A 72,089-nucleotide genomic window follows, 5' to 3' on the forward strand; every position below is an offset into this window, starting at 1 on the left:
CATTGTAACAATTGGGTTTTTCATGCATACAGTCAAACCTTTAAAAAGATCAAGTACTGACTATTCATATAGATTTATGTAAAAATTATTTTAAAATCTGAAAAAAAGTACAGACAAAATTGTATTGTATAATTTTATGCAAAAAATGCTTGAAATCTGTACATTTATCTTTGTTTTGTAAAATAAAGATGTTAAAAAAAAAGACTGACCTATACATAGGATGGTTCCAGTGGAATAAAACCCCTGAACACTAATTTGGACAATGAACAAGGTTTTATAAAAATAGCAAGCATCTTATTGGGGCTGAGGGTGGGGCTACTGTAGCCTTTAGCTGGTTCTGGGAGTCAAAGCATAACCTAACTTCGGTTTTCCCACTGATCGGTGGTTGTTTGGCAGGGATGGGCTTATAGCCTGGAGGTCTAGATTTGTTGTGGGAATAACCTGGAGACTAGGGCTAGACACTGAATTTGTTGGGATGGGGGTAATCTGGAGACACAAGTCTTATTAGGGGTATCCTGGAAAGTGATGCTAAGTACAGGACTGAGTTTACTAGAGTTCAATTTTATGTCAGGTCCTCTAAGATAGAGTCTGAACCCACAAAAATCTGGTCTCTCACTAACATCTTGGCCAAAGGTTGTTGAATTGTGTGTTGTCGCCACTGACTTGTACTGTGGTTTTGCTGTACTGAGACAATCTTTCTGTGTAGAGAGGCCTGGACTCATGCTGTTGGTAATCCTCTTGCTTCTGTCTCTTGATTTCTGGGATTGCATAATTATGTTTATATATCACTAGACCCTGCTACACATAAGTTCCTATTGAATAAACAATGTTTATGATAAAAAAATAAAACTGAAAGATGCACTGTTCAATAATAGAAGGTTATGAAGCTATATGTTCACCTGCATGTCTGCAATACATGCAAATAATTACATGTTTATTTATTTTTTATAAGTTTTATAAAAAATACGATATACTCAGGCAACTACACAATAAATCAGATTTTTACCTTGAAAAAAAAGTACATTTTGGAAAACAGTTTGTAAGATAAATAAAATTATGAAACCATATGAGTTAAAGTAGTATCACAGCATAATTTTTGCCACTTTTAAGGATTCAATGGGTATATAACATTGACTACCATCTTTTTCTGGATTCACCAACATTATGAGTGAAAGGTTTTTCTCTTATTTGCATTAGTGATTTTCAATATGGCTCAACATCTTCTGTCATTGGTGATAGTATTAATTATCTTCTTTGGTAAGACATTCAAATAAGAATATTATGAGTTTATGTTCTAGTATTTTTGGTATGGGAAGGTACTCTGCAGGTTACCAAAAGAGAAATGTATATGCCAAACAAGCAATAAAAATGTTTGGTCTGCAGTGCTGTTCTGCCTAAAAAATTGTGGCACAATTTGTTATTAACTTTTCGAAATTACCAAACAATGTCTGAGTAAGGCAAACTCCAAGAGATGTATTGCATATCTGAAAGTACTTGGGTAAGGAAAAATGAGTCTAGAGATCACTTAGAACTAAGTTAAAGTGAATACTATAAATCTAAAAAAGAAAGAAAAAGAAAAAAATAATTATCAAAGGACCCCTAATAATATGTTCATAAATCAGTGTCTTTTTTAGCTACCTAAAAAAGACAAAGAGGCATCCTCTTGCAGCAGATGGGAAGCATTCTAATGGGGGGAGGGAGGAACAGGAGGGAGAGAGGAAAAGGAAGATGGAGAGAGGGAGAGGGAGAGAAAGAGAAAGAGGGAGAGAAAGAGGGAGGGAGAAAAGAGAAAGACAGAGAGACAGAGAGAGAGAGAGAGAGAGAGAGAGAGAGAGAGAGAGAGAGAGAGAGAGAGACAGAGAGAGAGAGAGAGAACTTAAGCATGCAGTTCTAAACAATATGTCTTCATCAAATTTCTTCTTTTAGAAATCATGGATTCAAGTAAAAGAAGAGACAAAAGGCACCAGGAAGACTGAGGGGACATATGACACCAGAACAAAAGGCCTCTAGATCAACCATGCACAGCACATAATCTCAGAGACTGAACCAATAAGCGTAGAGCACAGACTGTGGTTTGTTACTATGTTCTCAGCAAATATATTATGATTTTGAGTTTTATGAAACCCCTAAGTAAGTGAATGAAAGGGTTATTAATGCTTAGACTTTCTTTTGGGCTCTTTTCATTCTGATGGTTTGCTTTGACTAACTTCAATATATGTGTTTTGTTTTTGTTTTGATTGCTTTTTGTTTTATTATACACGGTTGTTATGTTTTGAAAACCTGTTATTTTCTTTTTTCTACCTGTTTCCAACCTTTCTTATTAATTAATTTATTTTATAAAATATTATTATAGCTCAGAAAATTTGTTACATAATAATATATGATGAATACAAAAGTTTTTCTTTTTTCTTTTTCTTTTTTATTTTTAAGAAGAACTGAGACTTCCATATTTTGGCTTTCCTACTTTTTGAACTTCATAAGGTCTAAGAGTTATTTCTTGGGTATTCAGAGCTTTCTGTGGCTAGTATCCAATTATCAGTGACTCCATATCATGTGCAGTCTTTTGTGACTGGGTTACCTCACTCAAGATAATATATTCTACTTTCATCCATTTGCCTAGGAATTTTGTAAAGTCATTGTTTCTAAGAGCTGAGTAGTACTCCAGTGTGTAAATGTTCCAAATTTCAGTATCCATCTCTCTACTGCAGGACATCTGTGTCCATTCTAGTTTTTGGCTATTATAAATAAGGCTGCTATGAACACGGTGGCACATGTGTCCTTATTATATGTTGAAGCATCTTTGGGATATATGCCCAGAAGTGGAAGAGCTAGGTCTTTGGGTTAGTACTATGCCCAATTTTCTGAGGAAGCTCCATATTGATTTCCAGAGTGGGTGTACCAGATCACAACCCCACCAAGGGTGGATGAGTGTTCCTCTTTCTCCACATACCAGATTCTGCTGTCACCTGAAATTTTGATCTTAGCCATTCTGACTGGTGTGAGGTAGAATCTCAGGGTCATTTTCATTTTCATTTTGCTGATGACTAAGTAAATTGAACATTTCTTTAGGTGCTTCTTGGCCAATCGAATTTTCTTGGTTGAGAATTTTCTGTTTAACTCTGTTCTAAATATTTTAATAGGGTTAGTTTTTTTTTTTTTTTCTGTAGTCTAACTTCTTAAGACTGCTATATACACTGGATATTAGCATTCTACCAGATGTAGGGTTGATGAAGTTCTTTTCCCAATGTTTTTGTTGCTCTTTTGACCTACTGGATGTATTCTGTGCCTCACAGAAGCACTGCAAGTTTTTGAGTTACCATTTGTTGATTCTTTTTCTTAGAGCAGAAGCTATCATTTTATTCAGGAAATTTTTCTTGGTACTTATGTATTTGAGTCTTTTCCCCACTTTCTTTTTTATTAGTTTCAGTGTATCATGTTTTATGTGGATATCTCTGATCCTTTGGAGTTGAGCTTTGTACAAGGAGATAAAAAGAAATCAATTTGCATTCTTCTACATGCAAACCACAAGTTGAACAAGCACCACTTGTTGAGAATGCTGTCTTTTTTCCATTAGATTGTTTTAGCTCCTCTGTCAAAGATCAAGTATGTGGGTACCATCCTGGATCTTCAATTCTCTTCCATTGAACTACCTGCCTGTTTCTGTACCAATACCATGCATTTTTTTCTCACAATTAATCTTTAATAAAGCTTGAGGTTAAGTATGGTGATTTTCCCTGCAGTTCTTTTATTGTTGAGAATAGTTTTTGCCATCTTGGGTTATTTGTTATTCCAAATAAATTCTCAAATTGCTCTTTCTAACTCCATGAAAAATAGAGTTGGAATTTTGATCGGGATTGCACTGAATCTGTTGGAAAGATGTCCATTTTTACTATATTAATCCTAATCCTTGAGCAAAGGTAATCTTTGCATCTTCTAAGGTCTTTTTGGATTTTTTTGTCAGTGACTTGAAGTTCTTGTGGTAAAGATCTTTTATTTGTTTGGTTAGAGTCACTATAAGATGTTTTATTTTATCTGTGACTATTAGGAAGCATGTTGTTTTCATAATTTCCTTCTCAACTTGTTTATCCTTTGAGTAGAGAAAAGCTTCTGATTTGTTTGAGTTAATTTTATACCCAGCCACCTTGGTAAAGTTGCTTATACTGTGTAGAGGAGTAGAAGTTCTCTACTGGAATATTTGAGTTCATTTTATATACTATCATATCATCTCCATATAGTGATATTTTGACTTCTTCCTTTCCAACGTGTATTCCTTTGACCCATTGTTGCCTATTCACTATGACTAAGACTTTGTGCTGAGGATCACAGCCATAGATGGCTTTGCCCTAGGGGGGATTCTGGAGCTGTCTTTAAGGTATGATATTCAAGAATTAGCTTCTGAAAACGTAGGCCTGGTTAAAACAAAGTTTGCAGTTATTCCTGGTGGAGGAGGGCTACAGAGATTATGCATCAGAATGAATGTCCTGCTGGATTGATGTCCCTGGCTAAGGAACTCACCTCTGAACAGGTTATTGATGGTCAAGAAGCCAAAGCTGTGAGTTTGAACAGTCATGTGTTAGAACAGAACAGGGAAGGAGATGCTGCCCACAGGAAGGCACTGGACCTGGTGAGAGAGTATAACCTCAGGGGCCTGTTTTATTCAATGTGGTCAAAATAGCCATAAACTAAGAAATGGAGGTCAACTTAGTAACCAGGTTACATATAGAAGAAACCTGATTTGCTAGGACCATCTCAGCTAAAGATATACTCTTATGCACTGAATTATAAATAACATACCTTCTCAAAAGCAGTTTGTAGCCATAAAGTTTATATTAGTGTGTGTGTGTGTGTGTGTGTGTGTGTGTGTGTGTATGATTATTAAAAAGGTTTTTTTTCTAAATCCACTGGACTTCAAATCTTAATCCAAACATAAACCCTGTTTCCAAATTAGAACCCAAATCATAATCCTTCTGAGGATTGTCCATGGCTCCCGGAATGCCATTGTTTTCCTGATTTAAAATCCCAGCCTCCACATCTCTTAAAAGTGATTGATAGCTTTTTGTGTCATTAAACAGAAAAGCTTTTAAATGATTTTCCCCTTAAATGGATTCATAAGTGGAACTAAATATTTAGATTGCCCCAAATGGAGAGGATGTACTTTACATGAAATTAGACATACTGAAGGAGTGTTAAGTTAAATCATTTTTGGTTAAGTACAATTCAGTGAGCAGAAGTAATTTCTACAGGTAAACTAAAACTAATGATGTGATTCAGTGATTTCCAATGATGGGCTAACTTGTTGCTAAGTATAAAACACACTGCAGCAATTAAGATTTGGCTTGGCTCATACAATGGGGACTTAAACATGAGAGTCTTCTTTTGCTGTTGTTGGTTCCCTCATTGTTTTTCATTTTGATATGAAATAACTTCAGGAACAGAGAATGTAGACCCAAAAGAATGGCTCAACTCCCCAAAGTATTCCTGCCCAGGATGGATTAATATTCTTCCTCCATCCCTATACATGACATCTATTTTTAGCTTTCTATTTTCCTGCTGCAAATTTCCAGTATTTGAAGCATAGGCATGAAATAAAGGAACAGATACAGAAGAGAAAATAGTGTGTCTTGACTTCTAAAGCATGCGCTTCAGTGAATTTAAAAATTTGCATTTCTACTTTTAAGTGTGTTTATAACAATGGATAATAAAAGCTAGGATTTGAAGTTACATAATGACATGATTATGGCATTATTACTTTTAATCAAGCACATAGGGGGATGTGTGTTAAAAATAACATGAACCTTGTTTTGCTAACATAGATGGAAAAAGTAGTAAAATACCTCAACAAGTATTTTTTCCAACAAGTATTAAAATTATAAACAATAATGCACGTTTTCTATGTACTACTTTTACCACACTAAATGTCTTTTAATTTTCTTCTGTCTTGGAAATAGAAATTTGTTTTCATTTTAAAATTGAAATGTATTTAGATGTCTTTGAATGTTTAAATGAAATACTATTTGGGGTAGGATTCTGGAAAGGTGATGGAAAAAGAGCTGAAATCCTCAGCTCGACCAAAATTACCATCTAAGTCTCTATGCGAGTGACATCAATGTTACATAACTCTGGGGTCTTTTAAAGGCTGAAACAACCGGAAGAATTCTTAGATAGTGAATAATACTAATTTAAGACCCTTTGAACCCAGATTCGTGGTAATGGCTGTATAAGTAATACTGAATAACCCTGCCTCTGGCAGCCAGGAAAGGCTGCGTGTATCCTCAAAACTGTAATCTGATTGCTTGCTGATGATTACAGGTTCTTTTTCATGGAAGTGCAAAGAGACCAGCTGTTTTGTTCTTCCTGATGTTAAAGTAAACTCTGCCCCACGCGAGTGACTTAGACAATATCCAGGGGACTAGAAAGGTGTATATCATCCACTTGGTTAATTCTTTTCTTTCTTTTTGAGCCATATATGAAAAGTCTAGTACATTTAAATGCATTCCATACAAAACTGTGAAAAAGCACTACACACATACACATGTGAAAAAAAGAAAAATTTAGGTTTATGTTCCAGGAAGATCTTGTATTTCTAGATAGAGGTATCACAAACTACAAAAAATAAGAAACACATCAAAACTTCAGGAAAATATCTGAGTATAAGATCTATTCTATTTGAATTAAATGTCCACCTTTAACAAAATAAATTACAGAAAACATAAAAGAAAAATGTAAGAAATAAGCATGATGGTACACACCTGTCATTCCAGCACTCTAGAGGCTATATGAGGAGTACATAAATTTGAGATCTATATCGGCAACACCATGAGAATCTGTGATTAAAAAAATGAGTAAAGAGGAAGAAATACATAAATAAGAAAGCTATGTATGGTTCACACAAATAATGAAGCAATAATTATGAGATTATTCTAAACAGATGGGAGAGTCTTAGAAGAAAATATAAGGTAAATATCTCCACACTTACAGCATGGCAATGACTTTGTGGTTATGTCACAAATCAAAGGCAAATGTGTGTGTGTGTGTGTGTGTGTGTGTGTGTGTGTGTGTGTGTATCTTATATAGGTGTCATAAAGTTTTATAAAATGTATACACAAAGTAGAATAGGAGAAAACCTTCCAATGCATGGTATAATAGAAAGCATTTGAAAATTATATATGTGAAAATTATATGCATAGCAAATACATATTGAGAGAACAAAACTACAAAAGCAACAACAAATAAAACCTGCTTAGCAAAAGGTATCAGACTTTAATAGATTTTATCCCAAGGTAAATATCTGGTCTATAGGTATAGGAAAATATAACTATTGCCACTATTATGGAAATGATGATTTTATTGAAACTAAGATGTCACCTTATAACTGCAGATGTCTATACTCAAAAACTATCAGAATTTGCCAGTTGACAATATCAATGATGATGCCAAGATATTGAAACTCTTTCTCTCTGATTATTGGAATAAAAATGACATAACTACATTGAAACACGCTATGGTTTGTGTATTCAAAATTTAATAGCAGTGCCATATGATCCAAATATTGTACCTCTGCACATTTTCTCAAAATACATGAAAGAAATATCTCAAATTATATCTATATCTATATCTATATCATCTATCTCTATCTCTATCTCTATCTCTATATCTATATCTATATCTATCTATCTAATCTATATCTATATCTTTATCATCTATATCTATACCTATACCTATAACTATACCTATACCTATAACTATACTTAGACCTAGACCTAGACCTAGACTTATACCTACACCTACACCTACACTTACACCTACATCTATATCTATATCTATATCTATATCTATATCTATATCTATATCTATATCTATATCTATATCTATAATCTATATATACCCATGTTCTTAGTAACAGTATGATAATAATTGAAGTAGTGGTTTAATAATAGTAGTTCAATCCATCTTGATATTAAAAAAGTGAAGAATGGAAAAATGAAGCATATTAGATATATAAAACCAGTCTTTCACAGCACTGAAAATTCTCACATATGCTACATATACCTGGAATGTGATACAACAAATCTGAGTGTGATATGCCAGGAAAAAGTGAAAATCAGTATGCACTTTCATATGGTAGTGGCAGAGGGGGAGGAGGTGTTAGTGTGCATTTTACATAGTGGACAGGAATCTGAGATGAGCTGTGCTGATGCTTATGTAACAGTATAGGTGTTTTGAACAGAAAGAACTTCACTGAGCATTTCAACATTGTTAATATGATTACTTGTGTTGTGTGTATTATATTTTAATTAAATCACTACAAAAATGTAATTTTCTTCTATTTCTTCTTCTTTTTCTTCTTGTTTTTCTTTTTTCTTCTCTCTCTCTCTCTCTCTCTCTCTCTCTCTCTCTCTCTCTTACACACACACACACACACACATACTCATTCTCTCTCTCTCTCTCTCTCTCTCTCTCTCTCTCTCTCTCTCTCTTTATCTCTCTTTGGATCTCGGAGTTTGAATACAACATGGTCTAAAGAGACACTCCGAAACCATTTTATAGAGAATCCCTGTGTCAAACTAAAAACAAATGAATAAACAAATACACAAAAAATAATAGGCTGAATTATGTTGCTTATGATCATATTATTTGTTTATTATTTTATACTCTGACAGTGATTCTTAGAATGACAGACATGATGTAAGTATGACTTCATATTCCTGCCAATAGCAACATTCCGAATGCTTATACTTTATCAAATTTTACATGGTTTAAGATGAGTGTTATTGAATTAATTATTTTATGAAGTCCAGAACAAGCAAAGTAAAAGAATAAAAATAAAATATAGATAGATAGTAAATAGCAAAAAAAATTACCAAATCAGATACTGAAAACATACATCAACATTTGATTTGCCTTGATCTTTTAAAACAGAATCAATGAGGATAGATCCATGCTTCTGATCATGCAAAACACATAAGCCCTGTTGCACTGGTTATTAAAACTGCACCTTTCCCCAACCATAGAAGAGTCTTTAGCCTGATGGCAAACAGTAGCCATTCAAGTCAGAAGTCAGGATCAGTATTTGATTGTTTTTCTAACAAGTTCACATTTTTCAAAAGATTCTCTCATTTTGCTTCAATTTGATGAGTTTACTATTCTTTCATATTCAATATATGGTTCTGTAAACACATCTCTTGATTATTTTAGAGAAGAAAATAATATTTTGAAAAAAAAATAGATCCCATTTTCTTTCTTTCCAATTACTTTTCTTCTTAGCCTCCTATTTTCCACTCCCAATTTAATATGCTCTTAACAAAACAAATCAAATCACTAAGTGTATTTATTTTCCAGTGCATGTAAATGGGTTTAGGACGGCTTGCACAAGATCTCCACCAGATGTAACCATCCAAACTCCCAATACTGATGCGGAAGTGGTTCAAGAAGCCCCATGACTAGTTGAGTTGGTATTGCCAATTGATGGCCTAGAAGACAGAGAGTTCATTTTCTTAAGAAATGTAGTCCCTTAATGTGACTTGTGCTTATATCTTTTAAAAATTACTTTATTTTAGAGGATAATAATAAAATTTCTTTAAAATTTCCTTCCCAGATACCTGATAGGTTTTTCTTGCTGTAAGCTATTTGCATATTTTATCCTTCAAAATTAAAACCATTTACTTTGACAAGTACTTCATTATCTATTCCACAACTCTAGAATCAGAATTAAGTTTGTTTGTGACGTGTCTTGCCACTTCTAATGTTGGTACAAAGATATGAAAGGTTATCTCAAGCAAACATAGGTATATAGACACCTTAGAAAATTTTGGAGAAACTAGAATAATGAAATTTACAAAGATTTGTGGACATTCTTTCATGAGCTCTGTTAGCAAGAGAGTCTAATAGACCAGCAAGCATCGTTCATAGAAGTAAAGTTATAAAGGAAAATGAATAAATAAAATGACATTGGCAACACAGTTGCTAATTGTTATAGACTAGTATCTCTCAAGGTCTTGTTGTTACAGCTAAGGGTAGTTTGTTTGTTTGTTGTTCTTTTTGTTTGTCCCTTTGGTTTTTGTTGTTGTTGTTTTCTTTCCTCCTAAATAGTGGGCATTACCTTTGATAACTATGGCATTAAATATTGTCAGTTCTAAGAAGTAATGATATTGGAGCTACAAAACTGGAAACAAATAACAATATATTCACGTGTGGTTTATATGATATACAGCCACAAGAAAGACTGTGTGTGTGTGTGTGTGTGTGTGTGTGTGTGTGTGTGTGTGTGTGTGTGTGTGTGTGTGTATGTGTGTGTGTGTGTGTGTGTGTGTGTGTATGTTTCAGGTAGCATATATAGATTATATGGGGCTACATACTATAGGATTTCCAAGGAGATCTCTGGTCACAGCATGTGTTTGGGTTCAGGAGAAGGGGAGAGATTACTACAGCAGGGATGGAGAACTGCCTCCATCTCATCTACTTGCAAGTTCTGCTCCAAACCTGTTTCTTCCACTTCTGCTTCAGCTATTCCAAGACATTAAGCTGGGCTGAGCTATCAGGAGTCTGAGTAGCTTGCAAGATGTGCAGGAGAGATTCTGGCTTTGATTTCAGGAGAGCCTCTTCTCCAAGCAGCAGTGTTACAGCTCTTATGACAGAAGCTCTCAGAGACAGTATAGTCCTTGCACACTTTTATTCCTTCTGGATAGGAAGATCATATACAGTTTTGGGGTGGGTCAGTGTCTGACAGTAGGTACTTCCTATTGGCTTGACCTGAGAGCTTAGTAATACTTCTTCTCTAGATGGGAGGGCATGGTCCTGCTTTTAAGTGACTGATGGCCACAATCCTCTCTACAGGGAGCTATGGGGGGCTGGAGGATGTAACTATGTGAGAGGGCAGTAGCCTCCTAGGAGTTTAGGGACACACCTACCATCCCTTAAGGTCACCAGCATTTTCAACCTTATCTCAACCAGGAACAAGGATACCTTTCACAGCCTGCCATCCCACATAGATATATAGGTCATGAATGTACTCCATGTGCTGGTAAATATTTGTGAGCATGTTATATTTTAAGCTCTATATAAAAATGACAGGCAGGTTGGCTGTTCTAGTGTCATGGCGGTGCCAGGGTAGTCTATAATAACTGGTTAATATGAGAAAATTTAAAATGTGATAATGAAGATTTGAAAGAGTCTTAGAGATCTGAAGACTTCTTGGAATCTTTGTAATGACAGCATGTTTTCCATTAAGAGAACCGTGGATCTGCTTAGGAGTATGCAAATCTTCCACAAGCAACAATGGACAAAATATGAAAAAAAGTTATCTACTTTGAACAACATCTGAAATATATTATGCTAATGGAAAAAAAATAGAAAAACTATGTAAAATGTTTTCTCCTGTATGTGTTTTCCATATTTTTATGAAGTAAATATAGTTTGAATTATGAAAATTATTTGGACTAATGATGTCTCACATTTAATAAATATCTAATGTAGTTATTAAATTTATTTTTAGGGAAAATAAATCATGAAATAGATCATAAATTAAAATGAGATAATTTGTAGTGTACTTCCTTTTGTTAGTCATCCAATTTAGTTATCACTTTGGGTCTCTATAATTCTAATGCTCACAAATATGTAAGTGTAGAAACCGTTTTTTAAAAAAACTCCCATTTTAGAATTAATAATATATTTATAGTAGTCCCTGAAAGAAAAGACTCTGCAGCCTATAAGGATAGGCCCCTATTATTAGCCCAGCAACATTCTTGAAGGTTCCAAACAGCCCAAATTCTTTTAATCTAGGCTAGGCTAAATTAAACATAAGATAGATCAGCTGTGTTTGTTTTTAATTTGCAAAGGAATTTAGTGTTCCTGAAAGTTGAGGGACTAGAAAATCAGGTTTCAATCAATCAGGAGTATTTTGTGTGTGTCTGCCAGCAGCATTAATGAGAAAGTACTGCTGCTATCACTATGAGAGTTTCTGAGAAAGTCCTGGAATGAGAGAAATGGAAATTTATAATAGAGAAGGAAGCTGAGAGTTGGTTGGACACAAAGGGGGATATAGCTAATTCATGAATTATTTAGCTGAGTTGAAGAACTTCTTGAGTACAAGATTATTATACCAGATTCAGCAGGTCTAGAAAGACACATTTCTAAAATCCATTTATAATTATGGTCACTTAATAAGATTACATATTTTGAAATTTCATTTCCTATCAACAAAATTAATAAGATCATATTTATGTGCCCTCTTATCTGTTATATTCCTAAACAGCCCTTTTTAACTTAGTATTTTCTTTGTTTTTGTATAAAACTATGTTACAGATATTGAATTTCTAGTGTACTCTTAAGTAATAGATCAAATATTAGATTAGAAGATTTTATCAGTATACCTCACTAAGGAGATTTGAAGTATCAATTATTGTTAAATAAATATACAATACTCAGTTTACTATGGTTTACAACTCACAATGAAGCTAGTAATTGATTTTAAATATATTATTGTTTTTTAAACTTAGTAACTGTGAAGTTTTATGTATATTTATTTTATATTTCATCAACATTTTAAAGTTTTCTCACAATGCTTATGTCTAGAGATTATAGTATTTCCATGAAATAACTTATTAATTTTATTGCCTTTTATAACTTTTAATATTTTTTATTACTTTTATTATTTTATAGTCTAGTAGTTGCTCCACTTACAGTCTGCCCTCCCCCGGTTCCTCATCACCTTCCTTCTTCCCACCCACTCCCATTCTGCAAGAGGGTGAATCCTTCTCTTCCATCTGGCCTACTCAAACCTTGGGACCTCAAATCTCTAAAATGTTAGGAATTTCTTCTCCAACTGAGACCAGACCAGGCAGTCCTTTGCTATATATGTGTTGGTTGTCCAAGCTACTTGAGAGTACTGGCCTTCTTATGGGGTTACCTCCTCCTCAGCTTCTTTCAGCCTTTCCCTAATTCAACCACAGTGGTCCCCAACATCAGTGCAATGGCTGAGTTTAAGTATCTGTTTATGATTCAATCAGCTGCTATTTGGGCCTCTGAGAGGACATCCATGCTAGGGCCCTGTCTGTAAGCACACCATAGCATCAGTAATAGTGACTGGCCTTAACCTCTTGAGATGGATCCCAATTTGTGTCAGTTACTGAACATTCTTTCCCCAGTCTCTTCTCCACTTTTTTTTTTTTTTTGTTTTCTTTATTTCTTGGACTTCATACAGTCTGTGAGTTGTTTCTGGGGGAGTGCAAGCCTCTGAGGTTAGCATCCCAATATCAGTGACTGCATATTATGTCTGTTCTTTTGTGACTGGGTTATCTCACTCAGGATGATATTCTCTAGATGCAGCCATTTTCTTAAGAATTTGGTTAAGTCATTGTTTCTGGTGGCTGAGTAGTATTCCATTGTGGAAATGTACCACAATTTTTGTATCCATTCATCTTCTGAAGGACATCTGGGTTCTTTCCAGCTTCTCCACTTTTGTGCTTTCAGTTCTTTTAGACAGAAACAATTCTAGGTCAGAATTTTGGTTTTTTTTTTAATTGAACAACTTTATATTAAAAAGCAGAGATAAATGTACAGATTTTAAAAGCATTTTGCATAAAAGTATATGAATATATTTTTGTCAGTACTTGATTTTGTTTAGAGGTTTGATGGTATGCATTAAAATCTTAGTAGTTACAATGAGCATAAAATACACGTAAAACAAGATGTAACCTGGAAATAGTCAAAGATTTATTGGTGTGTAAAGATTAAACATAATGACTTTTTATTTTTTTGGCCTTTGTTTTCTTGAACTTCATAGAGTCTGTGAGTTGTCTCTGGGGTGTTCAGAGATTTCTAGGGTTAGTATCCAATTATCAGTGACTGCATAGGATGTCTGTGCTTTAGTAATCGGGTTACCTCACTCAGGAAGATATTCTCTAAATGCATCCATTTTCTTAAGAATTTCATAAAGTCAGTTTATGATAGCTGAGTAGTACTCCGTTGTGTAAATATACCACAATATTTATATCCATTTATCTACTGAAGGAATCTGGGTTCTTTCCAACTTTTAGCTATTATAAATAGGGCTGCTGTGAACATTGTGGTGCATGTGTCTTTGTTGTATGTTGGAGCTTCTCTGGGGTATATGCCCAGATTTGGAATAACTGGGTCTTCAGGTAGTACTATGTGCAATTTTTGGAGGAATCACCAGACTGATTTGCAGAGTGGTTGTATCAGTTTACAACACAAACAACAGTGGAGAAGTGTTCCTCTTTCTCTGCATCCTCACCAGCATCTGCAGTCATCTGAATTTTTGATCTTAGCCATTCAGACTGGTATGAGATGGAATCTCAGGGTTGTTTTGATTTGCATTTCCCTGATGACTAAGGATGTTGAGTAATTTACTTAGATGTTTCTCAGCCATTCGGTATTCCTCAATTGAGAAATTTTTGTTTAGCTCTGTACCCCATTTTGACTCTGGTGTCTAACTTTTTGAGTTCTTTGTATACCTTCGATATTAGGCCTCTATCAGATGTGGAGTTGGTAAAGAACTTTTTTCAATCTGTTGGCTGCCGTTTTGTTTTCTTGACAATGTTCTTAGCCTTACAGAAACTTGGCAATCTTTTTAAATCCCATTTGCTGATATTTGACCTTAGAGTGTGAGCCATTGTTGTTTTGTTCAGCAAAATTTTTCCTGTCCCTATGTGTTCTAAGGTTTTCCCTACTTTTTCTTCTAATGGTTTCAGTGTACCTGGTTTTATGTGGAGATCTTTGATATACTTACACTTGAGCTTTGTACAAATAGATATGAAAGGGTCTATTTTCATTCTTCTGCATGCTGGGTGCCAGTTGGACCAGCACCATTTGTTGAAGAGGCTAGTCTTTTTCCATGAAATTTCTACAGTCCCTTTGTCAAAAATCAAGTGACCATATATGTGTGGGTTCATTTCTGGATGTTCTATTCTATTCCATTGGTTCACTTGCCTATCGCTATACCAGTACCATGCAGTTTTTAACACAATTGCCTTGTAATATAGCTTGAGGTCAGGGATGGTAATTCCCGAAGATGTTTTCTTGTTGTTTAAGATTTATTTTGCTATTCTAGGTCTTTCGTTATTCCAGATGAAACTGCACATTGCTCTTTCCAACTCTATGATGTTTTGGGTTATAATTTTTACAAGGATTGCATTGACTCTGTAGATTGCTTTTCTTAAGATGGCCATTTTTACAATGATGATCCTTCCAATCCATGAGCATGGGAGATCTTTCCATTTTCTGAGGTCTTCCTTAATTTTCTTCTTTAGAGATTTGAAGTTCTTGTCATACAGGTCCTTCACTTGCTTAGTTAGTCACACAAAGGTATTTCATATTTTTTGTGACTCTTGTGACGGGTATCTTTTACATACTTTCTTTCTCCACATGTTTGTCCTTTGAGTAGAGGAAGGCTACTGATTTGTTTGAGTTAATTTTATATCCAGCCTCTTTGGCGAACTTGTTTATCATCTGTAGAAGTTCTCTGGTGGAATTTTTGGGGTCACTTATGTACACTATCATGTCATCTGCAAACTGATGTTTTTACTTCTACCTTTCCTATTTGTATCTGTTTTATTTCCTTTTGCTGCCTAATTGCTCCAGTGAGGTCTACCAGTACTATGTTGAATAGGTAGGGGAAGAATGGGCAGCTTTGTATAGTCCCTGATTTTAGTGGGACTGCTTCAAGTTTCTCACCATTAAATTTGATGTGGCCTATTGTTAATTTTTTTAAAGGTAGGTTTTATGTTCACTTCATTAAACTTTTAAAATTCCTTTTAATATTTATCACGTAAATCATTTTAAACTGAATATTGAGTATTTCTATGAATCTTTCAACATCGTCACTGTGATTAGGAGCTGTATTAGTAAAATTTCAGTGACCCTACATTTAATTTTGAAAGGCTATTTCTTGTTTACAAGCTATTTATTGAATATATAGTACTTTTATTTAGTTTCTTCTGCTATCTTTCAGGTACAAGCAATGGAGCTAAGATTCTTTTATCCCCCTGCCTGTTTTATATTTTCTTCGGTTTTCCCCACTCAAGTATATCTTTTCTGTTTTAAAGTTGAATTCTTTTCAAATGGTAAGACACGCCCATTCCTATAGGAAGATTAAGGGTGAACTGGACTGTCACTGCAGGTATTTGTTATGTTTACAACTGGAATAATGAGTTTCTTCCTCGGGATTTTTTTTTCTTCTTCTTCGCGTTAGAAATATTGAAATGCTTCTGCTGGTACACAAGACAGATGAATCATGCTGAGGCTACACTGTTCCATTTTAAACCTATGTACACTGTCTTTCTGAGCTCTGTACCATAACCTGTAATAGAGTCTTGTGTCAGTGAAGCAGTATATATATTGGTTGGTCTCTAAATTTCATGATTTTATAGGTAAGTTTTGCAATGTATTGACCCCATTGAATTTACACATTTTAGCTATATATCCCTGTTCTCTCTTGCATACACAGGTCTTATCTTCTTGAGGTTACAAGGGCAAATTAACTGACATCTTAACTATACTTTTCGTTGTGGGCAACCTTCTTATGTAGCTTTGTTCTGTGTGGTAATGCATTTTCTATCCCTTTTTCTGACTCCTTATTTATGAATAGATCTTGATATCGTTTATCCATTTTTCTCCATTCCCTTATTCCTTGTGAATCAAATTATTGGTTTATTGATCCAAGATTTCCTTCACTATTATATCACGAGAATCCTCAGGAGAAGTTAGAAATAGGTATGCAAAATCAATGTGTACTTCTAAATATTTTATATTTTAATGGATCTATAAGGTTTATGTAGATAAGATGGTGCAGGATATAAAAATGGTATACTCCCACTACAGTTAGAGGCATGCACATATGTCTGTGTATTCTATAACAAAATTTTTTGGGAACTTTGGCTTTTTTTGTTTGTGTTTTGTTTTGAACCCCTATATGGGGGTTTGTATTAACATTTTTATTCTGGGAATAATGAGTAATATAGGTTGATATATGTCAAAATGTATTAGAACAGGAAATGAAAAATGGGTCAATTTACTGGTCAAGGATGTGCCAGTAAATTTGATGAAAAATGACTCATGAGGGTGGATCAACATTATGAGCAGCTATGGAAAATAGGTTAGTATTATCTTTTTTTTTCCTTTTTTTTAAAACTTAATTTATAAAAAAAATATAAAAGAAAAAATTTAAACATTTTTGCATAAATGTATACAAATACAATTCTGTCAGTGCTTAGCTTTTTTTTTTTCTTTTCTCTTCTTTTTAAAGTTTGATACTCTGCATTAAGGTCTTCCTGCTTACAATGAGCAAAAAGTACATGTAAAACAGGGTGTAACCACGGAATTAGTCAATGTTTTCTTGGTGTGTAAGAATTGAGCATGACATTATTTTATTTTGTTTTGTTTTGTTTTTTTTGGACTTCACACAGTCTGTGAGTTGTTTCTGGGGCAGTCTGAGCCTCTGGGGTTAGCATCTCACTATCAGTGACTCCATATTATGTCTGTTCTTTTGTGACTGGGTTATCACACTCAGGATGATATTCTCTAGATGAACCCATTTTCTTAAAAAAATTGGTTAAGTCATTTTTTCTGATGGCTGAGTAGTACTCCATTGTGTAAATGTACCACAATTTTTTTATCCATTCATCTACTGAAGAACATACCGGTTCTTTCCAGCTTCTGGCTATTATAAATAGAGCTGTTATGAACATTGTGGTGCATGTATCTTTGTTGTTTATTGGAGTGTCGTTGGGTATATGCCCAGAAGTGGAATAGATGGATCTTCAGTTAGTACTATGTCCAATTTTCTGAGGAATCACCAGACTGACTTCTAGAGTGGTTATACTAGTTTACAACCCCACCAACAGTGTTCTACTTTCTCTGCAACCTCGTCAGCATCTGCTGTCATCTGAGTTTTGGATCTTGGCCAATCAGACTGGTGTGAGGTGGAATCTCAGGGTTGCTTTGATTTGCATTTCCCTGATGGCTAAGGATGTCAAGCACTTCCTTAGAAGTTTCTCAGCCATTCCATATTTTTCAATTGAGAATGTATTCTTTAGCTCTGTTCCCCATTTTTAATAGGGTTGTTTAATTCTGTGGTGTCTAGCTTTTTGAGTTCTTCGTATACCTTGGATATTAGGCCTCTATCTTATGTGGAGTTGGTAAAGACTTTTCCAATTCTGTTGGCCGCCGTTTTTGTTTCCTTGACAATATGCTTAGCCTTACAAAAACTTTGCAATCTCATTAAATCCCAATTGTTAATCTTTGACATTAGGGCTTGAGCCATTGGTGTTTTGTTCAGAAAATTTTCTCCTGTGCCTATGTGTTCTAAGGTTTTCTTTACTTTCTCATCTAATAGTAACAGTGTATCTGGTTTAATGTGGAGATCTTTGATCCAATTACACTTGAGCTTTGTCCAAAGAGATAAGAAAGAGTCTATTTTCATTCTTTTCATGCTGAGTACCAGTTGGACCAGCACCATTTGTTGAATAGGCTGTCCTTTTTCCATTGAATGTTTATGGCTCCTTGTCAAAAATCAGCTGACCATATACTTGGCTTATTTCTAAATCTTCTATTCTATTCTATTGATCCACGTGCCTATTTCTGTACCAGGACCATGAAGTTTTCAGCACAATTGCCTTGTAATATAGCTTGAGGTCAGGGATAGTGATTCCTGCAGATGTTTTCTTGTTGTTGAGGTCAGATTTCACTATTCTAGGTCTTTTATTATTCCAGATGAAATTGCACATTGATCTTTCCTACTCAGTGAAGAAGTGGGTTGGAATTTTGATGGGGATTACATTGAACCTGTAGATTGCTTTGGTAGGATGTCCATTTTTAAAATGTTGATACTTCTAATCCATGAGCATGAGAGATCTTTCCATTTTCTGAGATCTTCCTTGATTTCCTTTTTTAGAGCTTTGAAATTCTTGTCATACAGGTCCTGCACTTGCTTAGTTAGAGTCACACCAAGGTATTTCATAGTTTTTGTGACTATTGTGAATGGTATCTTTTCCCTAATTTCTTTCTCCTCATGTTTGTCACTTGAATATAGAAGGCTACTGATTTTTTGAGTTACTTTTGTATCCAGCCACTTTGCTGAACTTCCTTATCAGATATAGGAGTTCTCTGGTGGATTTTGTGGGGTCACTTATGTACACTATCATGTCGTCTGCAAAGAGTGATATTTTTAGTTCTTCCTTTCCGATTTGTATAGCCTTGATCTCCTTTTGTTGTCTAATAGCTTCAGCCAGGACTTTTAGTACTATGTTGAAAAGGTAGGGGGAGAATGAGCAGCCTTGTCGAGTCCCTGATTTTAGTGAGATTGCTTCAAGTTTGCCACTGTTAAGTTTGGTGTTGGCGGTTGGTTTTTTGTATATTGCTTTTCTTATGTTTAGGTATGGATTGAATTCCTTTGCTTTCCAGGACTTTTAAAATGAAGGGGTGTTGAAATTTGTCAAATGCTTTCTCAGCATCTAGTGAAATGACCATGTGATTTTGTTCTTTGAGTTTGTTTATATGGTGGATTTCCTTAAATTAATCCATCCTGCATCCCAGGGATGAAGCCTACTTGGTCATGGTGAATGATCATTTTGATGTGTTCTTGGATTCGGTTTGCAAGGATTTTGTTGAGTATTTTTGCATCAGTGTTCATGAGTGAGATTAGTCTGAAGTTCTTTTTCCTTGTAGGGTCTTTGTGTGGTTTAGGTACGAGGGTTATTGTAGCCTCAAAAAATGAGTGGGGTAGTGATCCATCTGATTCTATCTTGTGGAATAGTTTAGAGAGTATTGGTGTTATGTCCACAATAAATGTCTCATAAAATTCTGCACTGAACCCATCTGGACCTGGGTTTTTCTGGTTAGGACGCTTTTGATAACTTTTTCTACTTCTTTAGGTGTTATGGGATTATTCAGATTGTTTGCCTGGTCCTGGTTTAACTTTAGGATCTTGTATCTGTCTAGGAATTCATCCATTTCCTCCAGATTTTCCAACTTTGTGGAGTATAGGATTTTGTAGTAGGATCTGATGATTTCTTGAATTTCCTCAGTTACAGTTGTTACGTCTGCACTTTCCTTTCTGATTTTGTTAATTTGTATACTCTCTCTTGCCCTCTAGTTAGTCTGAGTAGGGGTTTATCAATCTTGTTGTTTTCTCAAAGAACCAGCTCTTGGTTTTGTTGATTCTTTCGATGGTTCTTTTTGTTTCTACTTGGTATATTTCTGCCCTAATTTTGATTACTTCTTGCAATCTACTCCTCTTGGCTGTATCTGCTTCCTTTTGTTCTAGAGCTTTTCTTTGTGATGTCAAGTTGCTGATGTATTCTTTTTCCAGTTTCTTTTTGGAAGTGCTCAGGGCTATGAGTTTTCCTCTCAGTACTGCTTTCATTGCATCCCATAGGTTTGGGTATGTTGTGTTTTAGTTTTCATTCATTTCTAGAAAATCCTTAATTTCTTTCTTTATTTCTTCTTTGTCTCAGATATCAGTTAACAGAGCATTGTTTAATTTCCATGTGTATGTGGGCTTTTTGTTGTCTTTGTTGTTATTACAGACCAGCCATAGACCATGGTGATCTGAGAGGATGCATGGGAGTATTTCAATCTCCTCATATCGATTGAGGCTCTTCTGTGTCCAATTATGTGATCAACTTTCGAAAAGGTTCCATTGGGTGCTGATAAGAAGGTGTATTCTTTTACTTTATGATGATATGTTTTCTAGATATAAAGTAATTCCAGTTGCTTCATAGTCTCTGCTAGTTTTACAGTGTCCTTGTTCAGTTTCTGTTTCCATTATCTGTTTATGGGTGAGAGTGAAGTATTAAAGTATCCTACTATTATTGTGTGGGGTGAAATTCATTTTTGAGCTTTAGTAGGGTTTCTTTTATGAATGTGGGTACTTATGTATTTGGAGCATATATGTTAAGGATTGAGAGTTCCTCCTAACATATTTCCTCTGTATGGAGTATAAAGTGTCCTTCCTTATCTTTTTTGACAACTTTTGGTTGGAAATTTACTTTATTCAATATTAGAATAGCCACTCCTGCTTGTTTCTTGGGGTCATTTGCTTGGAAGTTTTTTTTCCCAAACTTTTACTCTGTAGTAGTGTCTGTCTCTGAGATGAGTTTCCTGTCTGCAGCAAAATGCTGCATTTTGTTTATGTATCCCTTCTGATAGCCTATGTCTCTTTATTGAGGAGTTGAGTCCATTTATGTTAATAGATATCAAGGAATAGTGGTTGCTGTTTCCTGCTATTGTGGCTTTTGTAGGTTGAGTTGTGTCTGTGTCTCTTTCTTCTTTTGGTTTTCTTGCTTGGAATTTTTCTTGTTTTTACTAGGATGTAGTTCCCCTCATTGTATTGGGTTTTCCACCTATAACTCGTTGTAGTGCTGGGTTTGTGGTCAAATATTGTGTAAATTTATATTTGTCTTGATATATCTTCATCTCTCCATCTATGGTGATTGATAGTTTTTCTGGGTATAGCAGGTTGGGCTGTCACTTGTGCTCTCTTAGGGTCTGCATGATGTCTGTCCAGGCTCTTCTTGCTTACATAGTCTCTGTTGAGAAATCGGTTGTGATTCTGATTGGTCTGCCTTTATATGTTACCTGACCTTTTTCCCTTACTGCTTTTAGTATTATTTCTTTGCTTTGGGCACTTGGTGTTTTGACTGTGATGTGTCAGGAGGTATTTCTTTTCTGGTCCATACTATTTGGGGTTCATAAGGCTTCTTTTATGCTCGTGGTCATCTCACACTTAAGTGTAGGGAAGTTTTGTTCTACAATTTTGTTGAAGATATTTACTGTGCCTCTTAGTTGATATTCTTCTCCCTCTACTATCCCTATTATCCTTAGGTTTGGTCTTCTCATTGTGTACTGGATCTCCTGGATATTTTGGGTTAGGAGGTTTTTGGTTTTTGCATCTTCTCTGGCTGTTTTGTCTAGGTTTACAATGTTGTATTCGACCCCCGATATTCTCTCTTCCATCTCTTGTAGTCCACTGGAAATGCTTGCTTCTGTGTATCTGATTTTTTTTTAGGTGTTCTACCTCTAGGGTTATGTCTTTTAGTGTTTTCTTTATTGTGCCAATTTCCGTTTTAAATTCCTTCTTCTATTCCTTCATCTCGTTGGTTCTGTTTTCCTCTAGTTCTTTGAGTTCTTTGAGTGTTTTCCTTGTTTCCTCTTTAAAAGCTTCTGATTTTTTTTGCTTTTCCTCCCATTCTTGTTTAAGGTTCTCTATCACCATCTTGAGGTATGATTTTAGGTCTGTATCTTCTTTTTCTGGAGTGTTTGGCATTCTGCTGTTTGCTATGATGGGAGAGCTGGGTACTGGTGTTGTCAGGTTGTCTTGGTTTCCTTGGTATATGCTCTTTTGCTTTCCTTTTGCCATCTTGTTGTCAGTGATATATTCTTTCCTTTCCCTTGTACCTGGTCTGTGTCCCTGGATCTTCACTGGTCCAGGTGGCAGATGGTCTGAGCCCTGTTCTGAGCCCCAAATTCCCAATGCTTGGTTCCTGGTCCCTGGATTAGGCAGGGTAGGGTCTGCTTTCTGTGCGCACTCTGCAGAGATCTCTCTGCTCCCTGGTTATCCGGATTCCCTTCTCAACAGATTTATCTCTGGGAACTACTGGTCCAGGTGGTAGATGGGCCGAGCCCTGTTCTTCGCCCCAAAGCCGCCGGGTGGGAACAGGGTTCCCAATGCTGGGTTCCTGGTCTCTGGATCAGGCAGGGCAGGGACATGCTTTCAGTGTGCACTCTGCAGAGATCTATCTGCCCCCTGGCTATTCGGATCTTCTTCTCACCAGCTTTAACTCTGGGAACTCATGGTCCAGGTGGCAGATGGGCCAAGCCCTGTTCTCAGGTTAGTAGTATCTTGATGCTGAATCTTATTATAGGCATGAACTTGAGTGAGCTGAATATTGTCCACATCCTAATAACTTTCCTCATCGACAACCCTTTGTCTTTTATTCACACATGTCTCTAGATATGTTTGAGGTATCCTTTATTCTCAGTGTATACAAAATTGAATTCAGATAGAATGTGGTAAGATGAGAAAAAGGGAAATGGTCAAGATCAATTTAACAGTGAAAATCCATGGGAACATAAGAAATAAAAAGATTGTTTTCAACAAATCTGGCTATAGTTAACCATTTTTATCCTCATCTCTACATTGTTTAATTAGATGCCACAGACAGAAGAAAACAGAATTCTCTTGTCTCAATCTTGTATTCGATGCTCATGGAGCTTATGTCTTTAACACTGTACTAACTGTATCTAAGTCACAGCAAAGTAAAGTTATAGCGTGTATATAAGTTCATGCGTGAGGAATACAGAGTAAAATCGTCCCTAATAGTTCTCTTCCAGTTTCGAGAAAATAATGGCAAGAGGGAATGACCCAGTAAATCACTTTCTTAAATGTAAAAGTGGAAAATGTTAAGGTCGTAATATGTCATTTGACTATAGAATATCAAAGTTGGAGAAAATTGTGGACAATATAACTTCATTTCTTATTTGTTCATGTCAGGACTGACTCTGTAGTTCTAAACTGGGATTATAAATCCTAGTCCTTCCACTTCAGCCTCCTGGAAGTTGGGTTATGAGCATGCACTACTGTAAAGGCTCTAGTATTTCTTTTATAGGAAGTATGAATTAGTGTCATAATTTATGGCAGGTGATATTCTAAATATTGTCTTCATTTGGATTTATACCTTCAGAAATCCTGTTACATAAATGCTGCTTTGACAAACACAGCAGATCTTTTTCTCTTCAGGCTGCACAGCAATTTGAGGACTCAGGTTAGAAACAGCACATTGTGGTTGTATGTTCCTCACTGCTGTACATTTCCTTTCTTAAACAGATACTCAAAAACAAAACAAAGTAAGGATCATGAATGAAACACCATATTCAACTTAGACCTTGATTACATAAATTTTGACTGCTATTCTTGGTTGTTTATCAAAATCTGAGATAAATTTCAGGGAAATTTCCTTACATATTAAGTTTTAACACATTGTTACTTTTTGGGAACAATATGGTTTACTTCAGGTCATACCAAAATTAAAGTTAAATCTATGGAGATATATTTAAATTAAATATATATTTTGCTTATTATTATTACATCTACTATTTATTATCTGTACAAATTGAGCAATATAGTTGATAATTTACTCAAGCCTTATCAATTCTTATTTATTTTACTTTCAAAAACACAGTGTTAAAAATATTACTGCATTTTATATATGCTCAAATTGGAGGACCAAATTGGCAAACTGAATCAAACGATAGAGCGGTGAAAAAGCAGTTAGTCAGGTCATCAATACATATCTTTAAAACCTCTAGGTAACTCCGTTTTATCATATACTTGACCTTTTAAAAATAAGTATAATCAACAAAAACTCATTTTGACTTAGATTATGTGCCAATTATGTTATTCAAAAATACAATGTACTGTCATTTTGAGGCATTAATTTGACCTTTTTTTAATGAAATGTCCAGTTCTTTTTTAAAGGAAAGTAATCAATATAAAGCAAGGCAAGCACTGTCCTATGTGTAATATATTTTACTGGGTGCGTGTTATCATTTCTCAGTTGTCTGGGTATTTCTCCTTATTAATCTATATGCACTGGCAATGTTTGCCGAGGAAACAATTTTTTTATGAGTGAAGAATTATAATTGCTATATTTTCACATTTCAACCTTATCACCAATGCGAGCGTTTTGTGCAAGAAGAATGTTTGCAAGAATACTTATATTTTCAATTTTTGTAAACTCTCCAGCTAGCTTTAACAATATTAAAATATTTAGGTAATTTTAAAATGTTGGAGGCCAAGGAGAATAATGCATGAAAGCAATAAATAAATAACCAGACAAATGGTATCTAAAGACAGACTGATAGTGGAAGCATTTGGAAAAGGTTTGACCACAGAGGTTTTAAAATCCATTTGATAGTTTTTAATTGTGGTAGAGAGAAATGTAAACAGGGGAACCTCATTGCCCTCAGACCACCAAGGAAACAGTGATGGAAATATTAGCAAACTTGCCAGACATTGGACCACAATAATAAAATACTGAGCAATCTGGCAGGAGAACATAATGGAACTACTCAATTTCTGGCTACCTCCCAAGCCCCAACTTATCTGTAGGCAAATACCCATCCATCCCCAAGGGTAAATAACTTTCCATGGGGTAAATAACATTCTTTAAGAAAACAAATGTCTTGGTTTTATCAGTCTCAACTTGGAGGGTGCTTCTAAGACACTTCTAGAGCATGTGACACTAAGAGGATTTAATGAAAATTTCCTCCAAACAACCAAACTGTACTGGGAGACACATTGGCCTATTTCCTTTTGTGTCAGATTTTCTCCATGCTGTTAAAATTAAGACTTTACAAAAAAGTACAAAAGATGAGTTTCCTGCTTACTTCTTCTTTTATTCTTCTGATAATTCTTTTAAATCAGTGCAAGGACAGTAACGCTTCTATGCACATCTATGTATGAATTTTTTCAGTGCTTTTCTGTAGTTCAACTTTGTCTGTTTTTAAAAATTTGTATTTGCTGACAGACACATTTCAATTGGTTTCCAATTCATACTACCTTACAGTAACTTTGCCATATTTGTTTAAAAAGACAAACAAAAGACATTAAGCCTGAAGAAGAATTAATAAGCATGTAACTGTCATGCTATTCTCTAATGTTCATAAGTTCAATATTCTTCCTTTGAGTACTCTCTGATTTTTTTAGTGCTCTATTTTGGAGAACCTAGAGATAAAACCTTAAAATATATTCAGTCTTTCCTCTCTGAAAATGAAACATTGAATGTGCGTGCTGTTGTCATGACATACCACAGCTGCTGTCTTAATGGTTGCAAGGGCTCTATCATATCCAGAAGCTCCTCCATCCTCTGACTTTTCATATTTTTCCAACATTTCTTCCTTGATGTTCCTGACTTTAGAGGGATAAATTTGATGTGTGTGTGTTTGTGTGTGTGTGTGTGTGTGTGTGTGTGTGTGTGTGTGTGTGTGTGTGTGTACGTGCGTGCGTGCATTTAAGACTGAACACTCAAGTAGTCACTGTTAGAGTTTGATGAATCATGAGTATCTATATTAACTAAGTCTAACTACCAAAAGAATCATCAATGACCCAGGCTTGGAGCAGCATTAACTGTGTTGTTCTATTTTAATTATACGAGTAAAAATATTTAGAAGGCAGCTCAACAACAATTCATTAGAGAAAAAATAATAAAGTTTCCCCTGTAGGACCTGACCATACTATAGCCATAGTACTTTGACCAAGTTTATAGTTCCATAATTCCTTACAATAGAAAGGGTCTCACATCCAATAAGAATGTGATTTGTTTCCCATCTACAAAACTCAGAATCATTCCAGCAGTCCTCATATATTGCCTAGAAGGTTGGCATCATGGCATGAAGTATCAGCTGTTGGGTGAAATGACTAATGGTCTATTTTCAACTGTAGCTTCTACAGAATCTTTTCACCACAACAAATGTAAGAAAACTGGCATGGCACACCCAGGTCAGTTAGCTTGGCTTTGCTGTGTCCTTTTTCCCAAAGTATGTCATGACTTCAGTGATAGATTCTTACCATGTATTTCCAGGGGGGTATTAAAAAAATTGCAATAGCCTGTACTCTTTGGAGAGCCTTTGGAAGCTCCCTGGCTAGCAATTCATAGTCAGATATACCAAGTTGACAACTGGATTATCATTTAAAAGCCCACAGACTCTGTGAGCTAATTTATATACCTAGACATGTTGAAATGTCTTTTTCTTTTTATTTATTAATCATTTTGCCTGTTATCATTTCAAAATGTAATACATCTTTTTGGGCTCCCCTCCGTGAACAATTCAACATATCTCCCATCCCCTTTACTTCCAATAAGGTGCTTCTCCACTTACCAATATTGGCCTCATCCCCTCTAACATTCCCCTTCTCTGGGGCATTTGAGCCTCCACAGGACCAAGAACTTCACCTCCTATTGTTGCCAGATAATGCAGTTCTCTGTTACATGTATAACTTAAGCCAGAGACATGCCCACCAACTATTTGGTTGGTGGTTTGGACTCTGCAAACTCTGGGGCCAATTTGAACTGGTGCTCTTCCTATGGAATTACAATCCTCTTTATCTCATTCAGTCTTTCCCATAACTCTTTCATTGGAGTCTGCATTCTCAATACAATGGTCAGCTGTGAGAGTCTCCATGTTTTAGTCAGGTACTGGCAGAGTCTCTCAGAGGACAGCCATACTAGGCTCTTCTCTGCAAGGACATCTTGGCATCAGCAAGAGTGTCAGGGTTTGGGGTCTGTGGATGGAAAAAACTGCATGCTAGGCAGTTACTTGATGGCCTTTCCTTCAGCATTTGCTCAATTTTGGTCCCTGCATTTCCTTTAGATAGGGACAATTTTACTCTAAAATTTTTAGATTGGTGGGTGGCCCCATCTCCCCACTGGGGGCCATGTCTATCTACTGGAGGTGGTCTCTACAGGTTGTATTTCCCCCTTGTGTGATATTTCAGCTAATGCTATCCCCATTTTGTCCTGGGAGCCTCTCTCATTTCTGGTGTCTGGGACTTTCTAGTTGTTCCCAAAGTTTCCAAATCCCCACTGCTACTTATTTCTATTGGTTCATCTGTCCCTCTGGACTTTCTTTCTTTCTCTTCCCATATCTGGTCCTGCATTCCTCCTTTTGGTCTTCTCCCTATCTTCTCCCATTCAGGTCACTTCCTTGCTCTGCCTCCTGTGGTTATTTTATTCTCCCTTGAAAGTGGGATTGGAGCATCACATTTTGTTATTCCTTCTTGTTAAGCTTCATATAGTATGTGAGTTGTGTCATGGATATTCTGCACTTTTTGGACTAATCACTGAGTGCACACCATGTATGTCCTTTTGGGTCTGGCTTACCCTACTCAGTACACTATTTTCTAGTTCCATCCATTTACATACAAAATTTGTGAGGTCATCATTTTTGTTAGCTCAGTAGTCTTTTATTGTATAAATATAGCAGATTATTTTTATCTATCCTTCCAATGAGGAAATCTGGTTGGTTCTGGCCTCTGGCTATTTTAAATAAGGCTGATATGAACATAGAGGACCAATTGTCTTTGTTATATGTTGGAGCATCTTTTGGGTATATTCTCAGGAGTAGTATTTTTTTCTAAGCAAAGGAGTTCATTGAAAAATCGGTCATCACTGAAAAGTAAATTTTATAGTTTTACTTTAAAAAAATTAAATGTTTATATAATGGCCAAGGGTATAAAAATTTCTATTCTCAAATATACATACATAAATAAAATAAGACATTTGAAACATCACCCATCACCATGGAAGAAATTTTTTGGTACAATTATTATGACAACAGAGAAAGACAGTGGGATACTCAAGAATCACTCAAATTATCCAAAATGAATAACTGTAAGTATTTATTGCTACATCAGAGATTCAGATTATCTACAGAACAGAAGATATTTTATGTATTGAAATGTCATCCCTACAGTGATGGGCTCAGAAACACTCTGTCTCCTATGTTTCTTTTTTTCCAGCCGAGGCTACCCATTCTTTCGCCAAATCATGCTGTCTCCAATAACTCACCCTGAGACTTGTAGCTTTCTTTCATTGTGAATAAGATCAAGATTTAAATAATAAGTGTATTCTAATTTTTAAAGTGTTTAAGGATTAATTTTGGATTTTTTATTTGTGTGTGTATATGTGTGTTTTGTTTATATTTTTATTTTTAATAACATTAGAAGGAGCCTGTTCTTATATAACCCTCTTCAGAGAAGGAGGGACTTATGTTTTTGTTTAAAAAAGGGTTTAATATAAAGAATGTGACTACTTCTTGTACTATCTCTGAGCAGGTATAATTACAGTCACTTTACAAGTGAAGAAAAAAAATTAAGTAAATTAGAATATTTTCAAAGCTAGATACTGCATACAAATCTTACTCCATTTTACTCTATTTCTAGGTATAGATATTATAACCATTTTCCCTACCTCCTCTTGGGGAATAAAACTATTATGAACAATAAAGTAACAGAAAATTGATCAAATGAAAAATAATGATGTAAAAGTGACATTGAGTGATTTTTTTTGTATAATCTATTATGAGGCAAACCTGAAGAAACAATCTTTACTCCTTCTAGCATCCCATTCACCACTGTGTTTCTTCATTGTTCACTGTGCCATTAGAAGGTGCCTGGTGCCAGGATTACAGGCTGAGTTTGAGTAAAAGGCCATAATGACACAAAGTTCACCTTAAACACTTTCATTTACTTATTTCTCAGTTAGCATACATTAATTAGGCAAAACGAATTTAACCATGACACCATTGTACTTATACATAATATATTTCAAGCATATTGATCTCATCATCTTCTCTTACCTCTCTATTTGTTTACTTCTCAACTACTTCAATGTTATTTATCTATTTATATGTATAAATGTCACTGCGTTTGTGTGCATGTGTGTGTGAATGAGTTTCATTGGGATTATGTACATGAGTATGGTTGAGAATTTGTGAACAGGAACACACATACATCAAAAATAGCTAGAGCACTGAAAAACATTTTTTCCTCCCACCACAACTGTTATCACAGTATAACTGTGTAAACAAGGGTTCCGCATAAGCGTATCCCTCTCATTTTAATGTTAATTTTAAAATTTATTCTTCTCTCATATATATTTGTCCTCCCTCCTTTTATGCCAGTTCCTCATCCAGTACCTCATTCCCTTTTCTTCCTTTCCTTTCATAAAAGAGCAGGCCTCCCAGGGAGATATCAGTTAAATATGACATGTCAAGGTGCAAAAAGTCTAGGCACTTCCTTTTGTATTAAGTCTGGATGAAGCAACTCAGTAGAAGAAAAGGGTCCCAGAAGCTGTGAAAACAGTCAGAGATATCTCCTACTCCCACTGTTAGGAGTCCCAGAAGACCAAGCTATGCATTTCTAATATATGCAGACTGCTTATGTCAGATCTATGAAGATACTCTAATTATCTGTTCAGTCTTTTTGAGCACAGGTTAGTTCTGTGGGATTGTTTATGGTGTCCTTTATTCCTTTGCCACTTTCTTCTCCATCTTTTGTAGCATATTCTGAGCTCCACCTAATTTTTGTTCATAAGTTTCTGCATTTGTTCACATCATTTCCTAGATGAAACCTCTCTGATGACAATTATGCTGAGCTCCTTCAACAAGTAAGGCAGAATATAGTTAGGAATTCTTTCATTGGATTTTTGTATTTCATTCTATTCTAGGTCGCTGTGCTATCCAGCCTCTGGTGCCTGGCACTCCAGGCAATTTGGGCTCCCTCTAGAGATGTAGGTCTGAACTTAGACAAGCCATTGATTAGCCACACCCACAAGTTCTTCACCACCACTAACACAGGACATGTTGTACAGAAAAAAAATGTAAGCCAAATCTGAGTTCACCATCATAGATTGCAGAGAGTTTCCATTACACCAAATTTCTAGCTTATCACTGAGATGCTCTCTAATTCATTCTTCTTTATCTTTCTCCAACCTGATCCTTTTCTTCTTGTCCCTGCCTGCCCCATCTCATATTGATATCTATTCTGATCTGTTCTGCTCTGTTATGTTGTTCTGTTTTCTGTTCTATTCTGCCCCTTTCTGCTCTACTCCACTCCACTCCACTCCACTCCACTCCACTTCACTCCACTCCACTCCACTCCACTCCACTCTACTCTATTTCTCCTTTTCAGGGAGATTAATGTGTTCCCCATAAAACATCCTTGTTAACTTAGTGACTCTGGGTTTGTGGATTATAGCATAATAATCCTGAACTTTTCCAATGATATCCAAATATAAATGAGTAAACACTTTGCTTGTCTTTCAGTGTCTTGGTTACCTCACTCCATGTGATCTTTTCTAGTTCAATTCATTCGTCTGAAAATTTTATGATATTATTTGTTAACAACTGAGTAATACTCCATTGTGTTTTTTTATCTATTTTTATAATTATAAGTATCTAAATTGTTTCCAGTTCCTAGCGATTACACATAAATTTGCTATGGAAATAACCATATTTTCTTTTCTTTTCTTTTTGCAAGTTTTAACTCTTTTTTATTAGATACTCTATATTTACATTTGAGATGTTATCCTTTTACTCCACCCCAGTCTGGTCCCCCTCCCCCACCATTTGCCTTCACAAAGGTGCACTCCCTTCTTATCGCCCTCTCCTCCCCATTGCTTTGGCATTCCTCTACATTGGGAAAACATGCCCTCTCTGGAACAAAAGTCTCTTCTCACATTGATGCCAGACATTGCTATCTTTAGCTACATGCACAACTGGATCAATAGGTCACTTAAAGTGCACACAAAGGTTGATGTTTTACTCCATGGGAGTTTTGGAACGTTTGGTTGGTTGATAATGTTGTTATCTTCCCATGGGTTTGCAACACCTTTCAGCTCCTTAGGTCCTTTCTATAGCAACCTCATTGGGACCTCTGACTACAGACTGATGTTCAGCTGCAAGCATGCTCAAATGTATCTATATAACACTAGCATAGTCCCTGAGGGAACATCCCCGTCTGATTCCTGCCAGTATGTAATTTTTGGGATCATATGAAAAGCTTGGATTAGGTAACTGCATATGTGGTAGATCCCCAGGTGATGTGGCTTCAGATAATCTTTTCTTCAATCCCTGTTCCTCTATTTGATTAATTTCCTCCCAGGAGAGTTTTGTTCTCTTTTTAAGAAGGAATGTGGCATACCTATTTTGGAATTCCTTCTTTATGAGCTTCATAATGTCTGTGATTTGTTTCTTGAGGATTGGGTATTCAGAGCTTTCTGGTATCCATCAGCGAGGACATTTGTGACTGGATTACCTCACCCAGGATGATAGTATTTAGTTCCATCTATTTGCCTATGAATTTTCTGAAGTCATTGTTTCTAATAGCTGAGTATTAGCAATAGTACTCGATTATGAAAATGTATCACACACTCTGTATCCATTCATCTGTTGATGAAAATAACCATATTTTCAAGAGCTGTGTTTATGACCATAGACATAATGACAAGTTTAAGAATGAATCTTGTACTTGATTTGATTTTAATACTTTTGCTACTAAAGGATGATAAACATTCCTTGAAGAGCTTCTTTTCCATTTGAGATTCTTCTGCAGCAAATATTCTGTTTAAATTTGTATCCCATTTTCAATCTGCTTAGTTTCTTCATTTTTTTATATATTTTGGAAATTAGCCCTGTATTACATATGGACTTATTGAAAATCTCCACTTTTGTAGGCTGCATTTAGTCCTCTTGATGACGTCTTCTATATTCCAGAAGATTTTTAGTTCATAAAAAACCATTTACTGATTGTTGATTTAGTGCCTACATAATTTATGTTTTGTTCAGAAAGTTGTCTTCTTTTATTGAAAAATTTATTTTAAAAACAAAGATAAATGTATATTTTAAGCATTTTTGCATAAAAGTATATTAATACATTTTTGTCAATACTGGAATATTTTTAAAGGTTTGATAGTATGCATTAAAATCTTAATAGTTAAAATGAACTTAAAGTACATGTAAAACAAGATGTAACCTGGAAATATTCAAAGTTATTTGGTGTGTAAAAAAAAAGCATAATGGTTTTTCATTTTCTTTCTTTTTTGTTTTTCTTGAAATTCATATAGTCTGTGAGTTGTTTCTGGGGTGTTCAGAATTTCTTGGGTTAATATCCAAATATCAGTGACTGCATATAATGTATGTTCTTTTGTGGCTAGGTTACCTCACTCAGGATGATATTCTCTAGATGCAACCATTTTCTTATAAATTTCATAAAGACATTATTTCTGATAGCTGAATAGTACTCCGTTGTGTAAATATACCACAATTTTTATCCATTTATTTACTGAAGGACATCTGGGTTCTTTCCAGCATCTGGCTATTATAAATAGAGCTGCTATGAACATTGTGGTACATGTGTCTTTATTGTATGTTGGATCTTCTCTGGGGTTTATGCCCAGAATTGAAATAACTGGATCTTCAGGTAGTACTATGTACAATTATCTGAGGAATCACCAGACTGATTTCCACAGTTGTTGTACCAGTTTACAGCCCCACCAAGAGATGAGACATGTTTCTCTTTCTCCACATCCTCCCCACCATCTGCTGTCATCTGAATTTTGATCTTAGCCATTCTGGTTGGTTTGAGATGGAATCAGAGGGTTGTTTTGATTTGCATTTCCCTGATGACTAAGGACTTTGAGCACTTCCTTAGATGTTTCTCAGCCATTTAATATTCCTCAATGAAGAACTTTCTTGTTTAGCTCTGTACCCTATTTTTTAAATAAGATTATTTGATTCTCTGGTGTCTAACTTCTTGGGTTCTTAGTATACTGTGAATATTAGGCCTCTATCAAATGGGGAGAAAGTAAAGATTTTTTCCCAATTTATTGGCTGCCATTTTGTTTTCTTGACAGTGTCCTTAGCCTTACAGAAACTTTGTGCTCTCATTAAGTCCCATTTGTCAATATTTGACCTTAGAGCAGGAGTCATTGGTGTTCTGTTCAGGAAATTTTCAACTGTGCCTATGTGTTCGAAGGTTTTCCCTACTTTTTCTTCTAAAAGTTTCAGTGTACCTAGTTTAATGTGGAGATCTTTGATCCACTAGCACTTGAGCTTTTTTCAAGGAGATAAGAAAGGATCTATTTTTATTCTCTTTATGCTGAGTGCCAGTTGGAACAACAGCATTTGTTGAAGAGGCTGTTCTTTTTTCATTGAATATTTACAGTTCCTTTGTCAAAAATCAAGTGACCATATATGTGAGGGTACATTTCTGTATCTTTCCTTCTGTCCCTTGATCCACATGCCAATCTCTGTACCATTACCATGCAGTTTTTAGCATAACCGCCTTGTAATATTGCTTGAGGTCAGGGATGGTGATTCCCTCAGATGTTTTCCTGTTGTTTGTTATTCTAGGCCTTTTGTTATTCTACATGAAATTGCACATCACTTTTTCCAACTCTATGAAGAATTGGACTGGAATTTTGATGGAGATTGCTTTGAATCTGTAGATTGCTTTTGGTAATTGGCCATTTTTACCATGTTGATGATTCCAATCCATGAGCATGGGAAATCTTTCTATTTCTAAGGTCTTACTCAATTTCCTTCTAAAGAGATTTGAAGTTCTTGTCATACAGGTCCTTCACTTGCTTTTTAGAGTCATACAAAGGTATTTAATATAGTTTGTGACTATTGTGAAGGGTATCTTTCCCTAATTTCATTCTCCACATGTTTGTCCTTAGAACATAAAAAGACTACTGATTTGCTTGAGTTAATTTTATATCCAGCCACTTTGCTGAACTTGTTTATCAGCTGTAGGAGTTCTCTGGTGGAATTTGTGGGGTCACTTAAGTACACTATCATGTCATCTGCATATAGAGATGTTTTTACTTCTTCTTTCCAATTTGTATCCTTTTGATTTTCTTTTGCTGTCTAATTGCTCTGGCTAGGATTTCCAGTTCCAAGTTGAATAGGAAGAAGAAGAGTGGACAGCCTTATCTAGACTCTGATTTTAGTGTGATTGCTTCAAGTTTGTCACTGTTAAGTATGATGTTGGCTATTGGTTTGCTGTATATTGCTTTTATTATATTTAGGTATAGGCTTTGGATTCCTATTCTTTCCAAGACTTTTGTCAAATGATTTCTCACAATTTAGTGAGATGACCATGTGGTATTCTTCTTTGAGTTTGTTTATATGGTGGATTACATTGATGAATTTCTGTATATTAAAACATCCCTGCACCCCAGGGATGAAGCAAACTTGATCATTATGAATTATTATTTTGATGTATTCTTGGATTCAGTTTGCAAGTATTTTGTTGAGTATTTTTACATCAATGTTTATAAGTGAGATTTGTCAGAAGTTCTTTTTCTTTTTATGTCCTCTGTGTGGTTTAGGAACGAGGGCTATTGTGGCTTCGAAAAATGAGATAGGTAGTGCTCCATCTGACTCTATTTTGTGGAATAGTTTATAGTGTATTGGTATTAGGTTGTGAATAAATGTCTGAAAGAATTCGGCATTGAACTTATCTGGACTTGGATTTTTTGGATTGGGAGTTTTTTAATAACTACTTCTATTTCTTTAGTTGTTGTGGGATTACTTAGATGTTTTACCTTGTTGGTTTAATGTTACTGTTTGTTATCTGTCTAGGAATTCATCCATTTCCTCCAGATTTTCCAACTGTGTGGAGTATAGACTTTTGTAGTTGGATCTGATGATTTCTTGAATTTCCTCAGTTTCAGTTGTTATGTCTCTACTTTCCTTTCTGATTTTGTTAATGTGTATACTCTCTCTTTACCCTCTAGTTAGTCTGGCTAGGGGTTTATCAATCTTGTTGATTTTCTCAAAGAACCAGCTCTTGGTTTTGTTGATTTTTTGAATCGTTCTTTTTGTTTCTATTTGGTCAATTTCTTCTTTGAGTTTGATTATTTCTTGCTGTCTACTTCTCTCGCATGTACCTGCTTCCTTTTCTTCCAGAGCTTTCAACTGTGCTGTCAAGTTGGTAGTAAATGCTCTCTTCAGTTTCTTTATGGAAGCAGTCAGAGCTATGAGTTTTCCTCTCAGTACTGCTTTCATTGCATCCCATAGGTTTGGGTCTGTCATGTTTTCATTTTCATTGAATTCTAGAAAATCCTTAATTTCTTTCTTTATTTCTTCTTTGACTATGCTATCCTTTAATTGAGTGTTGCTTAGTTTCCGTGTGTCTATGGGCTTTTTGCTTTGTTGTTATTAAAGACCAACCTTAGACCAATGTGATTTGATAGGATGCTTGGGATTATTTCAATCTTCTTGTATATATTGAGGCTTGTTTTGTGACCGATTATATTGTGGACTTTGGAGAGGTGCTGTGAGGTGCTGAGAAGAAGATGTATTCTCTTGTTTTAGAATGATAAGTTCTGTAGTTGTCTATTAATAAAATTGGGTCATAAACTCTGCTAGTTTAACTGTATCTTTTTTCAGTGTCTGTTTCCATAATCTGTCCTTAGGTGAGAGTGGGGTGTTGAGGTCTCCCACTATTTCTGTGGGGTGCAATGTATTTTTTGAGCTTTATTATGGTTTCTTTTATGAATATGGGTGCTCTTGTATGTGGAGCATATATGTTGAAAATTGAGAGTTCCTCCTGAAAAATTTTTTCTATAATGAGTAAAAAGTGTCTTTCCTTGTCTTTTTTGATAACCTTTGGTTTAAAATCTAATTTATTTGATATTAGAATGGCCACTCCATCTTGTTTCTTGGGGCTGTTTTCTTGGAAGGTTGTTTTTTCTACACTTTAACTCTGAGATACTGTTGGTCGTTGTCTCTGAGATGAGTTTATGGTATGCAGCAAAATGCTTGATTCTGTTTATGTATCCAGTCTGATAGCTTATATTTTTTTTATGGAGAATAGAGTTCATTTATGTTAAGAGATATTAAGGAACAGTGATTGTTGTTTCCAGCTATTTTTTCTTTGACAGGTAAAATTGTTCCTGTGTGTCTTTCTGCTTTTGGTTTTCTTGCTTAAGTATTTCCTTTTTTTTTTTTTTTTTTTTACTAAGATGTAGATTTTTTTTCTGAACAACTTTATTTTAAAAAACAAGATAAATGATCAAATTTTAAGCATTTATGCATAAAAGTATAAGAATGCATTTTTGTCAGTGCTTGGGTTTTTTTTTCTTTCAAAGATAAGACAGTGTGCGTTAAGTTCTTACTAGTAACAATGAGCATAAAGTACATGTAAAACAGGTTGTAACCTTGAAATAGTCAAAGCTTTCTTGGTGTGTAAGGATTGAGCAAAACGGTTTTTTCTTTTCTTTTCTTTTTTTTTTTTTTTTCTTGAACTTCAGACAGTCTGTGAGTTGTTTCTTGCATGTTCAGAGCTTTCTGGGGTTAGCATCCCACTATCAGTGACTGCATATTATGTCTGTTCGTTTGTGACTGGGTGATCTCACTCAGGATGATATTCTCTAGATGAACCCATTTTCTTAAGAGTTTCATAAGGCCATTTTTTCTTATAACCGAGTAGTACTCCATTGTGTTAATGTACCACATTTTTTGTATCCATTCATCTACTGAAGGACATCTGGGTTCTTTCCAGCTTCTGGCTATTATAAATAGAGCTGATATGAACATTGTGGTGCATGCTTATTTGTTGTGTATTGGAATGTCTCTGGGTATATGCCCATAAGTCGAAGGGTTGGATCTTCAGGTAGTACTATGTTCAATTTTCTGAAGAACCATCAGACTGATTTCCAGAGTGGTTGTATCAGTTTCCAACCCCAAGAACAGTGAAGAAGTGTTCCTATTTCTCCACATCCTTGCAAGCATCTGCTGTCATCTGAGTTTTGGATCCTGGCCAATCTGGCTGGTGTGAGATGGGATCTCAGGGTTGTTTTGATTTGAATTTCCCTGATGGCTAAAGATATCCAACACATCCTTTAGATGTTTCTCAGCCATTCGATATTCCTCAAATGAGAAATTTTTGTTTAGCTCTGTACCCCATTTTTAATAGGGTTGTTTGATTCTCTGGTATCTAGCTTTTTGAGTTCTTGTATACCTTGGATATTAGGCCTCTATCTGATGTGAGGTTGGAAAACATATTTTCCCACTCTGTTTTCTGTCTTATTGTTTTCGTGACAGTGTCCTTAGCCTTACCGAAACTTTGCAATTTCATTAAGTCCCATTTGTCAATCTTTGACCACAGAGCACAAGCCGTTGGTGTTTTGTTCAGGAAATATTCTCCTGTGCCTATGTGTTCTAAGGTTTTCCCTAATTTCTCATCTAATAGTTTCAGTGTACCTGGTTTAATGTGGAGAGATTTGATCCACTAACACATGAACTTTGTACAAAGAGATAAGAAAGGGCCTTTTTCATTCCTCTGGAAGCTGAGTGCCAGTTGGACCAACACCACTGTGCTTTTTCCATTGAATATTTACTGCTCCTTTGTCAAAAATCAGGTGACCATATATGCGAGGGTTTATTTCTGGATCTTTTATTCTATTCCATTGATCCACATACCTGTTTCTGTTCCAGTACCATGCAGTTTTTAGCACAATTGCCTTGTATTATAGCTTGAGGTCAGGAGTAGTGATTCCCGCAAATGTTTTCTTGTTGTTGAGGATGGAAATCACTCTTTTAGGGCTTTGGTTATTCCAGATTAAATTGCACATTGCTCTTTTCAACTCAGTGAATAATTGGGTTGGAATTATGATGAGGATTGCATTGAATCTGAAGATTGCTTTTGGTAAGATGGCCATTTTTAAAATGTTTATCCTTCTAATCCATGATCATTGGAGATCTTTCCATTTTCTGAGATTTTCTGAGATTTCCTTCTTTAGAGGTTTGAAGTTCTTGTCATATAGGTCCTCCCCTTGCTTAGAGTCTCACAAAGGTATTTAATTGTTTTGTGACTATTATGATGGGTATCTTTTCCCTAATTCTTTCTCCACATGTCTTTTCTTTGAACATAGGAAGTCTACTGATTTGTTTCAGTTAATTTTATAACCTGCTGAACTTGTTTATTAGCTTAGGAGTTCTCTGGTGGAATTTGTGTGGTCGCTTAAGTACTCTATCATGTCATCTGATAATAGAGATATTTTTACTTCTTTCTTTCCAATTTGTATCACTTTGATTTCCTATTGGTGTCTAATTGCTTGGGGTAGGATTTTCAATACTATGTTGAATAGGTAGGGGGAGATTGGGCAGCCTTGTTAAGTCCCTGATTTTAGTGGGATTGCTTTAAGCTTACCTTTAAGTTTGATGTTGGCTGTTGGTTTGCTGTATATTGCTTTTATTATGTTTAGGTATGGGCCTTGGATTACTGTACTTTTAAAGACTTTTAACATGAAGAGGTGTTGAATTTTTTCAAATAATTTCATAGCATCTAGTGAGATACCATGTAGTTTATTTCTTTGAGGTTTTTTTATATGGTGGATTACATTGATGGATTTCTGTATATTAAACCATCCGTGCATCCCAGGGATGAAGTCTACTTGATCATGATGAATGATCGTTTTGATGTGTTCTTGGATTCAGTTTGCAAAATTTGTTGAGTATTTTTGCATTAATGTTCATAAGTAAGATTAGTCTGAAGTTCTCTTTCTTTGTAGGGTCTTTGTGTGATTTAGGAATGAGGGTTATTGTAGCCTCAAAAAATGAGTTAAGCAGTGTTCCATCTGATTCTATTTTGTGGAATAACTTGGAGAGTATGGGTATTATGTCGTCAATAATTGTCTCATAAAATTCTGCACTGAATCCATGTGGACCTGGGCTTTTTGGGTCGGGAGGCTGTTGATGACTGCTTCTATTTCCTTAGGTGTTTTGTGATTATTTAAATGGTTTACCTGGTTATGGTTTAACATTAGTATCTTGTATCTGTCTAGGGATTCATCCATTTCCATCTTTTTTGAGTATAGCATTTCATAGTAGGATCTGATGATTTCTTGAATTTCCTCAGTTTCAGTCGTTATTTCTCCACTTTACTTTCTGATTTTGTTAATTTGGATACTCTTTCATTTCCTTCTTATTAGTCTGGCTAAGGGTTTATCAATCTTGTTACTTTTCTCAATGAACCAGCTCTTGGTTTTGTTGATTCTTTCAATGGTTCTTTTTGTTTCTATTTGGTCAGTTTCTGCTCTGAATTTGATAATATCCTGCTGTCTACTCCTCTTGGATGTATCTGCTTCCTTTTGCTCTAGTGAATTCAACTGTTCTGTCAGGTTGCTAGTGTATGCTCTCTCCAGTTTCTTTTTGGGAGCACTCAGAGCTATGAGTTTTACTCTCCGTTCTGCTTTCATTGCATCTCATAGGTTTGTGTATGTCCTGTTTTCATTTTCATTGAATTCTGGAAAATCCTTAAGTTCTTTCTTTAATTAATTTTTGACCCTGCTATCATTTAATAGAGCATTGTTTGGTTTCCATGTGTATATGGGCTTGCTGTTGTATTTCTTGTTATTAAAATCCAGCCTTTGATCATGGTGGTTTGAAAGGATGCATTGGGATATTTTTCTCTTCTTATATCTATTGAGGCTCATTCTGTGTACAATTATGTGGTCAATTTTTGAGAAGGTGCCATGAGTTTCCAGGAAGAAGGTACATTCTTTTGTTTTAGGATGATAGGTTCTGTAGATATCTATTAATTCCAGTTTGTTCATAGTCTCTGTTAATTTTACAGTGTCTTTGTTCAGTCTCTGGTTCCATGATCTGTTTATTGGTGAGAGTGAGGTATTAAAGTCTACCACTATTATTGTGTGGGGTAAAATGTATTTTTTGAGCGTTAGTAGCGTTTTTTTTTTTTTTTTTTTTTTTTTGAATATGTGTGCTTTTGTATTTCGATCATATATGTTAAGAATTGAGAGTTCCTCCTGACAGATTTCCCCGGTAATGAGTAAAAAGTGTCATTCCTTATCTTTTTTGATAAGTTTTGGTAGGAAATTTACTTTATTCAACATTAGAATAGCCACTCCAGCTTGCTTTTGGGGGCTATTTGCTTGGAAGTCTTTTTCCCAACCTTTTACTCTGAGATAGTGTCTGTCTTTGTCTCTGAGATGAGTTTCCTGTATCCAGCAAAATGCTGGGTTTTGTTTATATATCCTGTCTGAGGCCTATATCTTTTTATTGGGGAGTTGGGTCCATTTATGTTAATAGATACCAAGGAATAGTGGTTGCTATTTCCTACTCTTTTTGCTTCTGTAGGTTGAAATGTTCCTGTGTGTCTTTCTTCTTTTGGTTTTTTGCTTAGGAGTTTTCTTGTTTTTACTAGAATGTGGTTACCCTCATTGTTTTGAGTTTTTCACCTATAATTTGTTGTAGTGCTGGGCTTGTGGTCAGATATTGTGTAAATTTAGTTTTCTTGTGGAATATCTTCATCTCTCCCTCTGTGATGATTGATAGTTTTGCTCGGTATAGCATCTTTGGCTGGCACGTGTGCTCGCTTAGGGTCTGCATGATGTCTGTCCAGGCTCTTCTAGCTTTCATAGTCTCTGTTGAGAAGTCGGTTGTGATTCTGATTGGTCTGCCTTTATATGTTATCTGACCTTTTTCCCTTACTGCCTTTAGTATTCTTTCTTTGCTTTGGAAACTGGGTGTTTAGACTATGATGTGTCGGGAGAAATTTATTTTCTGGTCTAACCTATTTGGATTTTTGTAGGCTTCTTTTATGCTGGTGGTCTTCTCATTCTTAAGGGTAGGGAAGTTTTCTTCTACGATTTTGTTGAAGATATTTACTGTGCCTCTTAGTTGATTTAGTTGATATTCTTCACCCTGTTCTATTCTTTTTTTTTTTCTTTTTTTTTTAGGTTTGGCCTTTCATTGTGTCCTGGATCTCCTGGACATTTTGTGTTGGGAGCTTTTTGGTTTTTGAATCTTCTCTGACTGTTTTGTCTATGTTTTCAATGTTGTCTTCAGCCCCTGAGATTTTCTCTTCCATCTTTTGTAGTCTGTTGGAAAAGTTTGCATCTGTGACTCCTGATTTTTTTTTTAGGATTTCTACCTGTAGAGTTGTCTCTATTAGTGCTTTCTTTATTGTATCCATTTCTGTTTTCAATTCCTTCTTCCATTCCTTCATCTCTTTGATTCTGCTTTTTTCTAGTTGTTTGAGTTCTTTGAGTGTTTTACATGTTTCTTCTTTAAAAGCTTCTAATTCTTTATGCTTTTCCACTCGTTCTTGTTTAAGGATCTCTATCATGATCTTGAGGTAGGATTTCGGGTCTGAGTCTTCTTTTTCTGAAGTGTTTGATATTCTGCTGTTTGCTGTGATGGGAGTGCTGGGTTCTAATGTTACCAGGTTGTCTTGGTTTCCCTGGTGTACATTCTTTCGCTTTCCTCTTGCCTTCTTGTTGTAAGTGATTGGTTCTTGCCTTTCCCTTTTTTCTGGCCTGTGTCCCTGGATCTCTGCTGTTACTGGTGGTGGTTGGTCTGAGCGCCTGTTCTGCACCTTAATGCTGCTGGCTGGGAACAGTGGTCCCAGTGCTTGGTTCCTGGGCCCCTGTATCAAGCAAGGGGATTACACACTTTCCACGTGCTTGGCAGAGATTTCTCTGCGGCCGAGAAGCTGGAACACCTTCCCACCAGGCCTGTGTCTCTGGGCCTCTGCTGTTCCTGGTGGCAGATGTTCCTAGTGTCTGTTCTGCAATCAAAAGCCACCGGCTGGGAACAGAGGGCCCAATGCCGGGTTCCTGGGTCCCTGGATTGAGCAGGGCAGGAGCACACTTTCCGAGTACTCGGCAGAGATCTCTTTGTACCCTGGCTACTCAGAACACATTCTCACCTGGCCTGTGTCTCTAGTAGATTCCCTCTTTGTATTGGGTTTTCCACCTATAATTTATTGTAGTGTTGGATTTGTGGTAAGATATTGTATAAATTTACTTTTGTCCTGTAATATCTTTGTCTCTTTATGTATGTGATTGAGAGTTTTGCTGGGTATAGCAGCTTGGGCTAACACTTGTGTTCTTTCAGGTCTGCAATGATATCTATTCAAGATCTTCTAGCTTTCATAGTCTCTGTTGAAAAGTTAGGTTGGATTCTGATTGGTCTGCCTTTATATGTTACATGACCTTTTTCCCTTACTGCTTTTAGTGTTTTTTTCTTGCGTTGGGCACTTGGCATTTTGACTATTATGTGTCTGGAAAAATTACTTTTTTAATCCAATCTATTTGGAGTTCTGTAGGCTTCCTTTTTGCTCACGGTCCTCTCAGTTTTAAGCGTAGGAAAATTTTCTTCTACAATATTGTTAAAGATATTTACTGTGCCTCTTAGTTGATATTCATCGCCCTCTCCTATTCCTATTATCTTTAGGTTTGGTCTTCTCATTTTCTCCTGGATCTCCTGGATATTTTGGGTTAGGAACTTTTTGGCTTTTGCTTCTTGTATGACTGTTTTTTTCTATTTTTCCATGTTGTATTTGGCCCCTGAGATTCTCTCTTTCATCTCTTTGTAGTCTATTGGAGATGGTTGCATCTGTGACTATTGATTTTTTTTTAAGTTTTCTACCTCCACGGTTTTTTTTACAGTGTTTTCTTTATTGTTTCCATTTCCATTTCATATTTCTTCTTTAATTCCTTCATCTCTTTGGTTGTGTTTTCCTCTAATTCTTTGATTTCTTTGAGTATTTTCCTTGTTTCTTCTTTAAAAGCTTCTATTTCTTTATGCATTTCCTCCCGTTCTTTTTTAAGAATCTCTATCATCATCTTGAGGTATGATTTCTGGTCTGACTTATTTTTTTTTGGAGTGTTTGGCATTCTGATATTTACTTTGATGGGAGAGCTGCATTCTGGTGTTGCCAGGTTTTCCTGGTTTCCCTGGGTAAGTTATTTTGCTTTCCTCTTGTGATCTTGTAGTCTGTGATTATAGGTGGCCTTGTCAGCGATTGGTTCCCATCTCTCCCTTGTATCTGGTCTGTGTCTCTGGATCTCCTCTGTTGCAATTGGCAGATTGCCTGAGTGTTTGTTCTACATGCACAGTCCCTCCATGTGGCTACTGAGTGCCTATGGAAGACTTCCTCCTCCAAGGAACCAATGGGGGAGGGCATGTTTTACAAGCACTTGGTCCAGATTTTTCTGTGCCCCAGCTACTCTACTTGCAGTGCTGTCTCACCAGACCTGTGTTCCTGGATCTCTGTTCTTCCTAGTAGCAGATGGCCTAAGTGCCTGTTCTGCAAGCAAGGACCCTCTGGGTGGAAACCAAATCCCTGAAGCAGATTTTCTGCTCCCCTGAACCAATGGGGTGGACATGCTTTCAGTGTGCTCAGCCCAGACCTCTCTGTGCCCCAGATACTTGTAGGGTAGATTTACCAGGCCTGTGTCCCTGGATCTCCACTGTTTCTGATGGCCTGAGCACCCAGAAAGTTGTCTCTTATTTACCATGTTTAAGGTTACCCACCTCTTTGCTACCAAGTCAAATATATATAACTTTATGTTAAGTTCTTTGATTCAGTTTGGCATGTAATTTGTATAGTAGCATAATTGATAATTATCTACTTGAATTTTTTATGAATCTCTTAACTTTCCCATTCATGCATTAGTTCCCCAAATTGCAGCTCTGAGACTCAAATGTGTTTACAAATACCTAGGCCACGTAGTTAAGCTCATTCCCAAACTAGCTCATAACAAATTATTTATTCCAATCTGAATTCTGCCATGTAGATAGTTATCTCTGCTCAGACTTTCATGAATGTTCTCTTTTGTGTCCCTTTGGAAATTTTCTAGTACTTGGTTTCTGCCTATATCCCAGAATACTTTCTTCCCAAAGGATGTACCATCTTCTATTCTCTACCCCTTGCTATAGGACATAGGACTTATATAGTTAGGTAATATATCCATACAGTATAGAATAGGTTTTCTCTTTAATTCTCCTTTTAGACCAACAGAATATTCTTTTCTTTACATAAATATACTATAATCAGTAATAACAAATATGAAAAACTATGAGGTAAGATTCACATTCACAAATTCCAGACCATAGATATATGGCAACTTTAGAGAAAGTATTGAGTTATCTGTCCTATCTTTGTGAGTTCATATTTGTGTACACTCTTATAATTTGCTTAGAACTTAAACAATTTCTTAAATTCTAAACAATTTGAACATTTATGTGGAGCTGTCATAATTTTTAGAGACTTGATAAGAAACACACATTACATGGGTATGCAGAAAGTGTAAGCAAGTAGTTTTTTTTAAATGATAAAAATAACGGAGACAGTTGCATGTCTGGACACTTACCCAAAATTCCTATATAAAACATTGGAACATCCATCTTCTCCCTTTTGAAATATCTGCCACTTTTCTTGTTTCTTACATGTTCAAAACCATAACAAATTGTAACCACCCCCTAAATAACAACAAACATTCAATTCCCATTGTACAACTAAAAATCATTTATCTTACATTTTGGGAGCTGGGATAAAATTTACACTATACATCCCACCACATTTGTACATGGTAATACTCGGTTAGACAATATCAGTAATTGAATATGCTTTCTTGTTTATTATATAATTATAGATTCTTCATCAAAAATTAGGTTCCACAGGTATTTGGATTTATGTCTGGGTTTCTTTTTACAAAATCTCATTTTCAACCTGTTTGTTTTTATTCCACTACCATGTGGTTGTTATTTATGTAGCTCTGTAGTAGAGCTTCTAATTGTGGAGAGTGATACTTCCAGATGATCTTTTGTTGTACAGAATTGATTGAGCTACCATGGGGGTTTGTTTATTTGTTTATTTTTGTTCTCCATATGAATTTTAGTATGGCTCTTTGAAGATCTCTAAAAATGTGTCACAATTAGGATGGATCCTGTACAAAATCTGTAGATAGTTTTCAATAAGGTAGCCATTTGTACTCTATTTATTCTATTGGCCCATACACATGAGAGATATTTTCATCTTCATATATTTTCTTCAGTCTCTTTCTTCAAGGGTGAAGTTCTTGTCCTACAATTTCTTCACTTGTTTGGCTAAAGTTGCCTAAAGATATATTAGGTTATTTTGGCTTATTATAAAAAGTGCTGTTGCTCTAATATTTTTCTGTGACTCCGCCCATTTATCTCATGTATATAGGTGATTGCTAAGTTTTTTTTTTTTTTTTTTTTTATAAAGAAATGTTTTCTTTTATTTTTTCCTATCGCGGGGTAAAAAAAAAAAAAAGAAAAAAAAAAGAATATGCCTAAGAGCTGGATTTAATGAGATGTTTGCAATGAAGCTTCTAAAATTTTGAAGACTCTAGTTTGTGTCAAGTTGGTACAGAAAAACGGTGGTGAATTAAATATGATTGGTCCATTTAATGTATGGCATATATTGTAATGGTGGCTTTTTAGGAGAGGGTGTGTCTTTGAAGGAAGAACAGAATTGTGGGAGTGGAATTTAGAGCTACAGTCAGTGAAGAAGAGACCTCCTCCAAGCTGCCTGTGAAAAAAATTTATCCTGATAGGCATCAGATGTATTTGCAGAGCTCTCAACTTTTTCTACAGCAACATGACTGCATTAATACTCATGCTTCATGCCTCGAAAGAAAATGGACTGAATCTCTGAATCTGTAAGACAGTCATAATTAATATTTGATACTTTTGTTCATTTGGTTGTTTGTTTACTAAAAAAAGTCACTTGCTTCTCTGTCAACAATTTTCTTAGAGGTTATTTTCTCAGATTGACACCTAACTTTTGATATTTCTTTTTTTTTGTTTGTTTGTTTTTTCTTTTATTTTTATTTTTTAAACGACTTTATTTTGCAAAACAAAGATAAATGTAAAGATTTTAAACATTTTTTGCTTAAAATTATACATTTTTGTCAGTACTGTTTTTTCAGATATTAAAATAAATTTTACATAAAACCATGTGAATATGTTTTTTAGTCAGTACTTGATTTTTTTCAAGGGCTTGACAGAATGCATTGAAAACCTACTAGTTGCAATAAGCATAAAGTACATGCAAAACAAAACACAACATGGAAATAGTCAAAGTCTTCTTGTTTTGTGAATATATGTATATTTTTTATTTTCTTTATTTCTTAAACTTCATACAGTCTGTGAGTTGTTTTGGGGGGAGTGCAAGCCTCTGGGGTTAGCATCCCACTATCAGTGACTGCATATTACGTCTGTTCTTTTGTGACTGGGTTATCTCACTCAGGATGATCCTCTCTAGATGCAGCCATTTTCTTAAGAATTTGGTTAAGTCATTGTTTCTGGTGGCTGAGTAGTATTCCATTGTGTATATGTACCACAATTTTTGTATCCATTCATCTTCTGAAGGACATCTGGGTTCCTTCCAGCTTCTGGCTATTATAAATAGAGCCACTATGAACATTGTGGTGCATATATCTTTGTTGTGTATTAAAGTGTCTCTGGGGTATATGCCCAGAAGTGGAATAGCTGGGTCTTCAGGTAGTACTATATCCAATTTTCTGAGGTATCGCCAGACAGATTTCCAGAGTGGTTGTATTAGCTTGCAACCCCACCAACAGTGGAGAAGTTTTCCTCTTTCTCCGCAGCCTCGCCAGCATCTGCTGTCATCTGAGTTTTGGATCTTGGCCAATCTGACTGGTGTGAGGTGGAATCTTAGGGTTGTTTTGATTTGCATTTCCTTGATGGCTAAGGATGTCGAGCACTTCCTCAGATGTTTCTCGGCCATTCGGTGTTCCTCAACTGAAAATGATTTGTTTAGCTCTGTACCCCATTTTTTAATAGGGTTATTTGATTCTCTGGTGTCTAGCTTTTTGAGTGCCTTGTATACCTTGGATATTAGGCCTCTATCTGATGTGGTGTTGGTAAAGATCTTTTCCCATTCTGTTGGTTGTCGTTTTGTTTTCTTGACTATGTCCTTAGCCTTACAGAAACTTTGCAATCTCATTAAGTCCCATTTGTTAATCTTTGACCTTAGAGCTTGAGCCATTGGTGTTTTGTTCAGGAAATTTTCTCCTGTGCCTATGTGTTCTAAGGTTTTACCTACTTTCTCATCTAATAGTTTCAGTGTATCTGGTTTAATTTGGAGATCTTTAATCCACTTACACTTGAGCTTTGTACAAGGAGATAAGAACGGGTCTATTTTCATTCTTTTGCATGTTGAGTGCCAGTTGGACCAGCACCATTTTTGAATAGGCTGTCCTTTTTCCATTGAATGTTTACTGCTCCTTTGTCAAAAATCAGGTGACCATATACATGAGGGCTCATTTCTGGATCTTCTATTCTATTCCATTGATCCACTTGCCTATTTCTGTACCAGTATCATGCAGTTTTCAGCACAATTGCCTTGTAATATAGCTTGAGGTCAGGGATAGTGATTCCCGCAGATGTTTTTTTGTTGTTGAGGATGGATTTCGCTATTCTAGGTTTTTTGTTATTCCATATGAAATTGCACATTGATCTTTCCAATTCCATGAAGAACTGGGTTGGAATTTTGATGGGGATTGCATTGAATCTGTAGATTGCTTTTGGTAGGATGGCCATTTTTAAGATGTTGATTTTTCCAATCCATGACCATGGGAGATCTTTCCATTTTCTGAGATCCTCCTCAATTTCTTTCTTATGAGGTTTGAAGTTCTTGTCATACAGGTCCTTCACTTCCTTAGTTAGAGTCACAACAAGGTATTTCATAGTTTTTGTAACGATTGTGAAGGGTACCTTTTCCCTAATTTCTTTCTCCACATGTTTGTCCTTTGAGTATAGGAAGGCTACTGATTTATTTGAGTTAATTTTGTATCCGGCCACTTTGCTGAACTTGTTTATCAGCTGTAGGAGTTCTCTGGTGGAATTTTTGGGGTCACTCAAGTACACTATCATGTCATAGGCAAAGAGTGATGTTTTTATCTCTTCCTTTCCGATTTGTATCCCCTTGATCTCCTTTTGCTGTCTAATTGCTCCAGCCAGGACTTCCAGTACTATGTTGAATAGGTAGGGAGAGAGTGGGCAGCCTTGTCGAGTCCCTGATTTTAGTGGGATTGCTTCAAGTTTCTCGCCATTAAGTTTGATGTTGGCTGTTGGTTTGCTGTATATTGCTTTTATTATGTTTAAATATGGGCCTTGGATTCCTGTTCTTTCCAGGACTTTTAACATGAAGGGGTGTTGGATTTTGTCGAATGCTTTCTCAGTGTCTAGTGAGATGACCAAGTGATTTTGGTCTTTGAGTTTTTTTATATGGTGGATTACCTTGATGGATTTCCTTATGTTAAACCATACCTGCATCCCAGGGATGAAGCCTACTTGGTCATGATGAATGATCTTTTTGTTGTGTTCTTGGATTCGGTTTGCAAGGATTTCGTTGAGTATTTTTGCATCAATGTTCATAAGTGAGATTGGTCGGAAGTTCTCTTTCCGTGTAGGGTCTTTGTGTGGCTTAGGTACTAGGGTTATTGTTGTTATGTCACCACTTTCCTTTCTGATTTTGTTAATTTGGATACTCTCTCTTTGCCCTTTAGTTAGTCTGGCTAGGGTTTTATCAATCTTGTTGATTTTCTCAAAGAACCAACTCTTTGTTTTGTTGATTTTTTCAATGTTTTTTTTTTGTTTCTATTTGGTCTATTTCTTCCCTAATTTTGATTATTTCTTGCCGTCTACTCTTTTTGGGTATATCTGCTTCCTTTTGTTCTAGGGCTTTTAGCTGTGCTGTCAGTTTGCTGATGTGAGCTCTCTCCAGTTTCTTCTTGGAAGCACTTAGGGCTATGAGTTTTCCTCTCAATACTGCTTTCATTGCATCCCATAGGTTTGGGTATGTTGTGTTATCATTTTCGTTGAATTCTAGAAAGTCCTTAATTTCTTTCTTTATTTCTTCTTTGACCCTGCTATTCTTTAACAAAGCGTTGTTTAGTTTCCAAGTGTATGTGGGCATTTTGTTGTCTTTGTTGTTGTTAAAGACCAGCCGTAGACCATGGTGATCTGAGAGGATGCATGGGAGTATTTCAATCTTCTTATATCGATGAAGGCTCGTTCTGTGTCCAATTATGTGGTCAATTTTTGAGAAGGTGCCATGGGGTGGTGAGAAGAAGGTGTATACTTTCACTTTAGGATAGTATGTTCTGTATATATCTACTAATTCTAGTTGGTTCAAAGTCTCTGCTAGTTTTGCAGTGTCCTTGTTCAGTTTCTGTTTCCCTGATCTGTCCATTGGTGAGAGTGGGGTGTTAAAGTCTACCACTATTATTGTGTGGGGTGAAATGTATTTTTTGAGCTTTAGTAGAGTTTCTTTTATGAATGTGGGTGATTTTTTATTTGGAGCACACATGTTAAGGATTGAGAGTTCCTCCTGACAGATTTCCCCGGTAATGAGTAAAAAGTGTCCTTCTTTATCTTTTTTGATAACTTTTGGTTGGAAATTTACTTTATTCGATATTAGAATAGCCACTCCAGCTTGCTTCTTGGAGCTGTTTGCTTGGAAGTTTTTTTTCCCACCCTTTTACTCTGAGATAGTGTCTGTCTGTGTCTCTGAGATGAGTTTCCTGTATGCAGCAAAAGGCTGGATTTTGTTTATGTATCCAGTCTGATAGTCTATGTCTCTTTATTGGAGAGTTGAGACCATTTATGTTAATAGATATCAAGGAATAATTGTTTCTGTTTCCTGCCGTTTTTGCTTTTTTGGGTTGAGTTGTGTCTGTGTTTTTTCTTCTTTTAGTTTTCTTGTTTAGGAGTTTTCTTGTTTTTACTAGGCTGTATTTTCCCTCCTTGTATTGGGTTTTCCACCTATAATTCGTTGTAGTGCTGGGTTTGTGGTCGGATATTGTGTGAATTTTGATTTGTCTTGAAATATCTTTGTTTCTCCATTGATGGTGATTGATAGTTTTGCTGGGTATAGCAGCTTGTGCTGGCACTTGTGCTCTCTTAAGGAGTGCATGATGTCTGTCCAGGCTCTTCTAGCTTTCATAGTCTCTGTTGAGAAATCGGGTGTGAGTCTGATTGGTCTGCCTTTATATGGTACCTGACCTTTTTCCCTTACTGCTTTTAGTATTCTTTCTTTACTTTGGGCACTTGATGTTTTTACTATTTTGTGTCGGGAGGTATTTCTTTTCTGGTCCAACCTATTTGGAGTTCTGAAGGCTTCTTTTATGCTCGTGGTCATCTCATTCTTGAGGGTAGGGAAGTTTTCTTCTATGATTTTGTTGAAGATATTTACTGTGCCTCTTAGTTGATACTCTTCTCCCTCTTCTATTCCTATTTTCCTTAGGTTCGGTCTTCTCATTGTGTCTTGTATTTCCTGGACATTTTGGGTTAGGAGCTTTTTGTTTTTTGCATCTTCTCTGGCTGTTTTGTCTATGTTTGCAATGCCCCCGAGATTCTCTCCTCGATCTCTTGTAATCTGTTGGAAATGCTTGCTTCTGTGACTCCTGATTTCTTTTTTTGGTGTTCTGACTCTAGGGTTATCTCTTTTAGCGCTTTCTTTATTGTGTCAATTTGTTTTAATTTCCCTCTTCCATTCCTTTATTTCTTTGGTTCTGTTTTCGTCTCGTTCTTTGGGTTCTTTGAGTGTTTTTCTTGTTTCTTCTTGAAAAGCTTCTGAATCTTTTTGCTTTTCCTCCCTTTCTTGTTTAAGTAACTCTATCAGCGTCTTGAGGCATGATTTCAGGTCTGTGTCTTCTTTCTCTGGAGTGTTTGGAATTCCGATGTTTGCTACTATCGAAGAGCTGGGTTCTGGTGTTGCTAGATTGTCTTGGTTTCCTTGGGATATACTCTTTCTCTTTCCTCTTGCCATTTTGTTGTCAGTGATATGTTCTTGCCTTTCCCTTGTATCTGGTCTGTGTCCCTGGTACACTTTCCGTGTGCACTCTGCAGAGATCTCTCTACTCCCCGGCAGCCCAGGTTCCGGGTGGCAGCTGGGACAGGCTCCCCTCTGCATACTGAAGTCGCCTCCGGGTGGGAACAGAAGTTCCTAAGATCTGTTCCCGGTCACTGGATCGGGGAAGACAGGGCAGGTCAGGGCAGGGGGTGCCCTTTCCGTGTGCACTCCGCAGAGATCCCTCTGCTCCCCTGCAGCCTAGGTCTCCCACTCACCAGTTGCTCAGCCTGTTCGAGCTGCCTTTCCAGCTGGCTGTTGGGCCAGGCTCTGCTCTGTGTCCTGAAGTCGTCTCCAGGTGGGAACAGAAGTTCCTAAGATCTGTTCTCGGTCACTGGATCGGGGAGGACAGGGCAGGTGAGGGCAGGGGGTGCCCTTTCCGTGTGCACTCTGCAGAGATCCTTCTGCTCCCCCCAGCCTAGGTCTCCCACTCACCCGTTGCTCAGCCTGTACGAGCCGCCTTTCCGGCTGGCAGTTGGGCCAGGCTCCGCTCTGTGTCCTGAAGTCCGTTTTGATTTTTTTTTTTTTAATTATTCTTGTATTCACCCACTTTGATGAAGATGTTTATCAGCTTCAGGAGTTTCCTGGTAAACGTTTTAAGGTGAGTCATATATGCTATCATATCATCTGTGAATAGAAATACTTTGACTTATTTCTTAATTTATAATCTCTTGATCTCTTTCAGTTGTCTTATTGCTCCTGTAGAACTTTAAGTACTACCTTGAGTAGATTTTGAGAAAGTCGAGAACCTGTCATGTTTTTGGTTTTAGTAGACTCCCCATTTACTTTGATATGTGCTATAGCCTTGCCTTATATTGTCTTTATTAGGTTATGTGTCTTGTATCCTTGATCTCCCTAGAACATTTATTAAGAATGGTTGTTGGGTTATTTTCAAATGTTTTCAGCACCTAATAAGATGATCATGTGGTTTGCTTTAAGTATTTTTTATATAAATTAAATTCAATTCACAGATTTTCGTGAACTCTACTTGGTTGTGTGTGATGATATTTTTTGATGTTTTTTTCACATTTTGTTAAGTGTTTTATTGAGTATTTTTTAATAACAGTGTTCATGAGGGAGTTTGTAACTCTTTTTCTTTGTTGTTTACAGATAGGAGCCTAGCCTGGCTGTCCTTTAAGAGACCCAACAAGCAGCTGACTGAGACAAATGCAGATACTTACACCCAAAAAATAGACTGAAGTCAGGGAGAGCTGAGGTTGAATTAGGGAAAGGCTGGAAGAAGCTGAGGAGGAGAGTTGCTCTGTAGGAAGTTGAGAAATCTCAAATAACCTGGACTGTTGTGATCTTTGAGAGACTGAGCTTCTCGCTGGTTTGAGGCCCCCAACACATATTTAGCAGAGAACTGCCTGATCTAGCCTCAGTGAGAAAAGATGTGCCTAACTTTTAAGAGACTTAAGGCCTAAGGGGTTTGGGAGGCCTAGTAAGGTAGGGGTTGGGTGAGGGTGGAAATCCTTCTGGAGAAAGGAGAGAAGAATGAGATGAGAAATTGTGGGAGAACAGAGCAGGAGGGAGTTAACTGAATGGTAAAATAATAAAACTAATAATTTGAAAAGCTTCATTTGATTTTTAAAATGAAATGAATAAGTTATGATATATTGTAATGTAGGATACAATTTGTACTTCATCCATGATTTATATGGCATTTTGCATTAAATGGGAAAAACAGAAAAAATTGTCATCTCTTAAAACAATGGTCATCTAAAAAATTATTCTTATTATATTACTAAATAACTTGCTGCCTTCAAGACTTTCATAATTGTATTTAACCTAAGATTTTTTCTTATTATTCATTTTATATTTGTGTTATTGTATATTTATAACCTGGGTGAAGGAGCATCTCCATATCTCTCAGCTCTGGGATGAAAGATTTTTATAAGTTTACTAATACATTTGTCTGTGGAGGGGTTTATTTTGCATTTCCATTAATAAACATATTTTATACCTGTTACACTTTACCTGGTTATTGGCTGACTACTTTCTCTTGATTTTTTTATATGCTCTTTCTAAATTCAACATTTTTGTAGAGATTATTCATTATTCAGACACTTTAGGTACCATTAGTACATTTTTTTTCTGCTAGTAGCTTGACAATATTCATGCAGCTCTTAAAATTCCTTAATTTATTTCCAAATAGGAAATCATATATTGCAAAACCTAACTCAGTATGAAATATTTACAGTACAATTATTTTGCCATAGTAAGTATCTTTAAAATGTGTTTTCACAGAAAGCTCACACATTTTATAGCTTTATTCTTTTACAAAATTGTATTCACTCTCAAACCTTGATTGTCACACTGAAATTTTTAGAAAGAACCATGGTAATGGTTGTCTGTTGAAATTACCCCTGTAACTCTAAATTCTGAGGTTCAGTGTGACATAGAAGGCCCTCATAATGTTTTGCCACTCTATCACCTGGAGAAAATCATTAAAAGGTTTGCAAATACTTCTTTTTTTTTAACTTAGCATCCCTAGTTTTATTCTTAGAAGATACATAGCACACATTGTGATTTTATTATCTGTTTTAAATTAAGATGCAGGGATAATTCAGTCTAATTCACTCATTCCAAGTCAAGAATAGCAATGTCTTAAGCTTTTATTGCTGTGAACAGACACCATGACCAAGACAAGTCTTATAAATGACAACATTTAATTAGGGCTGGCTTACAGGTTCAGAGATTCAGTCCATTATCATCAAGGCAAGAGCATGGCAGCATCCATGCAAGCATAGTACAGGAGAAGCTGAGAGGTCTACATCTTCATCTGAAGAAAGTCAGGAACATAACGAACATCCCCAGGCAGCTAGCAGGAGTGTCTCCAAGCACAGCCCAAGAGTGACACAACTCCTCCAACAAGGCCACACCTTCTAATAGTGTCATTTCCAGGGCCTAGCATATGCAAACCATCACAGGCACCATTCTAGAAAAACTTAGGATAGCACCTTATGTATTTCTCTTTGCTTCTATCCAGAATATCTTGACTTTTTATGATTCTAATAGACCTGTTTCTGTAAATCACATGAAGCTTATTTCGCAAAAGAAGCACAATGGAATTTAACCCAGTAGTCAGAAATCATGAATTTAGACTGCTTATCCTCGTTGAAAAGTCAAAGTAGAGAGTAATAAAAAAAATCCCAGTTTTTTCTTCAGTAGTCACTGAAATGTACTGTTCTATGAAATTGAAAATAATATGTAGTATTTCTTATTTTTACTAGAAGGAAATACAAAGTATGGCATATTATTGATTCAAATGAGTAAAAAGTGATCTCATTTTTATTGTAGATGCCAAGAGGAGATGGTCTACACCACAGAGGTGGCTACAGAACATTCTCCTGAGATAGGTAAAAGACAGTGTAGTGTCTTCTCTTGGACAACAAATGTTTGAAGACATCTATCATTCTTTGATTTTATGAATATGTCTTTAGAGTCATATTTGAAGAAGTACTCTTTAAAAGTATAAGCTCTAAATAAATTCATTCATATCTTAGTATATTTAACAGCCCTGTGCATTATAGACAGCAGGTGTGAAGTTTGTGCCTGGGAGAATAGAAGGAAATGAACCGAGTTTGCTTTAGTGGTATTTATCAGTGACGATTTACATGCAGAAATGAATGGAGTTGTTAATCATTTTAATTTTTCAGTTTTATTTCTTAAAACTGTGAGAAAATCCAGTTTTTTAATAGTAGTCAATTTAAAAAATTAAAATAAGTTTATATTTTTAAAAAGGGTGATTTTGATAATTTCATCGAAGTAAGCTTGTTTTTAAGCTATTCTAGTAAGTGCTCCTTCATTCTAGTTTTAAAAATTACTCCACTTTTTACATTGAAAATTTTGTATAGTATAGGGTTATGATTGACAGCATGTATTGATCTATACTTACATTTTACAATACTTGAATAAGACAATTATCATGCCAATTGTTGCACATACTTATCTTTATAATAAAAACACACACATAATGTCACAACCAAAGACAATATAATGGGACGTGAATTTGGTTTCTGAGCTGAAGAGCAATCAGGTAGAACCATTATTAATACCCAGCAAGTCAAGAACACTAGCTCAGTACAGTTCATTCTTCAGCAAGAGACAGTGCGCAGTCATGATAAAAATCTTTTAGTAAATATTTTCAAGAATATAACACATGGTTCTAATATATACTGTACTAGTCAGCCATTCTCTTTAACTAATTCTCCCTAAAATCCTATGTCCTTTGGCTGAAATCTTTAGTTCATGGCAATCATTCACATTCTGTTCATATAGTGGTTCATATAGTGTTCATATGAAGTTTTTATTCATAATATATAAATGAGACCACACTAAAAGAAAAAAAAGTTTAAGATATCACATGATAAATATTATTTTAAGGTATCTGTATTACATTGGCATTTATATTGGCATTATTTTTAAATTTAAATCTTAAATTTAAAATTTAAAACAATAATAACTATGAGCAGCATATAAATAATGAGCTTGAATTTGAAACAAAGGAAGGCATACTTGCTTGCCTCAAAGCCTTGTGCCTGATTTTATAATTTCAGAATTCTCATGGAATGTTAAACAGGCACCCATTTTCTCTTTAATAGGAACTTCTACAATACCATGGTTGTTTTTACCTAGTTAACAATTTCTTGAAATGGGCAACTTCTGTGGATAATTAAAACTTAAGTGTGACAGAAGTTATTTTTCTCTGTATCACAGATATGCTTGTTTTTCTGATAGAGTCAGGAAGCAGAATGTAATGAGATTTTACCAGCTTCTGCAATTTACTAATGCTCTGAAGTCAAATTTTAAAATCACCCTAGGGATTCCACTGCATATAAAAGCCAAACTGGCATCTTCAGCTATGAAGTATGAACTTCCCTCAGCTTCCCATGTGCATCTTTTGAATAAAAAAGTACAAGACTCTGAGGTTGTCCTTTCCTTTGAAGAAAAGCATGGTGAGATTTTTTTTTAAATTCCCCTTAGCAGCTACCAGGGGCAATACAATGAGACCTCAGTTTGATGTCTCAGCTGAAGGGCAGACAGGCAGAGCCATTATTAATACCTGACAAGCCAAGAACTTTGCCTCAGTGCAGTTAAAACCTCAGCCAGGGAGAGTGGATGTTTATAATTTATAAGGATTGAAATGGATCTACAGTCTATTTTCTGGGAAGAAAATAAAGTTGTAATGCATTTACAACTCAGGTGTACCTGCACTTAAAGTGTCCTCTAGAGCATTCCATTAATTGGCATTTAGGATATTTTTAAAATAAAAAGATATAATATATTGAACATATTCAATGAAGTTCTTTATACTTTCTATAAACCCAGAAAAATTCCGTGTCATTTCAGTATAGCTGACAAATGTATACTTAAAGGCAAACTCCTTCAAAAGCAATTTACCATCCAAAACCATATGGTAAGATGTCTGTCTTGGTGATTACAAAGTCTCATTTTATATCTCCCCAGGGATATTATAAAAATTGAAAATAAATTTTAATTAAAAATATACAATAGCCTGAATGTAATACTTCATAGACCAGAATACTCTTCAAATTAGATGTTGCTTAGAGGTTATTCTACTGGATAAACATTTCACCAAAACACCTTATGTCAAAAAATTATCTGTAGAAAAATTTGCAAAATTAATGTATCTAATATTAAGTACTTTAAATATAAAGCCTGCAAAATTTGTGATATCCTTGTTTTTAATAGTTGAATATTTATGATAGTGTAAAGGAACCACATTTTCATTGTCTATTTCATGGTTGAGGGACATCTGAGTTGTTTCCAGTTTCTGGCTATTTTGAGTAACGTTACTATGAGCATAGTAGAGCTTGTATCCTCATGATATGGTGGAGCTCTTTTGGGGTTTATGCACATGTAAAATATAGCTAGGTTTTCAGGTAGAGCTATTTCCAAGTTTCTGAGAAACTAACAGATTAATTTCTAGAGTAGTTGTACCAGTTTGCAATCCCAGTGGCAATGAAGGAGTGTTCCTCTTTTTCTACATCCTCACTAGCATGTTCTGTCATTTGAGTTTTTAAACTTAGCTATTCTGATTAGTGTAAGATGGAGTTTCAAGGTCATCTATATTTTCATTTACTTGATGACTAAGGATGTTGGACATTTATTTAAGTGCTTCTTGGCTACTTGATATTCCTCTGTGAGAATTCTCTGTTTAGGTCTGTACTCCAATTGTTAATTAAGTTAATTGAGTTTTGGAGTCTAACTTCTTCCATTCTTTATACATTTTTGATGTTAGCCCTCTATGGGAAGAACTCTGAAAAGATGGAACCTGATGAGACCATGTCCAGTAGATAGACAGAAACCCTAGGAGTAGGAAGAGGTCACCAACCTAACTTCAAAAATTTTGACTCAAAAATTGGTCCTTGATAAAAGAAATTCATGGACAAATATGAAGCAGACACTAGAGGAAAGGCCATCCAACGAGGAACCTAAATGACACTACTTATTACTAATGTCATGTTGTGTTTGCAGACAGGAGCCTAGCTGTCTTCTGAGAGGCTATACCAGAAGCTGACTGAAACAGATGCAAACACATACAGCCAGCCATTGGACTGGGGTCAAGAAGAGTTAGGTGAAGGACTGAAATAACTCCAGGTATGGCAACACCTTAGGAAGACCAAGAGTGTCTACTAACGTGAACACCCCAGGAGTGGCAAGAAACTAAACCACTAGCCAAAGAGCACATATATGTATATGTGTATGTGTAAGTATGTATGTATATGTGTATATATATATATATATTCATATATATATATATGAGAGGGAGAGGGAGAGAGGGAGAGAGGGAGAGAGAGAGAGAGAGAGAGAGAGAGAGAGAGAGAGAGAGAATTATCTATTATCTTAGGCACATATGTAGAAGAAGTCTGTCTTTACTGGCCTCAGTGGGGGACGATTCACCTAATTTTGTTGAGACATGATGACTCAGGAAAGTGAGATACTGAGAGGGCAGTGAAAAGGGAATGGGTGGGTAATTTGTGGGGGGGTAAGAGGGGAAGGAGGTGGTTTGGTAGGAGAGGCAATGAGCAGGGATGGGGAGAGGAAATCTGGAAGGGTAAACCGTGAAGGTAAGTAAACTTTTGAATGTAGATAAATACAATAAATGAAAAAAAGATGAGAACAAACACTTTATGCACATGGCCTTCAGAAAAAAATGGGGCCAAAAATGCAAACGCTTATAATGTATAGCAAATTTCAATGTATTAGGGGTTATTATGTCAGGAATTATTTATTTAATATTTTATTTTATTAAAATACTGCGATTATCTTACTTAGCATTTTAAAAATGCCATTTAAGAAAAATTAAAATTGTAATAACATAAACTACCTTTCTTATGTAAATTTATATAACTAATGTGAATACAGAATATTGGAATTTGAACATTGTAAAATGGCCTCAGATAGTCTTGTAAGAGACATTCTCTTTTGCTTCAGTTTTATTCTTACATTTTTGTCTACATTATCCAAACATGTGTATTTTCTAATATATTGGATATTCTCTGTATTTGCACTTCAAATGTTATCCCCTTCCCCCCAGTCCCATCCCCAGTCCCTGCCCCATTGCCTCCACGAAGGTGCCCCCTCTCCCAATCATGCTATCCCACCTCTTCTCTTCAGCATTTTCTGACACTAGGAAAATGAGCCTTTGCTTAACCAAAGGCCTCTCCTCCCATCGATGCCAGAAAATGCTATCCTCTGCTACATATGCACCTGGGACCATGGGTCTCTCCATGCCAACTCACTGCTTGGTGTTGTAGTCCCTAGGAGCCGTGGTGGTTTTGGTTGGTTGATGGTTTTGTTCTTTCCATAGTGTTGCAGACACTTTCTGCTCCTTCAGTCATTTCTCTAGCTCCTTCATTGGGGTCCCTGTGTTCATTCCAATGGTTAGCTGCAAGCATGCTCATCTGTATCAGCATGGTTCTGGAAAAGCCTCTGAGGAGGCATCCATATGAGTTTTCTACCAGTAAAGACATCAGCAATAGTGCTTGCATTTAGTGGCTGCATGTGGGAAGGATCCCCTGGTGAGAAAGTCGCTGGATGATCTTTTCTTTAATCCTTCCTCCTCTATTTGTTTCCTTATGAGAGTTTTGTTGTCTCTTCTAAGAAGGACTGAGGCATCCAACTTCTGACCTTCTTTTTGAGCTTCACAACTTCTGTGAATTGTTTCTTATGTATTCAGAGCCTTTATGCTAATATCTGCTTATCAGTACCATGAGTGCTTTTTTTGTGACTTGGTTACCTCACTCAGGACCATAACTTCTAGTTCCATCCATTTGCCTAGGAATTTCATGAAGTTATTGTTTTTAATAGCTGAGTAATATTTCATTGTGTAAATGTACCAGAACTTCTGTAACCACTTCTCTGTTGAAGGGCATCTGAGTTCTTTCCAGTTTCTGACTATTATGAATAAGGTTGCTATGAACATGGCAGAACATGTGTCCTAGTTAGATGTTGAAGCTTCATTTAGGTGTATACCCAGGGTTGGTATAGCTGGGTCTTCAGGTAGTACTAGGTCCAAATTTCCAAGGAACTGCCAGACTAATTGTCATAGTTGTTTTACCAGTTTAAATACCCATCATAGTGGAGGAGTGTTCCTCTTTCTCTACATCATTGCTAGCATCTGCTATAACCTGAGAGTTTGATCTTAGCCATTATGACTGATGTGAGGTGGAGTCGCATGTTGTTTGACTTGCATTGCCCTGATGACTAGGGATGATAAATATTTCTTCAGGTGTTTCTCAGTGATTCTATATTCCTTAGTTGAGAATTCTTTGATTAACTCTGTACCCCATCTTTAATAGGAATATTTGATTCTCTAGAGTCTAACATTTTGAGTTCTTTGTATATATTCGATATTAGCCCTCTATCAGATGTAGGATTGGTAAATACCTTTTCCCAATCTTTTAGTTGCTATGTTGTCTTTTGACAATGTATTTGCCTTACAGAAGATTCTATGAGGTGCTGATAAAAAGGCATATTCTTTTGTTTTAGGATGAAATGTTCTATATATGTATATTTAATCCAGTTGTTCCATAACTTGTGTTCATTTCACTGTGTCTCTGCTCATTTTCTGCTTCTATGATCTGTTCATTAATGAGAGTTGGTGTTCAAGTCTCCCACTACTGCTGTGAGTGGTACAATATATTTTGAGCTTTCGTAGAGTTTCTTTTATGAATTGGACATCCATGTATTTGGAGCATAGATTTTCATTATTGAAAGTACATTTTTACAGATTTTTTTGTTCGATGAGTAAAAAGTGTCCTTACTTGTCTTTTTTGATAACTTTAGGTTGAAAATCTATTTTATTTAATACTAGGATGGCTACTACAGCTTGTATCTTGAGACCATTTTCTTCGAAAATTTTCCCAACCATTTATTCTGAGGTAGTGCCTGTCCGATGGCAGCGAGTAGGCTCTGGGTTGGTCCTGAACATTTCATTCACAGACAGCACTGAGATACCTGTGCCCTGGAAATTTCCAGGGCTTTCTCCCTGATAGTCAGTGGAGAAGATGTGTAAACTCACCCATGAGCCCAGGAGTGAGAGTGCTTCTGAGGCTTATCTTGGTGACTAGCAATCTATGGGCAGGCCGCTAGCCCTGATAAAAGTGAGCCAGCTCTGTGCTTGGGCCAGAAGTTTATGTTCCCAGACAGCACTGTGCTACCTGTGCCCTGAGAGTTTGGCTGGTCTTTCCCTGGATAGTCATTGTGGGCTCAGGAGAGAGAGAGCACTCATGAGGCTTCTCCAGGTGTCCAGCAGTCTACAAGCAAATATGAGCTCTTCAAATTTTAAGGAATAAAATAAATAAATAAATACAATGGTGACTTAATTTTTCTTTGAGGTTGAATAAAGACATAAAATCTTTTACTCCAGCCATCTGTGATACAAAATTTTGAGAAATATTAGTTGGTAAATAAACAAAAGAAGGCATGATGTAATTTCTTAATTTATTCGTGTTTAAAGAAAAATACAGAAAACATAAAACCATGGATATAAGATTTCTCTCTGTCTCTTTCTCTCTGTATCTCTTTCTCTCCAGTGTTTGCTTTTGTGCATGTATGCATGTATTGGGGAAGTAAGTCCACCTGTAGAACAACCGTTGGATTTATTCCTCAGTTAACAGAGGAAATAAGCCTCCAACCAAGGAGCCTATATGTGCAGGTCCATGGCTCCAGGCACTTATATAACAGATTACTTTTTCTAGTTTCATGGAAGAGGATGTGCCTAATCCTGTGGACTCTTGATATCTCAGGGAAGGGAGCACACTCTCAGAGGCAAAGAAGAAAGGTGGGATAAGAGTGAAGAATTTTTACACTTGAGCTTTGTACAAGGAGATCTCCACATTAAACCAGATACACTGAAACTATTAGATGAGAAAGTAGGGAAAACCTTAGAACACATTGGCACAGGAGAAAATTTTCTGACAAAAACACCAATGGCTTAAGCTCTAAGGTCAAAGATTAACAAATGGGACTTAATGAGACTGCAAAGTTTCTGTAAGGCTAAGGACATTGTCAAGAAAACAAAATGGAAGCCAACAGAATGGGAAAAGATTTTTACCAACTCCACATCAGATAGAGGCCTAATATCTAAGGTATACAAAGAACTCAAAAAGCTAGACACCAGAGAATCAAATAACCCTATTAAAAAGTGGGGTACAGAGCTAAACAAAACGTTCTCAGTTGAGAAATATCGAATGGCTGAGAAATAACTGAGGAAGTGCTTGACATCCTTAGCCATCAGGGAAATGCAAATCAAAACAAACCTGAGATTCCACCTCACACCCGTCAGATTGGCCAAGATCCAAAACTCAGATGACCACAGATGCTGGCGAAGTTTCGGAGAAAGAGGAACCCTTCTCCACCATTGGTGGGATTGCAAACTAATACAACCACTCTGGAAATCAATCTGGTGATACCTCAGAAAATTGGACATAATACTACCTGAAGATCCAGCTATTCCACTTCTGGGCATATACCTCAGAGACACCTCAGTACACAACAAAGATATATGCACCACAATGTTCATAGCAGCTCTATTTATAATAGCCAGAAGCTGGAAAGAACCCAGATGTCCTTCAGAAGATGAATGGATACAAAAATTGTGGTACATTTACACAATGGAATACTACTCAGCCACCAGAAACAATGACTTGACCAAATTCTTAAAAAAATGGCTGCATCTAGAGAATATCATTCTGAGTGAGATAACCCAGTCACAAAAGAACAAACATAATATGCAGTCACTGATAATGGGATGCTTACCCCAGAGGCTCACACTGCCCCAGAAACAACTCACAGACTGTATGAAGTCCAAGAAATAAAGAAAAGAAAACAAAACAAAACAAAAAAATCTTTATACAACAAGAAAACTTTGAATATTTCCATGTTACATTTTCTTTTACATGTACTTTATTCCCACTGTACCTATTACATTTTCAATACATACTATCAAACCTTTAAAAATATCAAGTACTGACTAAAAAATATATTCATACAGTTTTATGTAAAAATTATTTTAAAATCTAAAAAAAAGTACTGACAAAAATGTATTGTTTAATTTTATGCAAAAAATGTTTAAAATCTGTACATTTATCTTTGTTTTGTAAAATAAAGTTGTTAAAAAAAGAGTGAAGAACTCTGAAAGGACATCAGGAGGGAGCGGGGTATTTAGAATGAAAAAAATTAAATAATTAATTAAAAATAAAATAATCTTAAATGTAAAAATAACAAACAATCATTGTAATACAAGCATATAAATTCTTTCTTTTTTATTTTCTTATATAGTCTATACTCCTTCTTCTCCCAGTCCCCCCTCTCACCCATATCCCATATCTTCTCACATCCCCAGCCCATCCAACCAGAACTCTCTAGTCTTTGGGACCTCCAGTGTCTTGAGGATTAGGCACATTTTCTCTGACATAATTAAGAAAAGAACTTTCAACAGAATAAAAGGTATAAAAATAGACATTAACACAAATTAAAATATAAAATGATCTTCAACAAGGTGATATATTAAACCTACTAATTTTATAATAATATTAAAATGCTATACTGTCATATCTCATCTATCATTTTACTATATATTTAAATGTACATTTCCCTAGTTGGAGTATGTGACACCAAAAACACTCATCTAGTTTTGGTGGCTATACATTATTTAACTATTCTAAACTCATTTAAAAGAATTTATACTATCATGTAAAACTAGAAGGAAAATTATTCTACACCTTAATTTCACCTAAATATTATACTTAAGGCAAACACAAATTCTGTGTATATTAGATATTTATTATTGGGGAAAAGGGGGAAAAGATAAATAAAAATGAAGAAATGAAGGACTGAAGGGAAAGGTATGCAAAGAACTCACCTGTGTGACATTCCATAGAATTAGATGAAGCAGACTAAGAAGAGAACAGGGAAATAGGGAATGATATTCACCAAGTTAATGAAAAGTTGTCTGTAGAAAAATTTAATTTACATAAAAATAAAACAGCATCTTGCCATTTTTTGCAAAGAATGTACCAACATAATAATAAAAATTAGAAGGTAAAAATAGTAGATTGGTAAACAAAAGAAATTCTTCCCAGCACATAATAGTCAAAATACAAAGTATTCAAAACAAAGAATACTAAGAGAAGTAAGAGATAAAGGATATGTAAGATATAAAAGCAGACCAATCAGAATTACACCCAACTTCTCAAAAGAGACTATGAAGGCTAGAAGATCCTGGACAGACATTATACAGACTCGCGGAGAACACAAATGTCAGCCCAGGATATTATATCAAGCAAAACTCTATATCACCATAGATAGAGAAAAAATGATATTCCAGGAAAAAAACTAAATTTACACAATATCTAACAACAAGTCTAGCCCTATAACAAATAATAAATAAAAAACCCAACACAAGTAGAGAAATGACATCCTAGAGAAAGCAAGAAAGTAACTAAGTAAGAAAACCAAAAGAAGAAAGACACACAGGCATAATTCTAGCTCTAAACACAAAAGTAACAGGAAATAACAGTCACTACTCCTTAATATCTGTTAAGATGAATGGACTCAATTTTCCAATAAAGACAGATAGACTGTCAGACTGGATATATGAACAAAATCCAACATTTTGCTAAATACAGGAAATTTATCTCAGAGACAAAGACAGCCACTATCTCAGAGTTAAAGACTGGGAAAAAATATCCCAAGCAAATAGCCCTAAGAAACAAGCTGGAGTAGACATTTTAATATCAGAAAAATTAGACTTTCAACCAAAAGTTATTAAAAAAGATAAGTAAGGACACTTTTTACTCATTAACAGAAAAATTTTATCAGGAGGAATTCTCAATCCTAAACATATGTGCTCCAAATTTAAGAGCACAAATATTCATAAAAGAAACCCTACTAAACTTCAAAACATATATTACACTACACACAATGATAGTGGGAAACTTCAAAACACCACTCTCATCACAGGACAGATCATGGAAGGAGAAGCTGGATACGGACACAGTGAAACTAACAGAGGTTATGAAACAACTAGAATTAACAGAGAATTACAGAACATTTCATCCTAGAACAAAATAATACATATTCTTCTTACCACCTCATGATACCTGTTACAAAATTGACGATATAGTCGGTCACAAATGAAGCCTCAATAGATATAAGAAGACTGAAATACTCCCATGCATCATGTCCAATCACCATGGACTAAGGCTGGTCTTTAATAACAACAAAGACAATCAAATATCATATACACATGGCAAATGAACAATGTTCTACTCAATGATAACATGGTCAAAGAAGAAATAAAGAATGAAATTAAGTATTTTCCAGTCTTTAGTGAAAATGAAAGCAAAACATACACAATGCAATGAAAGCAATAATAACAAAAAAACTCTTAACTCTAAGTGCCTACCAAAAGAAACTGGAGAGAGCATATATTAGCAACTTGACAGCATAGCTGAATGCTCTAGAACAAAAAGAAACAGATATACCCAAGAGGAGTAGACAGCAGGAAATATTCAAACTCAAGGCTGAAATCAATCAAGAAGAAACAAAAAGAACCATAGAAAGAATCAACAAAACCAGGAGCTGGTTCTTTGAGAAAAATAATAAGATTGATAAACTCTTATCCAGACTAACTAGAAGGTAAATAGAGAATATTCAAAATAACAAAATCAAATATAAAATGAGATACATAACAACAGAAACCAAGGAAATTAAAGAAATAATCAGATCTTACTACAAAAGCCTATACTCAACAAAACTGGAAAATCTAGAGGAAATGATAAATTTCTAGACAGATACCAGGCATCAAAGTTAAATCAGCACCAGATAAACCAACTAAACAATCCCATAACACCTAAAGAAATAGAGGCACTCATCAAAAGCCTTTCAAACAAAAAAGTCCTAGACCAAATGAATTCAGTGAAGAATATTATCAGACATTTATTGAAGGCCTAATAGCAGTACTCTACAAACTATTCCACAAAATTGAGTCAGACAGAACAGTATCTAACTCATTCTTTGAAGCCATAATAGCACTCATTCCTAAACCACACAAAGAACCTACAAGGAAAGAGAACTTCAGATGAATCTCCCTTATGAACATTGATGCAAAAATACTCAACAAAATCCTTGCAGACCAAGTCCAGTAACTCATCAAAATGATCATTCACCATGATCAAGAAGGCTTCATCCCAGGGATGAAGAAATGGTTTAATATATGGAAATTCATCAATGTAATCCACCATACAAACAAACTCGAGAAACAAAACCACCTATACATCTCACTAGATGCTGAGAAAGCATTTGACAAAATTCAACACCCCATCATGTTAAAAGTCTAGGAAAGAACAGGAATTCAAGGCCCATACGTAAACATAAGAAAAGCAATATACAGCAAACAAACAGCGAACATCAAACTTAACAATGAGAAAGTTAAAGCAATCCCACTAAAATCAGGAACTAGACAAGGCTGCCCACTCTCCCCCTATCTATTCAACATAGTACTGGAAATCCTTGCTGCAGTAATTAGACAGCAAAAGATAGTCAAAGGGATACAAATAGGAAAGAAAGAAGCAAAAATATCACTATTTGCAGATGACATGATTAGTTTAGTTTAGTGAACCCCAAAATTCCACCAGAGAAATTTTAAATCTGATAAACAATTTCAACAAAGTGGCTGGATATACAATTATCTCAAACAAATCATTAACCTTTCTCTACTCAAAGGACAACCATGCTGAGAAATAAATTAGGAAAAATATATCCCTCACAATAGTCACAAGCAACATGAAATAACTTGGTGTGACCCTAACTAAGCAAGTGAAGAACTTGTATGATAAGAACTTCAAATTTCTGAATAAAATTGAAGAAGATCTCAGAAGATGTAAAGATCTCCAATGCTCATGGATTGAAAGGATCAACATTGTAAATGCTGGACAACTTAGCAAGAGCAATCTATAGATTAATGCATTCCCCATCAAAATGCCAACGCAATTCTTCATAGAGATGGAAAATAGCAATTTCAAATTTATCTGGCATAACAAAAACCCTAGTATAGAAAAATATATTCTCAACAACAAGAAAATTTCTGTAGAAATGATCATCCCTGACATTAAACTATATAATAAAGCAATTGTGTTAAAAACCACATGGTACTGGTACAGAGATAAGTGTGTAGATCAATGGAACAAAATAGAAGATACAGAAATGAACTCTCACACATATGCTCACTTCTTTTTTGACAAAGGAGCTGAAAACATTCTACTAAAAATTCACAGCCTCTTCAAGAAATGGTGTGGACACAACTGGAAGTCAGCATGAAGAATGAAAATCGATTTTTTTCTTATCTCCTTGTATAAAGCTTAAATGCAAGTGAATCAATGATCTCCAAATAAAACCAGGTACACTGAAAATATTCAAAGAGAAAATGAGGAAAACCTTAGAACATACTCACAGGAGAAAATGTTTTAAACAGAACACCAATGGCTTGTGCTCTAAGATCAAGATCAATAAATGGGACTTAATGAGATTGCAAAGTTTCTGTAAGTTAAGGACACTGTAAAGAAAACTAAATGGCAACCAACAGATTGTGAAAAGATCTTTACTGATACTACATCTGATAGAGGTCTAATATCCATTATATACAAAGAACTCAAGAAGTTAAAATTCAGAGATTCAAACAATCCTATTAAAAATGTGGTACAGAGCTAAACAAAGAATTCTGAATTTAGGAATATTGAATAGCTGAGAAGCATCTAAGGAAAAGCTAGACATCCATAGTCATCAGGGAAATGCAAATCAAAACAACCCTGAGATTTCCCCTCACACTAGTCAGAATGGCGAAAATCAAAAACTCAGATGGCAGCAGATGCTGGTGAAGACACTGAGTGAGAAGAATACTTCTCCACTGTTGGTGGGATTGTAAGCTGGTACAACCACAGTGGAAATTAGTCTGGCAGTTCTTCAGAAAATTGGACATAGTCCTACCTGAATACCCAGTTATCCCACTTCTGGGTGTATACCCGAAGATGCTCCAACATACAATAAGGACCTGCATTCCACCATGTTTATTACAGCCTTGTTTATAATAGCCCGAAGCTGGAAAGAACCCTGATATTCTTCAGTAGAGGAATAGATATAAAAATTGTGGTATATTTACACAATAGAATACTATTTAGCTATTAGAAACAATGACTTTATGAAATTCCTAAGAAAATGGATGTGGCTAGAGAATATCATCCTGAATGAGGTAACCCATTCACAAAGGGACAGACACAATATGCAGTCACTGATAATTAGATACTAGCTTAAGAAAACTCTGAGTACTCAAGAAACAAGTCACAGACCATATGAAGCTCAAAAAAAAAAAAAAAATGCCCAAAGAACGAAAGCTTCAGCCCTTCTTAAAAAATAATAATAAGTGTATAGCACCCTCTCATAGGAGGTACACCTAGACCTTATTTCATTAATAACTCAAGAATTAAGAAAATTGTCTTGTGGCAATTTTGGTAGTAAAAAAAAATCCTCATGTTTAATCTTTACATACCAAATAAACTTTGACTATTTCCTTGTTTCATTTTCTTTTACATATACTTTAAGATCTTTGAAATAGTAAGATTTCAATGCATACTATCAAACTTTTAAAAAATCACTTACTGACAAACATATATTCATATATATTTATGCTAAAATGTTTTTAATAATTTGTACATGGATCTATGATTTTTTTTAAAATAAAGTTTAAGTAGAAAAGAAGGTAAGAACAGGTGATCCCTTCAAAAGTATTACCAAAAGAAAAATAATATTTATAGATGCTTAGAATAAGAGAAACAATTTTTTTTCTTATTTTTCTTGTATTATCCTAGTAATGACATCTTTCTTGACACCCATGGGCTATCAACATTATACCTGCCTTATCAAAACCTGAACAATACCACATCAGTTGCCATATCATGATGAATTATGAGGATGTCACTGTCCTTAGTGTCTATAGCCACTTTAAGGAGGGAGAATACATTTCCTTGAAGAACGAAACATCATGTAGAAGAATACCCATGAACATATTGATCACAATAACTGAGCTCAGTAGAGGAAGAAGTAGATATTGTTAAAATGTATACTTTTCTGCTATATAATACTCAAAAAGAATATAATAGGTAAAAACTGTCACTGATATCACTCTTAGTGATTGATTGACACTTCTCTACTGAGAGCTGAAGAAATATTTTTTAATAAAATTATGGAGAAAACTCATCTCTTAGAAGAGTTTGTGTCAGTGAAAATGTGACCCAATGTAAATATTTTTAAATTTGTTGTAGTATACACATTTATAACAAATAACTTCTTTTTAGTATCTCTCTTTAATATATATATATATATATATATAACATCTAAGTAATTAACTCTAAAAGTCACAATGAATAGCAAGTTTTATTTATATATGATTATTTATCCATACATAATAACTTTTACATTGATAGAGCATAAAATATTATATGATGTGAACTTACAGCCTACCAGTAAGAGAGCAGAGCACCCAGGACTTATTTCTCTCCTGAGCCCATGGACCCTCAAACCCACAGGAGAGACAAGCTCCAGTCAGAAGCAATAAGATAAACTAACATCTGGTGACAAAATGGCAAGAGGCAAGCAAAGAACCTAAGCAACAGAAACCAAGACAAACAGGCAACATCAGAACCTAGTTCTCCCACCACAGCAAATAGTAGATATCCCAACATACAAGAAAAATAAGACTTGACATATAATCATATCTCCTATTGATAATGAAAAGCCTCAATAATCGCATTAATAACTCCCTTAAAGAAACAAAGAAGAACAAAACAAGCGAGTAGAATCCCATATAAAAAAACAGGAAAACACAAGCAAATAGTTGAAGGAATTGAACAAAACTATGCAGTATCTAAAATCAGAAATAGACAAAATAAAGAACTAAAAAAATATAAACAACCATGAAGATGGAAAACTTAGGAAAGAGATCATGAGTCCTAGAAAGAAGTATCACTAACAGAATACAGGAGAAGAAAGAGAGAATCTCAGGGAGAGAAGATACCATAGAAAACATTGAAAGAATAATCAGAGAAAATGCCAAAACCGAAAAAAAACTCATACACTAAAACATCCAAGAAATCAACAACATATTGAGAAGAACAAACTTAATGATAATAGGTATAGAAGAAAGAAAAGCCTCTCATCTAAATGGCCCATATCTTAAACAAAATTATAGAAGAAAATTTCTCTAACCTAAAGAAAGAGATGACCATGGACATACAAGAAGCATAATAAACTTCAAATAGATTGGACTAGAAAAGAAATGTTTCCTGACACATAATAGTTAAAACAAATATTCAAAAGAAGTGTTCAAACCAAAGAAAGTATACTAAAGGCAATAAAGAAAAACAGTTAAGTAACATATAAAAACAGACTGATCAGAATTACACCAGAGTTCTTGACAGAGACTATAAAAGCTAGAAGATCATGGACAGACATCATACAAACCATAAGATAACACAAATATCAGCCAAGGTTACTATATTCAGCAAAACTTTCAATTATCATAGATGGAGAGATCAAGATATTTCAGAACAAATTCAAATTTATACAATACATGTCCAAAAATCCATCCCTACAAAGGATAATAGGCAGAATATTCTAACACAAAGAGGGAAACTAAACTGAAGGAAAAGCAAGAAAATAATGTTCTTGCCACAAACCCAAAAGAAGAATAGCACACAAACATACTAATTGTAAAAACAGAAGTAACAGGAAACAACAATCTCTATTTTATAATATCTCTTAAAATCAATGAACTCAATTCTCTAATTAAAAAAAAAAAAAACATAGAGTATCAGAATTACTACTTAAATAGGACCTAGCTATTTGCTGTATATATGAAACTCATCTCAGCAATGAAGACAGACACTACTTCATAGTAAAAGACTGGAAATTTTTTTTATAAAAATAGTCGCAAGAAACAGGCTGCAATAGCTATTCTAATATCAAACAAAATAGGTTTTCTACCAAAGGCTATCAATGAAGATAAGTAGGGACCTTTTACTCATCAAAGGAAAAATATATGAAGATGAATCCTGAAAATCTATGTTCCAAATACAAGTGCAACCACATTCATAAAAGAAACTTTACTAAAGTGTATATTATGCCACACACAATATCTGTAGGAGACTTGAATGCGCCACTCTCATCAACGGTTAGATAATGGAAACAGAAACTGAAAAGAGACACAGTGAAACTAACAGAAATTATGAACCAACTGGATTTAACAGACATATATCAAACTTTCATCTTAAAACAGATTAATATACCTACTTCTCAGAACCTCTTGGTACCTTATCCATAAGTGAAAATATAGTCAGTCACAAATCAAGCCTCAACAGATACATGAACCTAGAAATAATCCCATGCCTCTTATCAGATCTTCATGGATTAAGGCTAGCCTTTGATAACAATAAAAACAACACAAAGCCTATATGCATGTGGAAGCTGAACAACACTTTACTCGATAAAAACTTGTTAAAAAAAGAAAGAAAGAAAAAGTAAAAACTTTTTAAAAATTAATAAAAATAAAGGCACAGCATAAAGAAACTTATGGGGTACCGTGAAAACGATGCTAATAGGAAAACTCATAGATTTGAGTAACTCCAAAAAGAAACTGGAAAGTGCATACACTAACAGCTTGACAGCACACCTGAAAGCTCTTCAACAACAACAACAACAACAACAACAAAAAGCAGATACACACAAGAAAAATAGACCACTGGAAATATTTATACTCAGAGCTGAAATCAACCAAGTACAAAGAATTAACAAAGTACAAAAAGAAGTATACAAAGAATTAACAAAGCTAGAAGATGGTTGCTTGAGAAAATTAACAAGATAGATATGCCCTTAGCCAGAACAACTAGAGTGCACAGAGAATATCAAAATTAGGAAAAGCTGAAATGAACATGGACATATTATAAAAGAAATGAGGAAATTCAAGAAATCATCATATCCTACTACAAAGGACTATACACAATAAAACTGGAAAATCTAGACAAAATGGAAAAATTCTAGTCAAATATCAGTTACCAAAACTAAATAAGGACCCAATAAGCCATCTAAATGGTCACATAACCCTTAAAAAAATAGAAGCAGCCATTATAATTCTCCATACCAAAATCAGCCCAGAACCAGATGGGCTTAGTGCAGAATTCTATCAGACCTTAATAGAAGACCTATTACCAATACTCTCCAAATTATCCCACAAGATAAAAACAGAAGAAACAATACCCAAATCATTCTTCAAAGC

Source organism: Micromys minutus, assembly GCF_963924665.1.
Source record: "Micromys minutus genome assembly, chromosome: 4".
Classification (NCBI taxonomy): domain Eukaryota; kingdom Metazoa; phylum Chordata; class Mammalia; order Rodentia; family Muridae; genus Micromys; species Micromys minutus.